General features: G+C 56.9%; 1 long non-coding RNA gene across 3 annotated transcripts; it reads right to left on the bottom strand.

Annotated features, from left to right (window-relative positions):
• Positions 1-830: 830 nt before the first annotated feature.
• Positions 831-20,844, bottom strand: LOC123832058. Of its 3 annotated transcripts, XR_006787994.1 has the most exons (5): positions 17,973-18,102; positions 15,668-15,776; positions 2,567-2,648; positions 2,159-2,343; positions 831-1,035 (listed from the first exon to the last, which is right to left on the bottom strand). It is a non-coding gene; the product is annotated as an uncharacterized LOC123832058 (long non-coding RNA). The 3 variants fall into 3 exon arrangements; XR_006787996.1 differs by lacking the exons at positions 15,668-15,776; positions 17,973-18,102 and adding an exon at positions 20,694-20,844; XR_006787995.1 differs by lacking the exon at positions 15,668-15,776.
• Between the last annotated feature and the right edge of the window lie 40,104 nt (positions 20,845-60,948).

The raw sequence follows: 60,948 nt of genomic DNA, 5'->3' as shown, positions 1-60,948 counted from the left end.
GCAGGTGCAGAATATGCTCCACTGGCCATGCGCATTGAGGTGAAAGGAGGGCTCCTACTGGGAGGTGGCAGACTGGAGACAGGGGAGGGGCAGGGAGGGCAGAAGAGAGGAGCAAGCCCATGCCCCCTCAGGGCCAGGCGTCTGAGGCCCCCTCCCAACGACGCTGATGCAGCATGGTAGGCTTGATACCTGGCTAATATGAGACAGTGTGTGAGCACATGCACATGAGGTACACCTATGCATAAAACCTGTTCCGTGTTTGTGCCTTGTGTGATGGGTTTTCATGCATAATCCATGCATGTGCGCAGTCCTGCGCATGTTCACATGCACCAGCATATGTGACTGTGAGAGCCCCTGAGTGTGGAAGTCTTTGCCTAGTTGTGGTTACATAGAGGTGTGTGCATAGATGTGCCTACATGTGTGTGCATGTGTGAGGATTCATGTGTGCCTGCAGGATGTACATACGAGTCCATGATTGGGGTGCTCGGGTGCACAAGTGACATGAGCATACACACAGAGCTGTGTGTTTGTGTCTGAGTATGTGCAAGAACATGTGCATGATGTTTATAGACATGTAGATTGAGTGTGTACCTGGTGTGCACACACAGATGTGGGCCCAGAGGCACTTCAGTGTGTGGGGGCAGAGCTGTGTATGGAAACATCGTCCTGTGACCCTGCAGATGTGAACACACACAAGTGTGCCCTTGCACCCCGATGGGCCACCTCGAGGTCTGCGAACACTGACATTCCCTCCGGGGCCCATCCCCATGTCGCCTGGACCTCTGTCCCCTCCTCACCCTGAGGAACAAAGAGAGGGACATTGTCACTGTATAACCTCTGAATGTCTTGCTTTATTTACAGGCAGAACAGCCACTTCGTAATTAATAAGTCATTACAAACCGTACCGATCTGAAGAACAAACACATCACAGATGCAGTACTCACATGGACCTTGAACGAAACACCCGGAAGTGGCGAATTTCCCAGCCCCGGCCAGCAGGGCGCTGTCCAGGGTCAGGGAGGGCAGTGCGGGCTCCTGTATTCAGGGGTCAGAAAGGGAAGGTGCGGGAGGAGCCAGGGCAGAGAACCCTTGCCTCAGTTTCCAGGGCTGCCCACCCCTAAGCTCCATCCCCACCCCACATCCAGGGAGATTATTGTCCTTCTCCCAGGGACCCCCAAATCTGGCTCTAGTGGGACTGGGGTTGTGGGAGTATCAGACAGAGCTCTGGCCAGCCCCTGCTGGACAGCGACCAGACAGGCCACGCTCCCACTCAGCCTCCACTTCCTCATCCGTAACCTGGAGGTCATCACACTGACCTAGAAGCTGAAAATACAAGCTCGGACATCTGTCCCCCTCTCTCTGCTCACCTACCTCCTGTGCCCAGAACACCAGGCTGAGGGAGGAGCCAGCCCACTCCACAGTGATCCTCTGGCTCCTCCCTCAGCCTGCCCTGCCTCCTGGCCCCAGGCCTGACCCACAAACTTCTACACACCCGTCAGAGTGCGTGCCTGTGTCACCGCCCGGCCGCACATTCGTCTGTCTCCCTGAGCAGACTGTGAACTCTCGGGGTAAGGACATTCCTGGGTCCCCAGAGCCTACCCTGACCTGGTGTGGCTCAGCTATCACTCACTGTTAGATTTAAAAAATTTCAGATAAAGAGGGAAGGAGCGGGAAGGGCTCTGGGAGCACCAATGCTTGGTACGCACAGCAGATAGCTGGGTGAGTCAGCCGCCCCTTGCCCTGGAAAGGGGAAACCGCCATTTGTTGATCTGCACCGATACCCGCACCACCGCCCCGCATTTACAAGTCTTATTGTCCTTGACCTTCACCACACGCCTTGGAGGTGAACAATATTTTTATTCTCATTTTGTTGATGCAGAAACTGACCCTCAGAGAAAGTGAGTCAGCCCCAGAGCTGGGACTCTGGAGCCTGCTCCAGGTTCCTTTCCTCTTTTACGAGCCCCACCCACAGCCCCAGGCACGAGCAGGTGTTTGTGACTCTGCCCGCAGGAACAGCCCTCGATCTCGAAGAGCGGGTTGGTGGTGGGGCACCTCTCAGGCTGGCTATGCCGCATCTCCTGGAGCCCCCGTTGCCCACCTGTTGCTCATTAACTTGCCTACCTCACCTCCCACATCCTTTATGGTTTCCTGGAATTACCTTGCAAATAAACTCCATGCCCTCAAATCCTGGTTCAAGTCTGTTGCCGAGAGCCCAATCCACAAACAGGGGCAGCTGCAGTGCGGTTGTGAGTCCTGGGCAGCCCAGAGAGCCTTGTTCCAAAGGGGCCTCTACCTCAGGGGCCATGAGACCCCTGCAGGGTCAGAAGCAGCTCAGGCTGTTTACTGGAGGGAGAAAGGGCGTGGGTGTGAGTGCAATAGTGCTTATCTCTGGGCTTGACTGCGCCCACACCTCCTCCCTTCTGCAGAAGTATACCTCAGACAACTCCCCTGCAGGCGCCCGGGCAGACCGCTGGCCCTCTGAAAAAGTCCAAGGCTCCCCACCGGCCCTCTCCCACTCAACCCCTCTGGCCTGGGCCCGTCCATCCAGGCAGTGCAGGGAGCTTACCTGAGGTAAGGTCCGGGAGGAGAGTCTGAGCAACTCATGTCCTTCTCTGGGCCTCAGTTTCCCCTTCATCAAGGTACAGGGCCTGGGTGGGGCAGAGGGAGGGCATGAGTCGACCTTAGCATCCCTTTGAGGGCTCGCGTTCTCCAGTTCTGGCAGGAAGTCCTCTGCACATGAAACACTGGGTGTGGCACTATCTTGCCTCTCATCTCTACACACTTTCAAAAGAGGGCATTACCAACCAGGGGAATAAAGTTCTGATGATGGAAACCCAAGCTTTGGAAGAGAGATAGCTTGGCTTTGGGGGCTGGCCTTTCTTACATCCCTCTAATGATGCCATGTCTACCCCGAGGTGGGCAGATTCACAAAGCAGAAAAAGCACAGGCTTCAGAACCAGACAGATGTGGGCTCACATCCTCAAAGAAGCCTCTTAACCTCTCTGAGCCTCAGCTTCCTGGGCTGTGAAATGGGCTGACAAGACCCACTGGCCCTAGAGAAGCATGTTCAGTCTTCTTCAGCCCTCTCTCTGGTGAGGAAACCACTCTGATCCCCAGCTGACAAATGGGAGCCCAGAGAAGACTAGGCAGGTGCGAAGCAGGTCAGCCCCTGCTCAGGTGAGCACGAAGTAGTCCAGGACCTTCCTGCCCCTGCCCCCTGCTGCCCAGGGGACTCTGGGCCTGGGCTGCGCCCTGTCCACACAGCCTTCACCTGCCTGGCCTATTCTTCACCCAAGACACCCATTGACCTATTTCTGTATCTGGCCCAGGGGCAGCTGGGGCTGGACCTATAGTCCGCATTCCCCTAGGATACCTTTGGCCTCAGGAATGTTTGCACCTGGGCCAGGAGGTCAAAGGACCCACAAACAGTTCCTACTCCCTGGTGAAACTCTTAGAGCTTCCTGATGCCTGGGATAGTCAGGCATGCCCCAGCCACAGAGGGAAACCAAGGCTTAGAGTCTTCAACAAGGACAGGAAACCAGTGGCCTCCTTGATTATCCAGAGCGGGGATCAGTACAACATTTCATCTGCTGATGAAATGAAATCAAAATAAGCAATGGGTATATAAGCAATTACTCTCCTAGGTATATATCCCAGAGAAACGCCCAGATACATTTGCCAAAATATGTGTACTAGAATGTTCTCAGCAGCACTATTTAGGGTAGTCCCAGAGCAGAAACTCCCCAAAAGGCCAGCCATGGCAGAGTGAGTAAATAAAGTGAACTACAACTACACAGAGCAATATGGGTGCTCTCACAAACAAAGTGCATAACATGAAAGGGTTCCTGTCATAATAGTTCGTTTCTACGCAGTTTGGATGGTGCTGTAAGTCAGTAAGCTGGTTTCCCTTGGTGGGCAGTGGAAGGGGTCAGGACAAGGCTTCTGGGGTCATGGTCACATTCTGCTTCTTGATCTGGCTGCAGGATATATGAGTGCTCTTCTCCACTTAGGAAATGCATCAAGTTGGACATTCAGGGTTTGTACACTTTTCTGTTTGAATATTGTGCTCTTGAACTTTATCTAGCTGAATCTTACGGTATGTACTCTCTTGGATCTGGCCTCTTTTCTGCAACATTGTGTTCCTGACATTCATCCATGTTGTTACATGTAGCAGAGCTTGTTCTTTTCGTTGCTGTATAGTATCCCACTGCATGAACATACCACAGTTTGTTGGTTGGTTTTATTGTTGATGGAAGTCAGGCTGTTTCCAGTTTGGAAGCTACTAAAAACAGCACTGCTGTGACCATTTTTGCACCTGACCGTTAGTGAGTGCATGTATGTATTTCTGCTGGGTATATACTTAGGGGTGGGATAGCTGGGTCATACACTATATGCATCTTCTGCCTTGTTAGATGCTGACCAGAAGTTTCCAGAAGGGTTTATCATTTCACACTTCTGCCAGCTGTATGACAGCTTCACATCCTCACTAGCACGGGTGCAGTCAAACCTTTTCCCTTTAGCCATTCGGTGGGTACACAATGGTATTACATCATGGTTTTCATTAGCATTTCCCCGGCACCCAGCGAAGGTGATTGCCTGCTTGGATTCCTGAGAAGCAGACCCCTAGATAAGTATTCAAGAGCAAGAAGCTTAGTTGGCAGGTGCATTAGTCAGCTCAGCCTGCCATGATAAAGCTGCTGACTGGGTGGTTGAAACAAACAACAGAGTTCTTTATTTTCTCAGAGTTCTGGAGGCCAGAGACCCAAGACTGAGCTGCCACGAGGGTTTGTTTCTGGCGAGACCTCTCTTCCTGACTCGTGTTGACTGTCTCACCGTGTTCTCACAGGGCCTCCCCTCCGTGCGTGCCGGGGGGAAGCATCTCTGGTCTCTTTCTCCTCCTGTGGACACCAAGTCTGTTATGTTGGAGCCTCATTGAACCTTCATTATCTCCCTGAAGACCTCATCTCTGAGAGCAGTCACACTGGGGGCAGGGCCTCAGCATGCGGATCTGGGGCAACACAACGGAGTCCATAAGAGCAGGTGAGCCAGGAACACTCCTCGTGGAGTGAAGCAAGAGGGAGTGGGGAGGAGGCCCCAGAGTGTGTGTGAACAAGCAGGCTACCGCCTCGGGCACTTGTAGGTTCACCCCCCAGGGAGACTCTGGGAGGCTGCAAACCGTGCCCCACAGAGTGACACCACCCAGGGCAAGACAAAGGAGCTGATGTTTTTATCCACCCGCCCATGTCAGTCATTGGCTGGGAGCTGCTTTGGGGAAGGAGGGTGGGTGTCAGCTCCTTGGCACTTGCGGCAGCGCTGCCTTGCCAGGCCCCCGAGAAACCCGGGGGCTCCGTCCCAGCTGCCAGCGCTGGCCGTGGAGGGAGCACATGCTCCAGCAGGTCTTCACATGCTGGCAACGGCAGGGTTCTCACATTTTCGAAGGGCTTCTCACACACAGCTGGACTGTGAAGGACGGGTGTTGGCTGACCGGCAGGAGAGGGCATTCCAGCGGGCTGACCAGCATGGAGGGACACGAGACAGGTCAGGGCCAGCAGAGACTGCACCACGAGAGGCAGGTGGGACAGTCACCCCTTGGAGGCTCAGGCACCCCATCTCTATGCCTATGTCCTCAGAAACCCAAGCTGGGCTGTGTCCCTCAGGTTATCCCAGAAGGCTGTGTTCCAGCACCAATACCCCCCAAGTTTCCTGACTGCCATCAATCCAGCCCCCAACACAGCAAGCACCCCCAAATCCAAGAATGTCTCTGTAGCCAGAAGACATATATACCACCCCCAGCAGAGAGGCTGCAAGCCAGGCCTGGGCCCTGGCCAGACAGCAAGGACAAAGGGACAGTATTTCCAGGGCAGCAGAGGCCCCGACACTGCATGAGAGTAGGGAGAGTCAAGGGTAGACCCCAGGGCCAGCCCTGAACGAAGGACCTTGAGCTGCGTGCATCCTAAAATGCTGAGTGTTTGACCTCCAGCCGCCTGAGCTCAGACTGTGCTGCTTTCCTAAGGTCCCATCACTGGCAGAACGTCTGTGCCATCTGTGACGCCCACACAAGGGTCAGGGAGAGGCTGGGCCAGGGCTGCGGGCCTCGCGGGGCGACCCCCATGCTGCTTTGGCCTGAGCTGGATGGATGAGTGGGAACCATAGGCAGGTCTGAGCAGGGTCTGACTGCTCTGCACAGCCCTCGGCTTGGAGCACAGCCATACCCAATTCCACATCCAAATAACAAGCATTCTCTCTACAGACAGAGGTGTAACCCTAACGGAGGCCTGTTTGTCAGTTCAGCCTTTCTTTGACAAGCCACATCTGCCCCATTAACCCTGCTCTGTCCATGGGGCTCAGGGGGGCAGCCTCCCCACTGGCCCAGGCGGGAGACTCGCGAACTAGGCCTGGCCAACCAGAGCAGGCCCCGCCCACCCCGGGCACCATGATTGACTCAAGGATAAACACCTGACCCAAGGCAGGCCGACAGCAGTCTTCCCTGAGACTTGCTGGAGCCCCCAGGAAACTCTCTTCTTCAGAGACTGTGAGCGATAAAGATGAAATTGTAGCAGCTGGTGGGCATCTTGCATCACATGGAGAAAAGCTGCCAAGAAAACAAAGCCAAAGACCCTAAGAGAGGGAGAGAGGGGGGCTTAATGGTGTCGATTAAACGCCTGGATGCAGCGTTGCTGAGGTTCTCGGACTTGTCATTTGCAGGAGCCCATGGATTCCTGCTTTGCTTAAGTCTCGTCAGGGTCTCTGTCACCTGCCGTCTAAAGGGTCCTGATTAAAACGCTAGGTGAGAACACAGCCAAGCCCTTTCTGCACCGTCGTGTCCCAGAGCTGCGCAGGTACGCAGGGAGCTTCTCTTCAAAGGGCCGCGCAGCTGCACTGCTGCCACAAGGCGGAGACCCACGCCGGCTGCCCTTCTGTGCGACGTGGGGACTGACTGAGCTGAAGGAGAGTGGACACTTCCCGCAGTCTGTGTTCCAGAGTCCAGAGTGTCCCTCGCACGGGGGTGGCCTGGCCAGCTGCCTCTGCCCGACTTCCCAGAGCGCTCTGGGAGGTGAAAAAGAGGGCGGTGCACTTTTCTGACCAACGCTTCTGGGATCGTTCAATGACTTCTCTGATGGCTGAAGTGTGGGGACCAGAGCCATGCAGAGTCGGGAGAAAGGGAAGAAAACGCTGCATTTTTGCAGCCCCAACACGAATGGGCATTGTTGCCACGCCGCTCGCTCAGCTGATGCACGCTTGTTAATTCAAATGAGATCAATAAACCGCCTGCACGTCCATCAACGGGGGTCTGGTTAAATAAATCACAGCGTGTGGATTTAAAAAGAACTGAAGCAGCTCAAAATATACTGCTATGGGAATGTGCCTGCAATGTATGAAGTGTTAAGTGTAATTTTCACAGTCATACCTCAATAACGGGGTTTTTAAGCAATTTTTAGAATGATATGCATAGTATATGCCCATTAAAAAATAATACCTGGCAGTCCTGTCACTTACAGGAGGCTTATCATTTATACCCTTAGATGTGAAATAGAAGGGAAAAATAAGCTGCAGTGAAAGGTAACTCACGTTCTTTGGGGATTCAGTCGCTGCAAACTTCGGCTCCCTATCAGGGCCTTTCCCCCTCACGGCGTCTCCCTCCCCTGGTGCGGCTAAGAGCTGGGGGCTCGGCTGTCCTCCCGTCATCAGGGAGAGGCCCCTCCCTGACCTCGGGTCACCCTCTCTGAGCGAGTGTCTCACATTGCTGGTTCTGAGCCTCAGTTTCTGCCCCAGCTGCTGCTACCTGTGCAGCCAGTGAGGCCCGAGGGCATTCTGACTTGGGCAAAGACCCCCAGCTCCAGAGTTGCTGGGCTGACCAGGGTCCCTAAGGTTCTGACTGGGACCTGAAGGTGGGGGTGGGGTGGAGGGGGTGGTCCTTGTGCCCCTGTCCAGGGTCCTGACTACAAGAGACCCACCAGAGCTCTTGGTGCCCTGCTGGGTCCTCCCACTGTCGGGTGCTGGGAGATGGGGGTCTCCTTTCCTCATCACACAAGAGACAAACACGACTAGGGGCACTATCCCCTCTTCTCTCGGCCCAAACACCCTGTAGAGGGTCGAATGCTGGCCTCCGAGGAGATAAGTCCGCACCCCAAGCCCCGGCACTTCTGAATGTGATTTGGCAAAAAGGGGCTTTGCAGACATCACTAAGTCAAGGGTCTCAAGACGAGATCATCCTGGATTAGCTGGGTGGGCCTCACATCCAAGGACAAGTGCCTGTGTGAGATAAAGTCGGGGGAGATTTATCTCAGAAGGGAGGTGACTCAGAAACGGCCGAGGAGAGACAGGCCAGATCAGAGCGATGCGGCCACAAGAACGCCGGTGGCCGTCAGGGGCTGAAGAGGCAAAGGACGGACTGCCCCCCCCCCCCGCCCTGGCATCTTCAGAGGAGCGTGGCCCTGCTAATACCACAGTTTCAGACTCTCAGCCTCCAGAACGGTGAACAAATAAATTTCCCTTGTTTTAAACTACCAAAGTGGTGGTCGTTTGTTATGACAGCCCAAGGAATTCACATATACCTCTGTGGCCCTGCCTACTGTACTGTGGGTGTGGACCCAACATCCCTGCAGACAGCATCCTACGGAGTCCAGAGTTCTGGAAGGGAGTGGAAGCCCCAACCCCCTCCCCAGGCCGGGGCTCAGAAAGAAAGGTGGGGGGCACTGGGTCCCCCAGGCAGCCTCTTTGCCTCCTCCTTGCCTCTTCCAGAACTGTCTCTCCAACTCTCCTGCGGCTCATCTGAGAAGTGGAAGCACTGCCCACTCCCCCTCCCCGAGCCTGAGCAGGAGTCTGCCTCACATCGCAGCCCGAGTTAGCCGCGCCCGCTCTGGACATCCACAGGGGAGTTCTGGGGACGGAGGACTTCACCACGTTCTGTGGCAAACGGTGTTGATTCTCTGCCCATCTTCTGTGTCCCTGCTCCTCCTCCTGAAAATGCCCCAGTTTCCATTCTGGAGTTCACTTCGAGACCCTATTTGGGGAGCCAAAAGCTAACCAAGCATTGTCCTCATTCCTCTTCACGCTACCGTGTTAACGACTCAATATCTGCCTCTGGCTGAGTAGGAGGCACATCTCACAGGAAAGTTTGGTAAAAAACACACATTACCACATTTCCAAGAAATTCTCTGCCTTCCACTACCACTCGCACAAAAACCCGGGGAAAGCACTTCCACCCTGTAAACCGCGGCCACCTCTGGGGAAGAGAGTGTTGGGGAAGTAAATAGATCTCTCTTTCCAGGTTGGTATTACTGTAATGCTTGAATGTTTAAAGGAAGTACAAATTACATTTGTAATTTCAAATCCGGAGGATTCCAAGGCGACCCGGGGCATCCGGAGCCCCCACAAGGGCCTGCTGTGGCTCACTGTCAATTACACGGAAGTGTACGCATGGGGTGAAGCAATGGACTAAGAAGGGTAATCATTTCTTTCTAATTTAGATTCAGATTTTCACCAGCTGGCACCAGCCTGACCCCAGCTGAGGGAATGTTTCCTGCCGCAGAAAAACCTCAGCCAAAGCTTTGCCAAATGGTGCTTTGCAAGACTTTGGAATCTCCTGGGAGTCAGGAGAGGGGCTGTGGCTCTGTCGTCCAAGGCCAGGCCGCTCCCTCTGGCCCATCCCTGAGTACCAGGGCAGGAGGGGCCAGCCCCTTTCGGACCCCGGAATGTCCGCCTCACAAGCTCCCAGCCTGGGCCCACACTGCTGCAGGAGGGGTGTCGTGTCCCCCTTGGCCTGCACTGAGCACCCTCAGCATCTCCAGAGGCATCTCCAGGCCGGGGACCAGAGGCCACACCCAGACCCCAGTGCCCCTGCTGTCCCCTGCTCTGCCCCCAGAGTCCCTGTCACCCCTAAAGCCCTGGCTTCAGAATCCCGCTCACAGCTTCACCCTAATGCCACAATCAACCCGGAAGGCCTGGGTGAGAGTGTTTCTCGGACACTCCTCCGGGCTGGTGAAGCCAGGAGCCCCAGGGTGTGCGGAAGAAGCCTCTGCCCTGGCCAGGGGACATCCCAGGCCTGACCCCGGACTCCCCGGGGAGGGCTGAAGAAGCTGGGCTCTGGGCTCAGAGACTGGGGAGGGAGGAAGAAAGATAGAGCTAGAGAAGAGGAAAGTGCCGGGCACATGCTCACCCTGCCTACCCGCCTCTCCTCCCTGGGCCTCCTCCCTGTGCTTGGTCCCCGGATTCTGTGCCTTCCCAAAGCCTCTGGCTCTGGCATCTGGAAAAGCCTCAGTGTGGAGCCTCAGCGGGTACCATGTAGTCCCCACTTCCAGCATCTCAACTCCCAAAAAGGCCAGCATAGAGGACTTGGCCCTCCCTGGCCGCCCCTGTCTGGGATTAAGGTAGACCTGGATTTCTCCCATGCTCATCTCCCCCATGAAGGACTGGGCTTCCACTGGAAGATGCTCTGTCCCCCATGGGTGCCCAGACCCCTCCTGAACCCCTGAACATCTTCATTCACCCCTGACCCTCAGCTGGCTGGATAGCAGCTGCCCTAGAGTTTCCCGGCTCACTCTGACCCCAGTGTGGCTTCCTGGGGATCCCAGGGAAGCCACTCGTGCCAGGCCCTGTGCCGGGCATCTGGTTCAGAGATGAAGGTCCTGTCCCTGCCCATGGCAGCCTGGTCCCTTGGGCAGGTGGACGCGCAGTGGCTGCCACGGGCTGCACAGTCACTCAGCCTGGTGCCCACTGGGCTGTGGCGTTGAATTGAGGCCAGTGTCTGTCCTCGATAAGCAAGTCACGTTCCAGCGGGGTCTGCGTGGACACGCTTACCAGACGCAGCACCGCTCCCACGTGTCGTCCCCTCCGGGATGCCCCCTGTGAGCACGCTATCAAGCCAGCCCCCTGCTCCACAGCTCTGCAAAGCATGATTCACCATCTAGCCCTGCACGTCTGATGTGCCCTTTAGTGGTCTGCCTCCCCACACTGAACGTAAGCTCGCTCTCTGAGGGCAGAGTGTCTGAGTTGCATCCCCAGCCCCCGGGGCACTGTCTGGTGCACCGTGGATGCTGCCTGTATATTTGTGGATTCGGTGTATCTGGATGAAGGATGGGGGTTAAACACAATTCTGGTCCCTTCTACTCCCTCACCGGTTACCTGTCCAAGCAGTCCCTGAGTCCTATAGAGAGTGTTTCTTCCCCTGATCTGCCATCTTTCCTTCTCCCCCTCCCCAGACTCTAAGCCCAGCCTCATCAGCCCTTTCTTAGTATTTCTTAATCTCCAGGGCCCAGGTGGAAATGTCCCGTCCTCTGTGAAGCCGGACCAGATGCCTCTGCGGTTGTGGTCACATTCTGTATCACTTGAGCTTCCCTCCCTCTGTACTGCATTCACTCATTTGCTTATACGTCTGTGTTCCCCCACCCCCACGCTGCCACCGGGCCAGAACAGAAGGTCTTCGGAGCTGGGCTGAGGCCAGTTTCTCTCTGCATGTCCAGGGCTTCGACAGAGTGTCCGACAGGGTATGACACTAGAGCTCAGGAAGTGTTTGCTGGATGAGTAAAGGGGTGCGAGAAGAAATGAATGAGCTCCCCCATCAGTGAATGGGCACGTGAAGGAGCAGGCAAATGCATGAATGAGCCAGAGAAGTCACTGCGTGAATGAGTCAGTGACAGAGGGGAGAAGGATGGGGAGGGAGGGAATGGTGAGCGAGCCCGTGAAGGAGGGACGGCCCAGAGGGTTCCCAGCTTCGCCGGCAGCCCTGGCACCAGTGTGTCCCCGCCACCCCAGGCCTGTGCTCCGTGCCAACCAGACCTTACAATGCCTCCTCCCAGAGCCAGCTCACATCAGTGCTGCTCAGCACACGCTCCCTGATGCTGGCCAGGCCCCACTCTGGGCCATGAATCAGACAGGGCCCTGCCCTGGGGCCACCGAGATCGAGGGCAGACAGACAGCCTCATAAATTCACTTGATGCCATGCTGGCAGATGTGTGTTCTGGCAGAGCAGTGCGCTCCGGCTGGCTCTGCAGCCCAGGGCAGGGCAGAGCCTGGTGAAGGGACCTCGGAGAGCCTGAGAGGAGGCACCAGACTACAGCGCTGAACCTGGAGGGAGGGGGTCGGGAAGGACGGTGCCAGCAAAGGCACAGCAGCTTGGGGATGCAGAGCAGGGGGCAGCATGGTGGGAGATGAGACCACAGTGAAGGCTGGGCCTGGACGGAGGAGTTGGGCTTGGCAGGGCCTGAGACAGGGACCCAGGGAGATGAAGAGCAGGGCTGTGGGCTGGCAGCCTCCTGTTGCAGAAGGAAGATGTGGGAATCTCCAGGAAGACGCTAGAGGGAACATGTACATCCAGGAGTTTCCAGGGTGCTCAGGGCTGGGTCCTGCTACAGCTTTGCATAATTTTGCTTCTGGCTTCTCTCCACGAAGAAGCCGCCATCACCTTCCCAGCCCTAATACCCCCATCAGCAGCCTGAGGCATCTGGGGACTCCAGACAGGGGAGGTTATTTGGGGGGAACAGTTATGCAAGCGTTCGTAAGTCAGGCTGTTTTACGGTGGTTCATGTTGGGGTCAGGGGAATACCCTGGGGTTCCTGAAGCAAATCAGGGATTTCAGAGTTTGCCGAGAAACCTTGAGATCGGGGCTGTGGTGTCAGGGGAACTAGTGAACACACTGTAATGCACAGACAGCCCTCCATGCAGAGAATGATCCAGTCCAATGTCAAAGGGCCGAGGTCATGCAGCCCCACCTCCACAAGTGAGAAGACTGGGAATGCCAGGTCAAAAGGGGGTCCCCAGGAACTATGGCAGCTCCTTCTATGTGCCAGAACCTGTGCTGAGTACCTACCCCTGTCAGCGCACGTAATCTATTCCCAATTTAAGGATGAGAAAACTGAGATTGATTTGTCCTTGCAAAGGTGGGGTTCCACCCCAGGAAGTCTGGCTCCAAAGGCCACACTCTCAGTCTTGCCATTCATGGCCTAGTAGCTGGGGCAGAGCTGGGACTTGAACCCAGGGCCCCACTCTCCATGGCAGATGTTCCTTCCACTCTGCTGTGTGCCCCTGGTCCACACAGAGTCTTGGGCTCCTCCGCTCAGAAGGGGAGCTTGGCAGCCAGGACCTCGGCTTGTCAGGGAGGCACGGGGCAGGCGGGAGGCAGATCCCAGAGACAGAGGGTCTTTGTCTGCCTGCAGATGGGCAGGCAGGCCTGGGCTGTGCGGCCCGGCCCAGGGGCTGATCGGGTGCAAACTCATTAGACAGCTGCTGAGGCTGCCAAGGAGACGGGAACAATTAGAAAGCCCAACTCACGCCAGGAAGTGGAAGCTGCACTGTGAGAGCTGACGAGCTGTTCTGCCCTCCGCCATGGGCCAGCCTCCAGGAGGCCGCTGCGGAGCTTCTCCCCACACGGCAACCGCAGCTCCATCTCACCGATTGAACCTACTGTGTGCTGGTCTGGGCACATTGCATATCTTGTCTCCTTTGGGGAGGGTGGGGTGGAATTATTCACGCTATTGCATTCATTTATTCATCCATCCATTCATTCAACAAATATTTACTGAGTGCCTACTGTCTGCCAGCACTGTAAGTCCTACTACGTGCCAGTGCTGGGTCCTGGAGCTACAGCAGGGAATAAAACAGACAAAAATCCCTGCTCTTGTGGAGCTTACATTCTGAAACAGGGAGCCAGACACCAAAAGAGGAACAGACGAGGTTAATGGCGACTTGTGGCCAGTGCCGTGGGGGAAATGAAGGGCCAGGTGGGAGGCAGGCTGGGCAAGGCCACTTTGCATAAAGTGATGAGGGAAGGCCTCTCTAGGGAGGTGAGGGTTCACATGGGAGGACCTGAGGTTCGGAGAGGAGAGGCGATTTGTCCAAGGCCATGCAGCTGGTCAGTGGAGAAGCAGGGACCTGGCCCAGGTGCACCTGATTCCAGATCGAAGCCGGCCACCTGTCCCCTGGAAGCCCCCCTCCCTGCTCATGGCCACCATTACACTCGTGGGTAACATGGACATATGTCTCCCATCCTTCCTCACACCAACCTCAAGAACTAGTAGGCCATAACAAGCCCCAGTCCCAGCAAAGGAGTAAACCTGCATCTCAGGGTTCCTCCAGCCACACCTCTCCCCTTCCCAGCCAGGCACTTAGCCGGCACTGAGCACTCAGTAGGCCTGTAAGAAATGGATTAACAAACAGACCATGTGGCTGTGGACAGAGTTCATCACCTTTGGGGCTTCTAGTTCTCCATTAGGAAACACGAAATCGGCCCAGCCCATCTCTGAAATGCCCAAGTTCATCTTATTCTGGCAACATGCCTTGAGGAGTGCTGAGCCCAGGACACTGGGATGAAGGAGATGCTGCCCCTCACAGTCCAGCAGGACAGGCCATGCGACTCAAGGCACCCTGGCCGGGAGAGCATGCTGGGTGGGGCCATGTGCGGAGCAAAGGCCCAGAGTGGGCAAAGGAATAACAAGGGATCGGTAGGAACTTCCCCCCAAACCGGCCTGGCCCCGTGTTCCCAACCCCTGGTACCTGCAGAGGGCCTCAGGCCACCACAGTCTCCGTCCTCCCTAGCTCCAGCCCTGGCCTGGGTCCAGGAGCGTGTCCCGGAGGAGGGACTGGAACAGGTCCCAGAGAGGTCAGGGCCACCGGCTGAGTACAGACTGTGTGACCCCAGTCAGGCAGCCATCTCCCTGGCCCCGCTTTGGGTTTCGGTAGGTGCACAGAGGGAGGTCGGAGTGGGTCGGCAGCATAGTGAAGGGAGGGTTTGTGAGCGTTTTCTTCACGCGAGGCAGCGATCCCTTGACACGGGTGACATTATGGTCCCCCACTTACAGACTGGAGATCTAAGGCTGAGGGGAGGGCAGTCACTTGCCCAGGGCCGCATACCAAGAAACAGCCTGGTAGAGACTCACACACACGCAGCCCTGCACTCCCGAGCTGTGCGCGTAAGAAAAAGCTGCTAATTTGCATGTGTGTGCGTGCCCTTCCACCCAGACGAGTCAGCCGGTCCCAGGACTTGACCTCTAGGAAATAATCCAAGAGAACCAAGAAGATGTGCCTGGCCACTGTGTGTATAATACGGAGGATGACAACCTGCCCGACAACTGGGCCCTGCTCACTTGAGAAATCAGGCAGCTTCAGGAAAACCACAGCTAACAGAGTACCAAGGGCAACATCTTCTCTGCCAGCACACTCTCCTGTAATCCCCCTCCAACTCTGTACTGTGGGTCTAGCTCTCCCCGTTCCTAGACATGGCCCCAAAGTTCAGAGAGGGCGGAGGGTTTGCTGAGGGCCTACAGCTAGTGACAGGCAGGCACGGGCGCCCCTGGTGCAGCCGGGCAGCTCACAGACGATCGCACTGGAGGAGTGGGCCGCTCTGATCTACGAGGGAAGAGGCTGAAACTCAGAGAGGGCAAGTGACCTCCCAAGACCACACAGCTGAGGAGCAGAGAACAGGGGTTTGACCCAGGCACTGGAGTCCCCACACTGCCCCCTGCTGACTGGGAAGCAGCAGGTGGATCATTTAACCTCTAAGCCCCCTGGGCTCCTCACCTGTAGCATGGGGATAACAATGTCTGTCACACGCAAAGGCGTCAGGGGGAATTCAGTGAGGGTCTGGCCAAAAGTTGAATCACCATTAAGCAGTGATAACAATCATAACAGCGACAATACTACTACTAATAGTAATAATAATAATAGTTGTTACCAATGAGATGGCATTTGCTGCAGGAAGAAGGCATGCCTGAGAGTCAGGAGTTCTGGTTTCAAATCAGCTCAGACCCACCAGTCTCCTCTCTGGGCCTCAGTTTCCTCGCCTGTAAAATGGGGGGAAGATAGAATTGGAGCCGCTTCCTGCTCTGATGTCTGCAAGGCAAGGAACCTTGCTGTCTCAGGTTTTCCCATGTAGAATGCCACCCCGGGCTCTGCCTCTGCTCCCTCGTCACTGGCTGTCCTGAGGGGAGCGGGGAGAGGGCGGGGTTGGGCCTGAAGACAGAGACTAGCACTGAAGCAAGGACGAGAAGCCCTTGGGCGAGGGGAGCGGGTGAGAGCAGGAGGCCCCTGCAGGGTGCCCCAGGCACACAGCCCACGGCACTCTCACCGCGCAGCCACCCCAGACAGGGTCCCGTCGTGGGCCCCTCTGCCCCGCAGCAGATGGGGCATCTCTCTGCCCCTCGGCCTGCTGAGTTGACCCTGATCCTTGGTGATGAGGAAGCAGAGCAAAGCAGTGAAAGGAAGGTTGGGAGGGTAAGGGTTGTGTCACTGAGCAGTTAGCGGAGCAAGAGCTGGAAGGGTCAGGAGCTGGAGAGGAAAACACCCAGGCTGGGGTGCTGGTGGGGGTGGGGGAAGAGACCTGGGACGGGAGAGAATTTCGGAGGAAAGAAAAGAGGCCCAACAGGCGCCTGGAGGTCTGTGACAGCTTTGGAGGCCCAGGATGGAGGTATGACCCCCTTTACTAACCCTGGCCACCAGAGGCCGCCGCCTCATTGTGCCCAGGCCTTTCACACTGGTCGTACCAGCCCTGAGGGCAGGCCTGCACAGTGGGCCCAGCCCCCCGCACAGGATGGCCACACAGAAGGACTGTCTTCCAAAGCCTCTCAGAGCTGTAAAGAATGCAAAGGTCATCTACCCCACAACCCCCGCCCAGAGGGGAGGATGGACTTGCTCAGGTGACACGGTGAATGACTGGAGCCGAGGCGGGCCTTTTCCCAGCTCGGCATCTAAGGGTCCCTCAGCCCTGAGCAGCAAAAGGAGGAGCCCCGCCTCTGCCTCTGGCTCTGCCACCAGTTAAGGGACCTGGGTCAGGGCCTGTGGCTCAGCGGCTGATCCCTCAGGGTTGGAAGAGCATTACACAGGCTGGTAGATGTGAAAGTGCTTGCAAAGAAAGTCCGGGTCCTTGTGGGCTGAGGGTGGGGCCTCCTTGGTGACACACGGCTTTGACTCCTGAGAAGCTGAGGGCGCTGGCCCAGGACAAGCCTTCAGGGGTCTGAGTGGTCCCAGGCCCCGGAGGGCGGGTGGCAGGCAGGCAGGCAGGGTCCTTGGAATGGAGGCCCTGCGACAGAGGCTGGGGGCCCACCGAGGCACCTCAGGGGAAGTGAGACCAACAGATGGAGCGGATCAAGCCAGCGGCAGCCGAGGGCTCTCGCAAGCTTCCCGCTGCAGCCAAAGGCAGGAGATCGGTTTGCAAACAGACAACAAAATCCCTCAGACACGTCCCAACCCATCTCCGCATGGGCTCAGAGCCGGGGCTGCCTGCTCAAGTAGGTGGGCAGCTGGCCTTAGGCCTGGAGAGGCCAGGGCCTCCCTCGGGCAGGCCAGCCCTGTCCTTCCCCATCTAACTCGCCAGCAAATGCCCTCCGGGTTCACTGTCTGCCCTCTTCCTCGCTGGACTCCAGTATCATCCCTGCCTGTCTGACGCGGATCCTGTCGTCAGTCCTGCTGAGCCTTCCTCCCAGACCTTCCACGGCTCTCCATGCCTGCAGGGTCTAGTTCAGGCCTTGACTTGGCATTCAGCATCTCCGTGACCTGGTCTCTAACCTTGATCCCCACGGCTCCCCCTCTGCCCCAGCACTGACTCCGAGTCCTGGGGTGCTCTCCCCATGCAGCCTGCTCTTCCAGTCCAGATTTAGCCTGCCAGGCTGTGTGTCCCTTGCGCATTCACAGCCTGTGGTCAGAGGAGGGGTCCTAGCGAGTGGACATACCCTCCTCCATCAGGGGAGCCATGGCAGAGAGGAACCCCAACCCTGCCGCTTCCCGGCAGCATGAACCCAGGGAAGTGAGGTTTGGTTTTCTCTTCTGTGAAATGGGAATGATGATGCCTCTGCCAGGTTCAAAGTTCTCAGCATAGTGCAGCCCACTGAGACGGCGCTCAATACACATCAGCTACTCTCATCACGACCCTGCCACTGTCCCTTCGTGCAGTCCCATGCAGCAAATACACCAAGCACCAAGCCACCAGCAGGCAGCAAAGCTGTCAAACCAGAACTTCACGTGAAAATATTAGAAACACTCACCTCCATCCCAACCTAAATATGGGAGACTGAGGCCCAAGGCCCCAAAGCTGTTAATGGCAGAGCTGAAGCAGAAGCTGGCTCTCCTGTTTTACGAGCTAGAACTCTTCCCGACAAGCTGCCATTGCGAGGAGTCAAGTTCAAACGCCGAACTTTAAATGAGACAGTCTCCAAGGACGACAGAGAGAAAACCTTAGCTACACGGAAGTATCTTTATTGTTTATTCTCACTGTAATTCCCCCCTTTAACACACCTATGCCCCATTAGAAGCATCTCTCCCCACCTTCCAGGCAAAGCTGACTTTCCGGCCCCGCCTCCTGCCCCACCAGCCCTCAGGAGGCTTTTCTCTGACTGGCCCTGGTCAAACCAAAGGGCAGTTGCCATCTTGCCTTCTTGCTCCCTCGCTAAAAAGCCAAATTCCTTTTCTCCCAGGGTCCTTCTGGATTTTGTTCTTGTTCTCAGCCTCCAGGGTCTGCTCTGTTCAGGGAAACCAGAACCTCCCTCTCCCCTGCCTGCAAACAACCCCAGTTCCTCCCACCCCATGAACCACCACCAAGCAGACAAAGCAAACCTTCCTCGTGCTGCCCCTTCGGGCCAGCCCCATGCTTTCTCTTTCCGCCCCATTTCTTGGCGGTGACCTGTTATTTCCAGGTCCCACCTCCTCAGTGTCACCCCCACAGTCCAACCCACTGGGCAGTGTCTGCTCCCTCTCCACCATCCCCCCAAACTGCTCCTGCTCCAGTCACCAGCTCCCTAAACCCAAAGGGCCCTGTGTAGTCTTCAACCTGCCTGGCCCTTCTGAGTCAGTTCCCCTGCTGACTTCTCCCCTCTTTCTCACCCCCAAACCCCGCCAGTCACCAAGTCCCTTAAGCCCACCTTCCAGATGCATGTGCAATCCGCCCAGCCCTCTGGTTCCCCTACCAGGACCAAAATCTCCCCTAGTGGGGAGCCCTAGCAGGTCTCTCAAAGCCATCCTTACCCCTCATTCCATTCTCCTTACAGCAGCCAGAGGGATCTTTCTAAAACACGAATCTCTTTATGCCATTTCCCTACTTAAAACTCACCACTGTCTTCTGGTTGCCCTCCAGTAACCCCCCAAAATATTTGGCGCCTTATTGCACCCTCCCTCCAGCTCTCTGAGCACCAGCCACTCTGGCCTTTTAGCTTTTCTTTCAATTCACCCTCTGGGTTCCCGTCTCCGAGGCTTTGCTCCTGCTTTTTTTTCCACCTGGACTGCTTTCTCTGCTCCCCCACCCCCAACCCACCCCCAGGAGATCAGGCCAAGGGCTTCTCCCCACATTTCCCACCAGCCCGCATTCCTGCCCCTCTGCCCCCGCCAGGGCCCTTGGGTTTTTGTGAGCGGCCAGGCTGTTTGTGCTCACCCATGGGTGCCTGTGGGCACTAAATTCATGTCTGTCTTGGCCCCTGGACTGCCAATGTCATGAAGCCAGGGGCCACGTGTCTTCCTGCACCCACACTGCACTGGGCACTCGGCCTCTCGGAGCCCCACTTGCCTGAGCCATCGCCCTGTCCAGACAGCCGGTGCTGAGTGCCCCGGGGACAAACGCCAGTCTGGGTTTCAGGGACCCGCCCCTCCAGGGCTCCTGGTCTTCATCCTCCACACGTCCCCTCTTCGGTCCCCATGGCAGAGCCCCGCCCCCTTGGCTCCCACCCTTTCTCCCACCACTCTTTTTCTCTAACGCTGTTCACGCAACAGTAGCCAGCGCGAGCCCCTCATCCTCAAGGAGGCTTCTGGTCCCGGACCACATGGCCCATCTTCCTCTGGATCGGCAGGCCTGCCTCACTGCTTCAGGGTGAAATCACGGGGCACTGGGGCGCTTCGCTATCCAACCCCAGCCTCCACTCCCAGCTCCCCGCCACCCACACCCCAGCACCCCGGAGGCCGGCCAAATGGGACTAGACATGTAAGGCCACATTTCCTGAAAAGAAACTTAATAATAATAATAACAACAATAATAAAAATAAATGTTTACAGCCGTATTTTCTGCATTCACATACTTCCTTCACCTCTTCCAAGCTTCAGGACCTTGGGCCTCTGTACCCTCATGAAATACGAACAGTAATAGTCCCCACCTCGTGGGATTTTGTAGGGATTAAATAAGGAGAGCCACGGGAGGATTTAGCCGAGTCCTTGGCACCTCTCCCGTGCTGACATGAGGCCTCCGAGGTTCTTTCCTCCATGGTGGCCCTGGCTGGCTAACGAGCCTGCCCTTTCCACTGGCCGCGGGCTAAGAGGGTGGGCGGGGTCCCTCTGGTCTCTGTATCTCCCCAGCCTAGCCCAGTGCCTGGTCCCAAGAGCACTCAGTAAGTGCTTATTAATGAGTAGACAGACCACACACTTGGCAGAAATCATCTTATTGTTCCTTCACTTTCGCATGTGTAAATCTTCTCTCTCCTAACAGGATTTGAGCTCCAGGGTATGGGGGAGGTGGAGCAGCGGGAAAGAGAGCTGGGGCGTCTTCTTCGTCTTTGTGTCAGAGCATTCAGACCTGGGAGGGATCTCTGAGCTCCCAACATCCTCCTGCCCCCCACCGTGCCCGGCCGGGAGAAGGGAGTAGAGGGGGCCTTGCTGACAGGCGGGCCCGCCATCTGCCCCCAAGAAGCAGGCGTGTTTCTCCCCATGAGATATTGCCCCGCTTATTCCCTGGTCCCTCCCCTCCACATACACATCTGCTTCCTTAGGCAAGAGCCTGCTTCACTTACTCACACAGAGTCCTTTCAGCTGGCTGTTGTGAGCCAGCCTGGTCAGTTTCTTCAGAAACCACAGCAGAAAGAGAGGAAATGTTTTCCTGAGGACACCCCACGCACAAAACCGGAGCAGGGGACAGATCACTTCTCATCCTCCAAAGACCAGCAGTGGACCAGCACCGGCTAGATCATCTCCACACCCTCCCGAGGCGGAAGGGTCACCTGTGTTGGACTTTGCACTCAGAGAGTCTCTGGTTTGAATCCAGACTTTGCTCCTAACCCACTGGGTAACCTTAGGCAATTTACTCATTGTTTTCTAAGCTCAGTTTCCTTGACTATAAAACAGGGCTAATAATAGCACAAGTTCGGGAGAACTTAATTAGGGGAGTGCCCAAAAGGTTAGCTGTTGTTGTTATTGTTGTTATCATATACTGAATGTCAGATCCAGAAAGAAACCTGGGAGTCGTTTGGGAGACCACGCGCTCAGTGCGGCCTGCAGCGGTGGCCGGGCCTGGCTGAGCCACACAGCAGACTTGTGCTTTTCTCTCCACCCCTCCTCACGGCATCTTTCAGAGAACCAGGAGGAGTTTGCTCACTTACCCCTGGACTCAAAGAAGGTCACCCACCTTGATTTGAAGAGCTCAGATTTGGGGATCTGGGTGGGGGAAGTGCAGGGGTGTCCACGCTGATGTTAGACTTCTCATCAGGGGGCCATTTCTCCATGAGCTGGCCCCTGACAGTTGGGGGTGGCACTACCCACAGATGCCGCCATAGCTGCAGGGCAGACTGTAGCTCTGTTGGCTGTCGCTCAGGACGCAAGGTTGTGGCTCACTTCGCTGTGGACATGGCCTGGACCCTACAGACATGAGGACCCTGAGGCCAGGTAGGCAAGACACAGCCTGGGCCCCCTGGCCTCAGCAATCTGGCCTCTCCTTAGCCTGGCCCAGGGGCTCTGCCTGCCCACCTGCCTGCCAGATGGGATGCCCGCTGCTACCCACCCTGCTGCCCTTCCCTCTCCCTGCTGCTGGGGAAGACCCACCTGGTCCATCTGGAGGGATCCAGGGGAGCCCTGGGCATGAGGCAGGGCATGGGTCTCTGAACCACAGCTTGGAGAGGCATCAAAAGCTGCTCTTTCCTCCCACTGGGGAAGGGGCCAACGCCGAGCCAAAAAGGTGGGTTCTGAGCGATCTTTAAGTGAGGGGCCTAGGGGGTGTCTTCACAGAAGGAGAACCCGAAATTCCCTCAGAGAACGCTGACAATAGTAGCACCTGGTGTTCATTAAGCAGCCACTCAGCCACATCATCCATCATTCCAGGCAGTGCTTGCAGCAGCCGCCCCTCCACTGAGGGGTTGTGAGTCTGAACGGGAAGGTGCCTCTGCCCCAGAGAACCCAGAAAGGGGGGACGGGGTGCAAGTGAGGGCTGGGGCTGAGAGAAGCTGCCCGCTAGCTCTCTGTCAAAGCACAAGTGGAGGCGTCCCTTGGAAAAGACCTTCCTCATTCGGGTGTCACCTGGCCAGGGTGGAAGAAGCATGTCCCTCTCAGTTCTCCAGCCACAGAGCCAGGAGGCCCCTGGGGTCCTGGGGAAGGGGGAGCGGACTTGCTGGGCCTGACGACGGCTCCTCCCTCCTCCCTTGGCTCGCAGAGCTGGTCGCTGAGGCCTTGGTGGGCGGATCTGCGTAAGGACAAGAATCCTCCATGTCCAGTACTGTGTCTAAAAGGCCAGGCTAACCCATCATCCAGAAAAGACACCAGGTGCCTGCCACACCACCCAGGAGTGAAACGATGAGCTGACTAAACACAGGGTCTGGAATATTGGTAGAAGGCTGGTTCTGGCTTCCCATGAGGCCCAGACTAGAAGCCCTGCTTGGTCTGACGGGGCAGGTTTGCTCTGCGGCCAATGGCCAAGCATGTGAATGTGAGTCTAAGAAAGCGATAACCGTGGAGCCCACGAGTGGAAAGCACTGTGACACCAGTTCTGCCACAAAGGAGGAATGTTCACCAGGCTAGGCAGACCACGTCTTCAACAGCGCCCCCGTGTGGTAGCAGCAGAGGCAGTAACAATGGCCTGACGAGAACTAGTTTCTCTCTTCCCAGCATTGAGAGCAGGATTCTCCCCATTGGACAGAGAAACCTGGGCTCATTTGCACAAGGGCAGGCAATGGCTTCGATCAGGAAATATTGGACTCGCATAAAGTTGTGCAAGCAGTGCTTGAGCAATCAAATGGAAAATTAAGAGACTTGTGACCAATACTCTGAAACTAGTGAGGTGAGTGATTCTGGTTATAGCATCGAACTTGACTATCTCGTTGGTTCCTTCTAATAGCTAAGTAGGCGTAATTATGCACATTAAATATATGAGGAAATTGAGGCTCTAATAATCGCTTTCAGTGTTCCATGAGATAAGAATAGTAACCTGAGGCCACACAGGGCCTGCTGTCCTCCCAGTGGCTCTCTCTCATCCTTCAGATGACAGCTTAATGCCCTCTTCAGAGAGGCCTGTGAGCCACGGGACCCAGAGTGGGTTTCGCCCTACGCTTTTCAATACATGAGAACAATATCCTTCCTTTCTTGGAGTATCGTTGTAATGATCATGACATCATTTTCATTCATGTTTTTAAAATTCCCTTTGGTCTGTCTCTTACCAGAGAACATATGCCCCATGAGGCCATTATGCTTGCCGTTGAGGCCCAAGGCTCAGCACCGTACTGAGCACATAGTAGGACCTCAAAATGAACACTGGTTGAATAAGCAATCAAGTAACTAAGTAATGAGAACTTGAAGCCATGTCCCCTTGGATAAAGTAAAAGTCTGGAGATATTGCAAGAAAGAGAAGATTCAGGGAAGATGTGGGCCCTGTCTCCAATTCTAAAGGGCTTTCCTGGAGCAACAGGAGCAGCTGGGGTGGGAGGCACTATAGCAGAGTCACAAGTAGGACGGTCCATGGGTAGGGGGACTGGGCCCCTCGGGTATGAGCTCCCTGCCCTTGTATGTGCAAGCAGGCCCTTACCCCCGCTTTCTGCCCCCACCTGGGCAGGTCCAGAGAGAACCCCAGCCATGGGTGGAGGAGGCTGATCAGGAACTCAAAGCAAAACAGGTGAGGGGGGTCCGAGGAGAGGTGAGGCTATAGGTTCCCCGGGGGATTATCAGGAGTGGGAATCTTTAGGCAGAGGCATGGGCCTGTCTGCTGAAACTTGCTCGTTGCAGCTTCTGGGCTTTCTTGCCAGATAATTGCAAACAAAATAGACTGGGGCCTGGGCAGCAGCTTCAACCCCTTTCTACAGAGAAGGGCCCAAGAGGAGGCACGCAGGAGCAGGTACAGGCCCTGAGTCATAGAGGAACCGGTCACATCAGAATGCCTAAGACTCTAGTCTCGGCACCTTTCCGCGTGGTGGTGGGCAAGGCCTGCCTCTGTCTGGTGCAGGCTGCTCATCCGAGGATGGAGAGCCCACTGGGCATCCACACTGTGCTTGGCCAGAGCTGGGACCTGGGAGCCAGCAGCGCTGCCCTTCGGCAGCCAAGGGGAAGGGTGTGCTCTGCCTCCCATGACCCTCAGTGACACTCGCTGGCTTGGACTCCAGGGCTGGGGGTCAGAGCAGATCAGGCGGCAGGGCCCCACCCTGAGCTCTTTCTCTGTGTTCGCTGGGGAAACTCCAACCACCTAGAGGGGCTTGGAAGGCAGCCAAGAAGGGCCTAACCTGAAGGGCTACAAGACTGGCCAGGGACACCTGGGACTCTGAAAGCTGGATTTTCCAGAGGAAGTGTGCATTCACATTACGCTCTGGTATATCTGCATGTAAATATAAATGTGAATCACATATTTTCCTGTGTGTGCATGTGAATCTCCATACTTGAGTGTGTGTTTCTACCAATTACATCTTGTGCATGCCTGTGCATGTGTGCACCCTTGCATGTGTTTGCAGGTATACATAGAGGTACACATGATCATGTGAGTTATACATTTATTGATTGGTTGACATGCATGTATTTATTCCACAAATAATTATTAAGTGCCTAGCGAGTCCCACGTGTGGTCCTAGAGGCTGGGAGTGCAGAGGCGAGTACAAAACCCAAGGTCTCTTTCTTTATGCAGTTTACATGTGGTGTATGATACAAGCACTATATTAACAATCAGTCCCAGACAGTGATCGCCACCATGAAGGAAAAAAGCAGGGTAATGAGAGAGCGACTTGGGAAGGATTATTTTATATGAAGAGGTTAGAAAGGTTGCATAGAAATGCAGAATCTCAGGTCTCCACCCAGGTCTCCTAATTCAGAATCCGCGTTTAACAACATCTCCAAGTGATCTGTATGCACACTAGGGATTCAGAAGCACTAGGCTAAAATATATTACCATAAACATGACAGGGAGGGAAACAAGGAAATGCAGGGGTGGGCAAAAGTAGGTTTACAGTTGTGAGCATGCAAAACAGAGTTTATTCTTGTATGATTAAATATTCCATTGTTTATTTGTATTACCACTGTAAACCTACTTTTGCCCACCTGTGGACATAGGCACTTGCTGCAGATCTCCTTCTGCTACTCGACCTGAGCCACTAGTTGGTCATTATCAGTTTTCTCCTTTCCTTGGCACGATTCTTTACCCAGTGAGGTCTCCCAGTCATTCCTATGGATCTGAGTGAGACCTTGGAGGCCCTTCCCATGTGAGGCCACGGTGGTCTTCTGGTAACTTTTAGCCTAAGACGGTTGCCATTCCTATTACTCCTTGCTCCCTCTGAGTGTCAGAAAGCCGACTTCCTCGTGACAGTCAGAATCAATAACCTCAGTCAAACTGTTACCCCTCTTCTGCTCGTTGGCCCGGTGATCAAAGGAGCTGCCAATGGCCAGCTGACATTCTCTACTTCCACTTGAATGCAAATATCCTTACATCCTCTGGTGGAAGCTCTCCTTCCTGGGTTATGGACACTACTCAATCCCAAGCTTGGGAAGAAGGTCGGTAGGTGGCATTGTGAGCGGTGCCTCCCCTGCCTTTGCTCCTCCGTCCCACAGCCATGCATGCTCACTCCAGGAGAAACGCACCACGTACAAGCAGCTGGTTAAGAGTGCGTACGGCATCCTCCAGAATAGCCCCTTGACATCGTAGTAGTTTTTAATCACATTTGACTCAGGAACTAAGTCCTTCAGTGGGTCATAATTCTACAGGCCCACCTGCCTCTGGGCACTGGCGTACCTGGTACGACCGATGATCCATTTAGCTCTAGTCTGTTGGCTGGCTCCTCTCTCTGTGAAATGAACTCCTTGGTCCACAGCAGTGCATGGGATGCCATGACAATGCGGCACTCAGTGAGTCTGCAGATGGTGCTGCTGGCAGAATTCTAGCAGGTGGGGAAAGCACATCCAAACCCAGAATGAGTGGCTATTCCCATGAGGAAAAATTGCTATTCCCTTCCATGAAGGAAAAAATCCAGTGTCATCTGTCTACCACAAGCTGACACCCATGGCTGCTCTGTCAGCCCATTGAGCAAGCACTGGGGTGTCCAGGGAAAGAGGACAACTGGCATCCACAAGGAGGTCCTCCTGTGGATGGCTTATCATGGTCCTCCCTTCCAGGGTCTTTGGGAACTTTCGGTGAGCGCTCTCATAGGACATAGTTATGCTTATGGCGCTGGGTCCATTCTGAGAGTCCAAGCACATGCCTTTGCCCCGAGTCCCCCTTTCAGCAGTCCATCGATCTAGTCTCTTCCAAGTCCCTATCTGGCCAAATCATTAGCCACTTGTCATGAATCATTGTAGAACTTAGGCCTGTTCTTCCAGACCCAGACAATGGGGTAGACCAAGGTGCTGCTCCCTGGGAGAGCTTCCCTGCTCTGTCCTTCAGAGACACTCCTAACAGGGCCGGCACAGCACAGCGTCCCACGTCCAGCTGGGGCCAGCCTACCACGCAGAGCCGTTTGCCCACCAGGCACAGAAGGGCTTCTCCCAATAAGTTGGCGATGGGCCATTTCTGTGTGATCACAAGTGTGGGCTGAGACTGGTACAGCATCAGCAAGCATGTGCCCCCTGCTTATGCAACATGCTCGTGCTTTCAGAATGTGCTTGGGTCCAGACCCCGGTCTACCGTGTTCCCTTGATGAAGGGGTATTATTGGGCATGCTCAATTTCACGGCTAGATGGGCCCGATAACACGGTGGGTGTTTGGGACTAAACAATTACTTCATAGTCTATGGTCAGGTGTTTGGCCCCTGCCAGTGCCAAGGGGCAAGCCAAGAACTGCTTCCCAAAAGGTGTAGAGTTATTTGCCAGAAAAAGGATGGCCTTGCTCCAAAAATGAAGGGTCTCCTACTGTGATTCTCCCATTCGGTCTTGCCAGAGACTCCACACAGCATCGCAATCTGCCACAGACACTTCAGGCCCCACTGGATCGAGTGCATCACAAGAACTTGGCACAAAGTCTTCGCCAGCTCCGATCTCATTCACAGCCAGCAGCTTTCTCGATCACTCAGGAAATGGCTTGAAGTAGTAAATGGCTTGAGTGTGGGATAGGTTGCCTCTGAAGTCCAAACCAGCCCACCGAATGGTGCTCCCCTTTCCTAGCGATCGGGCCTACAAAGTTTAACAACCTGCTCATCGTTCTGAAGGGGAGGGTCGGAATTTCCCAGGCTCCTATTTGCCCAGAAGCTCAACTGGGTTCTCTGTCTTTTCTCAGGTTATTCCCTCCCCCACCACCCCACTCCCTCAAACACAACTGTATTCCAAGATACGTGCCGTTTTATGATTCCTAGGCCCAGTTAGCATGGTGTTGCCAGTGCACTAGACCAGTGTGATGTCCTGTGGAACAGTGAAATGACCGAGGACCCTGTGAACTAACTTGTTAGAAAGTGAGGGAGTTCGAGGGCTGCCCTAGCCCTGAGGCGCGGTGGAAGGTGCACCGCCGTCCCTGCGGTGAGGGGTCTGCGGTCCTTCCGATGTCCTCTCAGTATCAGGATAGAGGAGGAAAAATGTCTTCTGGGTGTCAGATGCTCATTAATTTGTTCCAGTTAGGAGGCCACCTTTGGAACACTGGGGAACTGTAATTGGAATTACCATCTGATTAGTTACAATAATTTGTTTTCCATTTTTAAAACTCAACCAGCTTACACACTGGCCAAACTAGAAATTCAATGGAATCACCACCCCTGCATCTTTCTTTGACAGTGGTTTCACTTTGTGACTCCACCAAAGAAATGATGTTCTGAATTTCTATTTTTTAAAGAATTTTTAAAAGATTTTATTTTTATTTTTAGAGAGAGAGGAAGGGAGGGAGAAAGAGAGGGAGAGAAACTTCAATTGGTTGCTTCTCTCACACCCCCAACTGGGGACCCAGCCTGCAACCCAGGCATGTGCCCTGACTGGGAATCGAACAGGTGACCTTTCCATGTGCAGGCTGGTGCTCAGCCCACTGAGCTACACCAGCCAGCACAGCCTTTCTATTTTGACGTGGTCTGGGCACCTACGGCAGCTTTCACTTGGCCTGTCCGAGCTCTGTGAGTCACGGAGCCAGTGTAGAAAATCTGAGGATATGTGTTCCAACAATATGCTTAGAACCTGGGTAAGCAGCCACAGACAACACCGCCCTCTGCCACGGAGCAAACTCTGATCAACATCCCGTTTCTCGTCTGATCCCTAGAAGCCCCCACTCTAGTTGGTAAGTCTCAGGGGTAATCTGGGTCTTTAGAAATTAGCATTTGTTCAGGACTGATGTCTAATAATTCTCAGGAGATCTCAGATCTCTGCCAGTACTCTACAACCCTGAAATATGGCCACCAATCCCTTTGGGGAAGTTTTCAATAATTAAATAACTTAATTTATTATTGTTACAGAGCATTTCCTCTAGGGGCCCACCCATTCCTCTTTTATTCAACCAGCTTTGGTCCTACATACTGACTGGGTACAGTCCTGAAAATGTTTATTCTCTACTCACAAGATGCACATCTTCCTTATGATCTGAAATAGACCTTAGTGAGCTCCCCATCTCTCCTGGCCATACACCCATGACTTTTTGGACATTAACCATGTCCAAAAAAAAGAGAAAAAGCCTTTAGTTTGGACCATTCTGATCACCAGGAGACTCTGCTCTTCGATGGTCAGCACACTCACCCTTTCACCCCTGACCTTGAAGTGCCACCACATGACCCCTGTCACACCAGGATCCTTCCATTTCCATCAAAATCAGGGGCCCATTCAACGATGGCAGCTGCTGCCCGCATGCCTAGCCCACAGAGGACAGCCACCGGAGCGGTTTCTCAAAGAGGTGGCATCTCCCTGATCCGTGAATCCCCCCTCCCAAGGTCTTGGTGAAGGGTGTCTCTTCCAGGCTTTCTAAGGGGTCAGAGTTTAGAGGACATGTCTTTCTTTGGGATTTCTTACATCCGGAAATTTCTTTCAGCTCCTCGAAGCAGAGCTCAGACAGGCTCGTCAACATCAGGAAATCCACGCAGATATAAAATGATATCCCTTCTGAGAATTCACCCTCGCACGTACTCCCTAGAATTTTGCCAAGATAAATTAGCAAAGTCTTGTAATTCTGTCAGAGAGTAAACTTTCTCCTCCAAGGTTTGTCTTTATAATTGGTCCCTAGGAACATTCTGGAATCTGACCTAGTCTGAAGCCTGGGGGGACAATGAAGATTGCTGGTTTCCCTTTACAAGACAATACCCTTGGGCAAAGTGGCTCTCTTTAAGGCAGGGCAGCCTCTGCTAACGGGGGAGCAGGGCTGTGTGGCCGACGTGCCGGACTCCACGAGGTTTGGAAGTCTGACTATCTGACGAGTCTGTTCCTCATACACACCCCATGTTGATTCTAATTATCACTCTTTCTCTATTAATTTCCTAAATTGTATGTAACAACCCTGCAAAGATTGAGAATTTGCCTAATATTATACTTCAGCAGCCCAGCACAGCAAACCAGGCAATTTGGAGGTTCCAGCCCCGCCTCGGTGAGAGATGAGATCCTTCCCCCCGTCGGAGAACACTCCCGAGTCTCGGTGCATCGCCTGAGCTAAGACCCCAGGGACTTTGGTTCATTATTTCCATCCTTTAAGCTGTCCAGTGCCATTTGAAACAGACAGCACATCCTGCAGTCCTGGAGTCCCCTGCCCTTTCTTCTGCTCTGTGGTTCGCGCCTCTAACGCCTTGCCTTCAGTAGGCACTTCGTTTTCGATGACCACAAGGGACACTTTAATTGGCCATTTCAGCATGGGTACCAGGAGCTTCTGGGTCCCACCCCTTAACACCGGCTGTCATGTTCCTGCTGTCAGCCCTAACTAGGGCAGCGGCCAATCCCAGGTTGCCGTGATTCCCTCGGCGTCTTGGCCCGCACCCCAATTATGGCACCAATATCTGCCCTAATCAGGGTCCTGGTTCGCAACAGAAACCCTGGTTGACTTGTGCAGAAAATGAATTTATGGAACGGGCATCGGGGAGCTCACGGACTCTGTGCAGAAGCGAGAAGACGGGACAGGAGCCGGGGAGAAACAAGGAGCCCCTGCTGCAGGAAGGGCAGACTCGGGAGCCTCCCCGTTCCCTGAAATAACCCACACGGCCCTACACCTTAGGTCAGTGTGTGTGCACTTGTGTGTGTGTGCGTGGGTAGGTAGGTGAGTTGCTCTGACAGGTTTTGTGGGGAAACAGAACCAGCACTAACACAGAAGTGACCTACCCCAGGCTGGAGTCCCAGCTCGACCAGCTGACTTGACTTAGCTGCACGACCTTGAGCAAATCACTGGCCTTCTCTGGGTGGGTCTCAGTTCCATCATCTGGAAAATGGGGACCACATCCATCCTTCCAGTCCCACTGAGAAGTTGGGTGCCATAGCATCCCTCCTATCACAGATAGGACTCAGCTCAATATGTAACGAGACAGTTATTTGTGAATTATACCACTAATGTCTGTTCCTCCAGGAGACCATCAGTTCTGCAAGGTCAAGGGCGATGTCAACCTGCTCAGGCTGTTTCCTCAGTACCTAGAAAAATGAATAAACATACTATGGGCCCAACAAATGCTTGCTGAGTGAAAGAAAGAATAAGCTAAGGGATCAGGGAGGGCTTTGTAAACTGTCAGAGCCGAGCACATACAAGGTCTGGGGCTTTGGGGCCTGAGAGACCTCCGTTCAATCCCACTGTCTCCATACGCCAGGGTCAGCTGGGTGACCTCGGTATGGCGCAGTCTCTGAATCTGTGAATAGGACGCCTCTGTCTCCTGCAGAGCTGTGGTGAGGCTTTGATGAGGGCGTGTGTGCAGCCTGGCCCGGGCCAGGCAGGGAGCCAGCGCGGGGAGCAGCCAGGAGGCTGGTGTCTGGCCCAGCCCTGCTCTCTCCTTTCCGGGCAGGGAAAGTGTCACCCGTGATCCTGAGGTCCCTCACAGGACAACACCTGGGGTCAGATGCCATCACTGAGTGTCTTATAAAAACGAGGCTCTCGTACACACTCGAGTGTGTACAGTGACGACGACAGTGAAGCCTGGGCTCCCACTCCCAGTCTCACACTCGACGGCCTGGCCCCCGCCGGGGCTGGGAGGTGTGCTTGCCATTCTCTCTCCCCACACCCGTGTGCGTTCCACGTCCCCTAATCCTTCTGGATGCAGCTCAGGGAGAGCCCTCCGTGGCCCCCCGTGGCTCCCCTCTGCCACCTGCACACTGGTCCTAGTGCGGGCCCGCTGCACTGTGACCATCCGGGAGCTATCTGCCCAGCCCCGCCCTCCAAAGGCCAGGGGACTTACCCCAGGGCTGGAGGTGCGCCCTCTTGTCTGTAACCTCGGGACCCAGCCCAGGGCCTAGCACACGGCTTAGGAAATGAATGGATGAATGACTGAATGGATGAATGAACATATTTTTAAAACTATAAAATCGATCTTTGTTGGAGGACAGAGCCTGAAGAACTGAGCTAAACCTGTGGGAAGATGCACTGAAGCTAGACCCAAACAGAGCCCCCCCTCGGCGTTTACTAAACCCCACGGTGGCGGGGGGGGGGACATGGGTGGGAGGGTTGCTTTCCTTCTTCCTGGGGAGAAGCTGGGGGCCAGGTGGTGGAGCTGAGACACTTGACAAAGCATAGCTCCATTGACAGGGAGCTCATTATCTGTTAGGCCAGCCTCCTTGGGTGCCAGCTTCCTGCAGCCACTGGGGGTCCACTCGGCTCCCATGTCTCTGGTCCCTGCCCCTCATCTCTCCCACCTTCGCCTCTCTCAGGGAGCTGTGACTTTGCAGAGTTGGCAGTCAGGAGACAGCGCTCTCTCTCTCTCTCTCTCTCTCTCTCTCTCTCTCTCTCTCTCTCTCTCGGAAGGAAGGGAGAAAGAGGAGAGAAACATCAATTGGTTGGTTGCCTCTGGCACGCCCCAACCAGGAATTTAGCCTGAAACCCAGGCATGTGCCCCAAATAGGAATCAAACCAGTGACCTTTTGGTTCTCAGACTAGAGCTCAATCCACTGAGCCACAACAGCCAGGGCAAGAGCTTTCTAATGGTGGTTGTCTAATAACAGAACAGGCTCATTCAATAGTTAACAAACTCTCTGATGGTGGGAATATGCCCCGAATTGACCAGAGGTTTGTCTTTATTACACAACTGCATTACACGAGAACACCGAGGTGAACCTTCTCCCCTGTCCATTTGATTTGGTTGTTAAAGCTGTTGTCCCAGGTAAAAGCTCAGGGAAGGGCATTCCAGGCAGAAGCAATGGTACATGCAAAGCCATGGATACAGGAAACATCCCACATATTTGAAAAAAGACACATTGTCTTGCCTTGTAGGTCAGAACACGGGACTCTAACGTTATTGAGCACAGACGGGGCCCAGGCAATGGGCTGACACCTGGGGAGACACTGCAAACAAGACACACGCAGCTTCTGCTCTCGTGGAATGTGTGATCCAGGGGGGAGGCAGGTAAGAAACAAAAGAGTGAGGACAACCACTTCAGACGGCTAACGTGCTGTGAAGGGTAAGACCGGGTGGCACCAGGGAAAGTGACTGGGCAGTCCTGGAAAGCTTCTCTGAGGAAACGATGTGTGCGCCGAGGGCTGAAAGAAGCAAAGAGCAGCATGAAGAGAGTTCTGTGCAGAGCGAACAAGTGCAAAGGCCCCGAGGCAGGAATGAACTTGGAATTATAGAAAAACTGAAAGCACAGGGAGGAAAGGGAAGCTGGTTCCACCTGCCGCAGCCTCTCCCCCTCTGCCTGGACGCTGAGTGTTCAGGGTGAGACCCTACTCCCTGCTCCCCAGCCCCCGCTGCTTCAAGGATCCTGGTTCTTCCTGGCAGCAAGTTCCAGCCCATCTCAGCCTGAGTTCTGCAATCTCAGCCTCCTGCACCCAGCACGTGCACCAAGCCTGTTAGCCCCGCCCACCCCCCCCCCCCCCCGCCGCCAAATTCCCAGCACCCACCCCAGCCTCAACCCAGGAGCCAGGGTTCTAGCACTTATCCAAAGAGGCTCCAGGCACCAAGCCCGACAGCCCTTCACACCCAAACCATCTAAGGAACCAGCTCTCGGCGACAGTGTACAGGGCCGGGAGTGGCAGGGGGCGGCACAGGACAGGAGATGGCAGAGCCAGACACGAGATCCCAGACTAGATAGAGCTGTGGGGAGTGGGGAGGGGGCCTGGGCTCAGCGTTCCTGGGTGGTGATGCCATCTTCCAGGCAATGGAGGGCGGCAGGCGGGAGCCTCCGATTCCCCCAGAGGACTCATCCTTGCTGCTATCTGATGAGGGAGCTGTCGGTTACAGGAAGGCAAGACTGTTAACAGGGGAGCAGGAAATTAACCCACCACGCCAGAGGCAGGAGGTGCAGGGCGGGGTGGGTAATTAAGGGGCCCTGCAATTAAGGCTTCTTCAAGTGGGGCCAGTGTTGGGGGGAGACTGCAATCCTACTCTGTTGGGGGCCCCAGATGACTTTGGGAGGAGGAATGATCCCCTGCTCCCCTCTTCCTTCTCTTTTTGCTCCTGTCTCCTCTGGGCCGGGGCCCTGTCCCTGCCCCTGCCCCTGCCCCTGCCCCCGCCCCTGCCCCCCTCCGGCCTCACGTGTGATTCACAGGCCCTGCTCTCTCCCATCTGTGCTCATGCTGCTCTTCCCACCTGGAAGGCCCTTCCCACTTCTTCCCTGCTCTGCTTCACCCCGTCCTGCCCTCGAGTCAGACCCTGCACAGGCCCTGTCTCCTCCAAGATGCTTTCTGGGACCAGCCCTGTGGGGAGGGCCTGCTCTGTCCTCTCATGACACAGCCGCTTCATGTTATGGTGAGAAAACAGACTCAGAGAGGGCAACGATCTGCCCAGGGTCACACAGCAAAACCAGGACCAGAACTTAACACTCCTAAATCTCAAACTAAGTTTCCACCACACCGTGAGCTCATTAACCAATAATCAGTCAGAGCTTCATCCTGTGCAAAACCCAGGACACAGACCGAGAGCCACAAAGGAGTCAAGGACCCCGATCCTATTTACGTAGCATCTACTTCACTCCGGATTCTGTGCTAGGAAGTAGGGGTGCTGCGACAAGGAGACACAGACACGGCCCCGCCCTCAGGGCACTCCTTAGCAATGAGGAGCACTTCGTGGGAACCACCGCCCTTAAGGTTGCCCCTGCAAAGGAGAAAAGGGTGAGGAAGGCAGTCTGGAGGTGAGCAGGGACCCCAACACTCACAGTCAAGGCCGCTGACCTCATCTCATGGCCCTTCATGCAGTGCAGACACAGGGACCAGCGCCACCTTTGTGCTAAGCCCACTGCCGGGCCTTTCACACCCAAGAAGGGGTCCTACTGACCCACTTTACAGCTGAGTAGGAGGAGGCCCAAAGAGAGGAGAGTCACCGGCTGGGTCGGGGGCAGATGCAGAAAGTACCCGGGACGTCTAGCTCCAGCATCCCAGCTCCAAGACCAGGACGAGTTCTGTGAGCAGCTGGTGGAGACAGCCAGGGAGAGGCCCTGGGCGCGGGGAGCACCAGACCCCTCCTTCTTTCCCCCTTCACCCGCTCTGCGGGCCCTGGGCCTCGGGGGTGCAGGCCGGAGGCAAGGAGGTGGGTCAACTCAAAAGCTTCTCAGAGTCTTTGGGGCCACCTGAGTGTCCACACTGGCATCTCTTCACTCTTCCTCCTGCCCCCCTGCCCCCGAGCCCAGGCAGCCCCCTGTGCCCAGGCAGCGGAAGCGGGGAGGCCAACAGAAACCTCCCACCCCCACCAGGCCTGTCTACTCAGTTCTCCTTCTGTCCGCTTTGTTGGTGGCACCCCAGCCGGTGCTGAGCCCCCTGTTCAGAAACGCTGCACGCCCGGCCTGACGTGGAGCAGCGGCAGCCGTGCCAGGTGGGCAGAGAGCAGGAGTTCTGTGGTCCGTGGAAGGTCGGCTGCTGCGCCCGGCCTGGAGAAGCCAAGTGTGGGAGGAGGCCAACCATGACCTGTGAATTCTTGGATTCACAGGGAGATGGTTCGGCCACACCAAAGCAGCTGCCCTGTCCCCCCTGAGTGATGGCAGGGAGGGGGCCGGGTTTGGGACAAAGCAGAAGTAGCCCTGCCCAGCAGAGGGCGCTGGTGCAGCAGAAACCCAGCCAGTAGCAAGTGGGAAGCCTGCCAGTCCTGCATTGGGTCTGGAAGCGACCAAGGCTGGAACCCAATGCCGGAACAGAGAAGTACAGCCACCTGCTCATAAGACCTGACTGTCGAGGCACGACCTGGCACAAGGGACCCCATATGGTGTCATGAATTAGAGCACAGGCTTCAACAGCCACAAGGACAGACTGCAGCTGGAATCCTGATTGTGGCTCTCTGCGTGACCTTGGGCAAGTCATTTCCCCTCTGATCTTCAGATTCCATCTCTAAAAAGTGAAGATGCGGCCCTGGCTGGAGTGGCTCAGTGGACTGAGCACTGGCCTGTGAAGCAAGGGGTCACTGGTTCGATTCCCAGTCAGGGCACATGTCTGGGTTGTGGGCTTAGGTGTGCAGGAGGCAGCCACACATTGGTGTTTCTCTCCCTCTCTTTCGCCTCCCCTCCCTCTCTCTCTAAAAAATAAATAAATAAAATCTAAGAAAAATGATATTCCCCGTGGGGTGGTTGTGAGACATAAACGAGAGAATGCAGGTGAGGCATGGCACCTGGCATGTGGTGAGTGCACGGTAAATGGACAGAGTCCTTTGTGAGGAGCAAGAACATGTTTAGATGTCAGGGCCAGCTTGGTGGATGTCCAGGTCCCCCTGAGCCACTGACTCAGGCTCCTCTACCTGCGCACACTGGTCACAGCAGGTCCCCGGCTAAGAACAGCGCTGAGCCATCGAAGCCGGAAGGGGCTCCCAGCGCAGGAAGAGAGGAGCTGTGGGACCAGAGAGCCAGACAAAGCACCGGGGATGAGGATGCGACCTCAGCTCCTTGCCAGGTTCAAGCTCTGCCCCTCGCCAGGCTGTGCCAGGCACAGAGGTTTCAGGAAAGAAGACACACTTGTCCTGGCCTCCAGTCCCAGGCAGGGATGTCCCCTGCTGGCCACAGCCAGCTAGGGCTGTGTGTCCTGGCTTAACACTGGTTAAGCACTTCCTGGTGCCAGGTCCAGCCTTGACCTCTCGAGGCTGCGTTATCACCCCAGATAAGGTAAACCCAGACCTGGCACGTGAAGGCTCCTGAAGGTTCCTGCTCCGGGAGGGGCCGGTGGCAGAGCTGGGCCAGCTCCCGCTCTCCCGCTCTCTCCCCCGCACAGGCCGCTGCTCTCTGGGACTGGGCGGCGGGCGCTGCTCCATGCCTGGCGGTCTTGGCCGAGTCATTCCAGCCCTCTTAGCCTCAAGTTCCTCACTCGTAAAATGGGCCTCCTGGCACTGGTAGAATATAAGGAACACGTTTAATGATTTATGATATGATTTCCCTTTCCCGTTCATAAGGCAAGCCCTTCTGCTTTGAACTAACCCTATGAGGTTGGTATTGGTACCCAGCTACAGCAAATGAAAAGCTCAGAGAGGTTAAGTGACTTGCCCAATATCACACAATATAAATCAGGTCCATCTGACCCTAAAGCCTGTGCTTTTTCTAGAGCATCTACAACCACAGAGCAGATCGATGGTTCCTTCTGTATAATGGGCCCATCTGGGGTCAAAAGAGTCATTTGGAAAAATAGTTCACAAGGAGCCACCAGTGGTAAGGAGCCCATCTGGGGGTCCTGCTCCCCCACCATCGGAATCCTAATGTCTTAGATGATAATCCTGCAGACGGGATGACCTTGGACAAGTCTCTTATCCCATGCCTCAGTTTCCCCCTCCTTAAAATGGGGGTAAGAGTTACTTAAGCATAGGGTAGGCTCTAGCTCTGTTTGCTCCTTACATCTACCTGCTCCATCTCAGAGGCCCATTCCCAGGCTTTCCTCCCCGGGGACCCCCAGGACTAGCGCCCACAAATGGTGCACGAACAAGTGATGCATGATGCTGCTGTGCGGAAGGAAGTTCCCCTTCTAAGAAGCATGGTCCCCCATCTGGGGCTGGGGCCTCAGGAGCCCTGCTGAGATGCCCTCCTGATGCACCAAGTTCTCCCTGAGGCCTTCCCACCAGCCCTTGGAGCAGACATCCCGGCTGAGGAGGCTCTGCCTCCAGGGACACGAGAAACCCAGGGGCAGGTCTGAGGAGGCAGAAGTCGGGGCTGGGGGCTGCCCTGGCCAGTTCTGCTCTCCTGCCTTGGTCTCTGGCGCTTCTGGGTCACCCTGGCCAAAGGATGTCGGAGGCCCAGCCTGACTTGGAAGGGACCCCCCAGGCCTGGGATGTCCAAATTATAACTAAACTCCCTGGTCAAGCCATCAAATAAATGGCGTCACCTTCACATGAGCATGGATCTCCGGCAGCTAAACGCCACGCCTACGGCCCACCTTCCCCAGCCTGCACCGAACATTCGGCAGGGGGCACAGGCTGCCATTAGAAAGGATTCTGTGCTCTGGAGAGGATGTGTGGAGAAAACTGCCAAGACACCCCACAGCTGAGCCTGAGGTGAGACGGCAGTGCAGGGGAAAGAAGTCCCCGCAGGCCTGGAACCCCGAGTTCCACCAGCACGCCCAGCGCCCCCCAGAGGAGGGCAGCGTTAGGGAGCTGGACGTCTCCGCCCCGCAGGGTCCGGGGGAGGGCGAGCTGCACTCGGCTCCCATCTGCATCTGGAAGCAGTTTTAGTCACCTGAAAAGACGGGGTCTTCTCAATCTCCTTCTCTCTCCCCCTCCCCACTATAAAATCAATATTCATTAAATAAAATTTTTAAATACAACAACAGCACAGAAAAGCAAAGCCACACAGCCCTGTCTCACCACACCCACTTTCAGCATCTGGCGACTTCCTTTTGTCCTCAGCTTCCCCACACTTGAGACACCACCCCCCCCTCCCCCCCGCAGTGGCAGGCGCACACTCAGGGAATGTCGCCCTTCGGCTCTGAGTCCCTTCTCTGCCAGAGCTGCGCCCCAGTGCGCAGTCTGAAGGTGGCTGCCGTTTCCTGCTGTTCTAACCAAACCTGTGATGAACACCTGTGTGCCGGCAGCTTTCCCCAAAGCCTGAACCGTCTCCTTCACACTGATGCACTGAAGCAGGTGGCAGATCAGATACGGAAGCGGAAGCATAGCGAAGGCTCTGCATCCTCAGACACCCTTTAAAGGGCGATTCTTTGTGCCAGGGAGAGCCACAGACTGCGCTTCTCTCCCCCTCCCCCAGACGATACGAGGGCTTCCAGGGGAGACTCTCCCTTCTGCTCAAGGCCTGCAGGATGAGGGGTCACCCAGTGGCCCTGGAGGGAGGACTGGGGCTCCTGAGGACGTTCGTGTTGGCCTCGTCTCTGAAGAAGCAACCGATGGGCTGGAGATGTCTCCCTGGGGCTCACGGTCAGACACGGGGGTGTGGTGCTGCCTGTTGCTGACCCACTGGACGACTGGGGGCCAGCTGCTTGGCCACTCTGAGCCTGTTTCCTCCCCTGGACAATGGTGATGAGAGTGGCACCTATTCCCTCGGGTGGGCGTGGACACTGAGTGAAACGAGGCTCGCGGTGCCCTGAGCCCAGTGCTGGCGGCAGCACTGTAAGCGGCGGACACATCAGACCCAGGGCGAGGCCCTGTCAGCTGGCGGCCCTCCGCAGGCGGAAAGGCTTCCCCTGACTTCTCCACGCCTTCGTTTCTTCAGAGCTGGCGGGGCCAAGGGTGCCGCCAGCCCCCAGAGCTGCCAGGACACAAATGTGCCTATCTAGACGAGAAACACCACCTTGCGAACTGCACACAGTGGGCTTTGTCGTAACTTACTCCCCCTGTTGCTGCAGATCGGGGAACACACTGCCTCGGGATTAGGCCTCAGGGGCGACTCGGGGTGATGCAGCCTCTTCCTCCAGGAAGCCAAAGCCTGCTTCTGGCTCTACAGAACACGCTGGCTCCAACTCCCACAGAGCCCACCCGGCTCCCACCTTCAGGATCCCGGGTTGCACGGCACGAAGGTCCAGTCCAGGATTTACCTCTCCCAGCTGTGTGTCTTTGGACATGGCCTCTCTGAACCTCAGGGTCCTCACTGTACAGCGGGGGATCCCAGGGCTGTGAGCAATGGCAGATGAACTCACCGGGCACATGGTGGGCACTTATTTGGTGTAAATTTCCTTTCCCCCCAGATCCTGAAGGGGCTGTTGGTGGGAGAATAAAAGATTTGAGAGAAAGAGCCTGAACTCTGGGGAAGACCAAGAATGGGCTGGGCTGTGGTAGATGGCCTTCTAGCTGCACACGCTTCTATCTCAGAGGCCCCTGGGAAACCAGTGGTGTCCCAGGGCTGGACCAGAGCCTTCCCACGACCCGACCCGAGACTCGGCACAGAGCTGCAGGGACGGGGACGGGGACACTGTCATTGTGCCCCCGGTGTGCCAGGTGGAGCCTGCAGGGTGAAAAAACAAAGTCGCTGCTCCCACAGGCCCTGCATTCCAGTGGGGGGCGGGCATAAAGGTTACAAGATAACGCATGAGATGAGACGAGGGAGTGCCACGGGAGGGAAACAAGCAGGGGGCTGGACGGAACAGGGAAGGGCGGCTGGCTTCAGCTGAGGAAGATACATTTGTACAGAGATCTGGTCAATAAGGAGCCAGCTGAGGGCTGGGGGCATAGGGAACAGAGCATGCAAAGCTGGAGAGTAGGGAATTGAGGGTGATTTATGTGACGGCAGCAAAGAAGCCAGTGGGCGGGGCTATGGTGGGGGGGGGCGGGGGGCAGGAACCAGCTCGCCGCCCTCAGAGCAGAGCACACAGCAGTGGGGGGGGGGGGGGTTTCAGCCCATGGACACCGTGGGGAACAAGAGCGGGTCTGTTCCATGTGGCTCACGGGGCAGAGACGAGCCCTCGGGAAGCAGCCCCTGAGAGGTGGCTTCCACCTCACCACAGAGCCAGGCTTCTGCACAAATACAGAGTCATCTGAAGATAGAAATGGATTCTTCATAAGGGAGTGAGCTCCCCATAGCTGGAGGCATGCAAGCAGGGGAGAACAGAATGTCTGAAGGAGTATTCTGGGTTGCATTGGACTGTAGGCATTCATTCAGTTAGTCACTCATTGGACAGTGGACAGTCATGGCTGCCTCTGTGACCAGCCCTGGGCTGGGGTGGCTGAAATACATCTGCCACAGGCATGGCTCTCGTGGAGGTGATGTCCCACAGGGAAGGCAAAGTGTCTGAATAGGGTGGAGAGGGCTCTGGGTCACCTAGGGGGACAGAGGAAGTGTGAGGACAGCGCAGGAGGAAGGAGGCGGGGAGCACTGGGGGGAGGGAGGGAATCTCTGGCTAGAAGGGAGGGAAGGCTTCATGGAGGACGTGATGCAGGAGCTGGGCTCAGGAGGGTGGATGTTGACATCAGGACACAGGGAATGGGACGCAGGCAGAAGCAAGGGCGTGAACCAAGGTCCGGAGCAGCACTGCCCAAGGGACCTCTGTGATGATGGACGTTCTGCATTTGCACCATCCCTCACAGCCGCCAGCCCACACCTGCGGTCCTTGAACACTTGAAATGGGGCCAGTGTCAGTGAGAAATGGAATTTTGTGTGTGCATGTGCGTTTCCCTTTAATTCGATTTAAATCACCACACGTGACTAGGGGCTACCACATTGCGCAGCACAGGCCTAGAGGCAGGAGGAGTGTCAGGCTTGGGAGCACAGGAGCAAAGGGTGGGAGGAGTCATGGGCAGCTGGCCCAGGTAACCTTGGACTTGATGCTGAAGACAGTGGGAGTCCCTGAGAAGCTTGCCCGAGTTCAGAGCCCTTCTGAGGCCAGGAAGAGGGGTGCTGAGAGGGACTGAAGCCAGGAGCAGTGAGGGGAGGGGGACCGACTGAGCAGAGTAAGGGCACCTCTGGGCTGGGGAAGAGGCTGCGGGGGGGAGCCGTGCCTGTGTCAGCCCAGCACATGGCCCCAGGCGGGGGCTTTATGCAGTGGCCCCAGTCCTTGGGTGTGCAAGGTCATGGGTGGGGGCGTCCAGGGGAGGGAAGGCATAGGTCTATGTGGATAAACGCCCTTGGGTGAGTCGCTGAACCTGAGTCTCAGTTGTCCTCTCTGTGAAATGGGGCACTGACTTATGGCAGGTGAGAGGCTGTCTCTGAAGGGCTTGGGGGATCGTTTCCTGGGGTGTTGAGGGAGGTATACATGTGTGTGTGTGTGTGTGTGTGTGTGTGTGTGTGTGTGTGTGTACATGTGGGGGTAGAGGACACACAGGGGAGGCTGGGGGGCTAGAGAAGCAAAGGCAGGTGGAGGCTGATACCTGTCTACCCCACCATCGCAGGGGTTGCATCCATGCACAGCAGGAGCTTCCTAAATGCAGCTCAGAGCAGGGCCAGGAGCACTGGGCAGAGGTCAGAAGTTCCGGGTTTGAGTCCCAGCTCTGCTCCTGAGCGAGAGAATGGAAGAGAAAGGATGTGTGCTGTGCACCTGCTATGCGCCTAAGGTACCTTGTCCCGTGGGCACGCAGGGTGCCCTCGCCTCTCTGGGCGTGAGCTTCCTCGCCGTGGGGGGAGGCAGAGGTGCACCCATGCCCGGTGAGCTCCTGGGTGTGCTTTACCTGTAGCACCCTCCTGTGTTTTCCTGGGGTGCGGTGCAATTACCACTCACGGTTGACAAAGAAGAAACGCTCAGGGAGGCGGTCACTTGCCTAAGGCCACACAGCTGATACGTTCGCTGGCTCCAGAGGCCACAGGGCCCCTCCCCCAAGCCTTCCCCCGTGTGTCTGGATCCGAGGGGCACATTTCTGGTGCTGTGCCCTCACTGCCTGGTGGGACCAGGGTGAGGGCTGGTCTGGTCTGTGAGGGTCAGGAGCACAAGCCATGGGTGCCTAGGGGTCTAGGAGGAGGGGGGACCCTGGCTGTCTGCCAGTGCCTGCCCGGTGAAGGCACTGCCTAGGGTGAGAGAGCTTCACTGAGCAGCAGGACACCTCCTCGCCCAACAGCCCCTCCCAGCTCCCTGCTGCCCAGGAACGGGCAGGCTCAGGGTCATGGGTGTTTCTGAGCATGCGCATGTGCTCTGCTGGGGAAAGGGTGTGTGTACACAGAGCAGGCACCCGTGTGGTTGTGTGGGTGGCTGTGGGCATGTGTGAGTGTGAGTGTGAATGTGAGTGGTGTGTGTGCACAATTGTAAAGCCACACGCACTTGGAACTGTTCAGGGGTGTTGGGGGCTGTGATAGCCATGAACAGTGGCCTCCAGGGGCCAGGCGGTGAAGGTCGGGGTGGAGGAGGGCACTGCCAGAGGACCCTGTGCAGACCTGAGTGGTGCCTGTGCATGCGAGTGGAGACCTGTCTTCCTGGAGCCCTGATGAGACCCCCCCCTCCGAACTCCCCCCCCCACCATCATGCTTGGGCAGCCCCTGCCCGAAGCTAGAGACTGGGCTCTAGGAGCTCTGCCGTCAGAGCCCCCCACCCCCTCCTTCTCCGCAGCCTCCCGCACACAAGGAGCCAGACTTGCTGAGAGCACCGGCCTTGGCAGGGCCCCTCCCCCGCCATCTCACCAGGGTCCGCGAGCTCCCCCACCCCAGGAAAGATCCAAGCAGGCAGGTGAGCCAGAAGGTGGGGAAACACCAGGAATCAGTCTGCTAGGCTATTCATAGGCACCTCCTCCTGGCCTGGCAGCTACTGTATTTGATGAAAGAAGCCAGTCAGAAAGACAAGCCCCATATGATTGCATTTGTATGTGGAACCTAATGAGGAAAATAAACTAACAAACAAAGCCGAAACAGACGAATAGAAACAGAGAACAGACTGACAGCTGTCAGAGGGGAAGGGGTGGGAGGCTGGGTGGAAAAAGGTGAAGGGATTAAGCAAAGAAAAAAGCCCTCATAGACACAGACAACAGTGTGGTGACCACCAGAGGAAGGGGGTGGGGAAGTGGAAGGGGGTGCGGGTGGGAGAACGGTGACGGACGGAGACCTGCCTGGGGGCGGTGCACACACAGTACCGTGTGCAGACGGTGTGCCGTAGAAATGTGCACCTGAAACCCGCATAGTTTTATTAACCGATGTCACCCCAACAAATTCAAAAGACATTTTTAATAAAAGTAAAATAAAATGTATCTGGGGATTTGGGAAATTCCAAATGGTAACGTTCTGCGATCTAAAATACCTGGAGAAATGTATATAGATACGTGTCAGCGTGTCACACCAAGAATATTTCTGGACTCGCTGATAAAGATGCATTATTACACACACATGCAAAAGAAAGAAAAGAAACCCCACAACGACCTCCCGAAGTGAGTGTCGTCATCACTCCCATTTTACAGAAGAGGACCCTGAGGTCCAGAGAAGTGACACAAGCCGTTCTTCCAAGCAGGGGCCGGCCCTCGATCCCCATCTGCAAAGCCGTGTGGAGCACACAGGGGCCCCAACCAAGACGTCTGCCAGGGACCAGGTTGTGGGGGCTGCGTGCCCCCTCCCCCCTCACCATGTGAGTCTGACAATCGGCCAGGCTCCTTGTTAACGGGACCAAGACTCCTGGGCACACGGCCCTCTCGAAGGGGAGCTGGCTGTGGCAGGCAAGGGCTCAGCACCTTTATTGCTGCTCTAGACTCCCAGGAATGTTGGAAAACCAACCCAGCCATCCCCCAGAGCAGACAGCTGCGGTGACTTAGAGGGGCCTGGGGTCCCTGCTGTGAAGTCTCAGCTTCGACCCCATGTGTAGGGTCACCCTTCTCCCCTTCCTGCCCAGGGGAGCTGTGGTGTGGGCTCTAGGACCTGAGACAGGAGGGAAGGCCTCGCAAGGCAAAACAGGTGCCCCGTCCAGTGTCCAGCACGGCCCCTGCCTGGTACTTGCAGCTGAGCCCTGCAAGGGAGGCCTGGGCTCACTGGCGTTTCCAGAGCTGCTGGCTTCCAGGGAGGGGGCTGTGGGCGGGCACTGATCATAGCCCTCAGCAGTGCTTGTTAATCCACCATCCATGGCTGCGCCAAAGTAATTTACTGGCCCAGAAGAGCTGCTGGCAGCCAGCCAGGGTGGGCCTCGAAGGAGGGGTCCCCATATTGCAGGGAGGGAGCCTGATAAGAGGACAAGAACTCCCACCCCCAGGAATGCACCTCTTCCTGGTCATAGGGGGCCTGCCTGCCATGGGTCTGCCAGGTCAAGGCTATCAAACCCACTGAGCAGATGAGCAAAGTGAGGCTCAGAGTGGGCAGGATGGTCCAGCAACTCAGATGGGGCCGCTCTGCAGTGCCGAGAGTGGGGCACTCAGAAAGCGGGCTGTGGCCTGCAGGAGACGGAGAGAGCTCAGCCCTCTGAAAAACTGACAGGGGTCTCCCAGGGAGAGAAACTGAGGTGCCAGCAACTTACTGCGCAGCCAGAGGGACCCCAGGTTGATGTCAGGAGGAACTTTAGGGCGCAGAAGTGGAGAGCAGGTGGCACACGGTCTAGAAGAAGCATCTACCCACTCCAGGAGGCTCAGCCCTCTGTGCCCATGGCTGGGTGCCCTTGCCCCTCAGGAGCTTGGCCAGAGCCAAGTCTCTGAAACAATGGTGTCCAAGACCCCCATCTCCCCACGGCCCCCAAGGACACTGGAGACACAGGCCTGGAGGCGCTCAGGGGCTGCGGTGACCAGGGTGGGGTTCAGGCTGAGGCAGGGTGCAGCCACCGCCCTCCAGGTCCCTCCTGACTTTTCTCCCTCAGTCCAGGCATGCGGGGGGAGGAGTGGGGTGTGCGTGAACCAGCTCAGAGGGACATGAGACACCCACTGAGCAGGAGCTCTGCCCCACATGCCGGATCCAAGGCTGAGCTCATTGCCTCCCCATCTGCTTTTTCTCCCACCTCAGAGAATGGCCCTGTCAACCACCCAGGGTCCCAAGCCAGACATTTGCTGCCTCCCTCCTGCTCAACCCCCACATCCAGCCTACCACCCAGGCCTGCCCGAGCCTCCTCCCAAACTCTCTCAACTCGCCCAACCCTCCTGAATCCAGGCCACCATCATCGCCCCGCTGGATGGCTGCCAGTTCCCTGGCTCCACACACCACTCCTACCAACACACACACACACACACATACACACCATCAGCTGTCAAGGGGGTCTTTCCAGAACTCGAATATGGCCGTAACCTGGCCTTCGAGGCCACTGGGACTTGCCTGCTCATCTCCCTGAGACCCAAGGAGCAGGGCAGTTTAAAACACTGGCTTTGAGTCAGCCAGATCGGGGTCTGGAACCTGGGTGGGCCATTTGGTGACTGTGTGATCCTGGGTGAGTCGTGCTGTCTCTCTGAGCTCTTTCCTCACCTGGGAAACGAGGTTGCTAAGGGCCTCCACCATGAAGGACTAATGAGGTACAGGGGTGAGGCTCTCGCAAGGGGCCAGACTCCAAGTGTCCAGACCATGTGGCACTGGCTAACCCCCCCACTCTCCCACCTCTCAGTGTGGGAGATGCCCCAAGCCCCAGGCCCGCCTGACCCTGCAACTGTCCTTCCTCCAACAACCCCCCTAGCGCCCTGTCCACAGCTGTCTGTCCTCTGGCCGGTCTCTACCTGTGAGCCCGGGACACATGAGAATTACGTTGGAGGGAGGGAGAGAGGGAGGAAGGATTCTTGTACATGGACACAGTCACATGGAAAAGCACAAACACAAACTCATGCATGCACACACATGTGTATACATGCACACATGTGGTCACTCTTTGCCACCCGTGGCCCAGAAGGGCTAAGAGTCAGAAAGGAGCCCCGAGGCTGGTCTATCTTCCCTCAGGAGCTCCTTCTGAGTCCTGTCGGCACGGTCCAGCTCAGCCCAGACCACAGAGACAGGTCAGGACCCGCCTTCTGAGGCTCCAGCGTGGCATGCATCCTCCACCATCACAGAGCGCCCGAGCCAAAGACCCCAAGGCACTCCAGCCTGCAGGGGGAAGCCTGGGGGGCCGTGGACGCCCACTGGCAGGGTGGCCTACAGTGGGGGGTGCAGGCTACCAGCTGGCAAGTGCCCGGGCCTGGCAGTGCCACCAAACACCCACTTACGCCAGCCGTTAGTTTCTAGGGCCTGCCCATGAGCAAGCAGGCACGCTGGGCCCAGCTGCCCTGGGGCACCCTGCCAGGAAGAGGCAGCTTCTGGGAGGGTGGCCTGGGAGGGCAGGGCCCATCCTCCACCTCCCATCGCCCTGCTCACCAAAGTGAGGACACCAGGCTGGAGGCCAGGGCCACCCTCAACTCAAAGTGTGGCCTGAAGCAAGTTGCAGTGCCTTCAGGGCCTGGGGTGTCTATTCTGCATAATCCAGGCTGACCACCCAAATTTGAGATTCTGGTTCCCTCAAGGGGGGTATGTGGAGGGATGTGGCCACAAGAGGGAGCCAGAGCTTCACCCTGCAGGGCGCCAAGGCAATGAGGCCTCCAGGTGAGGTGCTGGCCTCTGGTTCCGAGAGTGGGCTGCTCAGCTGGAACTGGAGCTGGAGCTGAATCTGGCTCAAGCTCTTTTCACCTGATGGCAACACCACCTAACCTGCATAAACACATGGATAAATTAATTGAATGAGATAGTAGTAGATGTTTTGCAGATGAGGAGAGTAGCTCAGAGCGATTCGGTGATTTGCCTGGGTCCCGCAGCAGCAGGCACAGAGTGGGGTATCCGCCGGTTCTGGCAGCTGGCAGAACTTCAGAGAAAGAGCTGGACCCACTCTGTGGGGGTTGCCAGCACTGAGGCCCTCAGAGCAGGGACCTGACCCCTCCAGGACCCTGCTGGCCCAGAGACCAGAACCTTCTCTGGGCAGCACCGGTTAGTAATAATAGTAAGACAAAGGCCCTGTTGTGAGCACATCACACCTGTGAGGTACCCGCATCCTCTGACTCACAGGTGAAGGAGACAGGCACAAGAGAGGTGAGGAACTTGCCGGAGCTCACCTCGCAGTTCCAGTACTTCGGCCCCGGAAGCCACCTTCCCCTCACTGAGCCATGTGCCTGGGGAGCGTCTGGCCACCTCCTTCCCACGCGCACCCAGCAGCGTTTCGCGCCTGTGCAGTTGGGGCAGAGCTGCCCTGGCGGCTCTCTCGCTGGGGGGACAGAAAAGGTGCGTGGGAGTCGCTCAGAGCAGGGGTGGCTGTGCTCAGGAGGGTTCCTCCAACCAGTCGGGGCTCGGGGTGTTCTGAGGGGCCGTAACTCCTGGGCTGAGTCTTCAAGGAAAAGGCAGAGGAGAAGGAAGGAGGGGTTGGCCTCCCAAGCAGGGGAGCCCGAGTAGCAAAGGCTCCAGGAGCCACGCCTGGGGGCAGGGCCTCATCCTGGGCAGGAGGACACTCACGTGGAGGACAGGGTCAGAAGGATCCGGGATGGGTGCGACAAGGGCCCGCCTGGGCTACTCTCCCCACCCCACTCTCCTCCCCGGGGGGAGCTCCTGAGTTGGAAGAGACTGGCCCTGTGTGGACGGGGGTGGGCACCTAGCGGGGCCACGTCCAGGATGGTTCCCCCAACAGCTGCCGGCACCCAGCCATCATGAGTCCTGGTGGGGTCATGAAGGGCTCACCATGGGATCCTGATGAGGTCACGGTGGCCACGGAGCCAGGCTCTCCCCCAGCTCTCTAGCCCCTGTTCTCCGGATGGGGCCCTGGCTGCCTCCAAAGGGCAGGGGCGCAGTGAGAACTGGACATCGCTGCGGTGCCCCACTCCTAGCACGTGAGGCTCAGAGACATAGGCTGCTGACCGTCTCTGGAGCCCAGAACCCTGAGCCTGAGCAGAGCCCGAAGCTGGAGGGGGCAAGGTCACCAGCAGGGGCCAGGCCTGCTACCCTCCGAGTTACCAGCCTGGGTCCCAGCCCCATGCCTGCACCCACACCTCAGGGCACCTTGGGGACCTGACTGTCACCCCATGAGAGCCTCTGTTTCTACGGGGGCAGTGAGAAGCCAGCCCAGGTGCTCCCCAACGATTTCAGCCTCCTCGGGGCAACTCGTGGGGCTCTAGGGGCAGAACTCGGGCCAAGCAGCCACCTCTCTCCACCTGCAGCTCCGAGAGTGGGGTGTGGGGTTTGGGGGGCTGGAAGCTGGGCAGGAAGCTCCCCCAGCACCTGTGCCAGCAGGGCAGGAGTGTACCTGCAGGTTCGCTCGTACGTGGTCTTAAGACCTTTAGGTCTGCATTCTCCTCTGCTGAGGCTCACTCACTGCACCATCAGCTGTCTCCCCCTGACAAAACTCAGACCCCCCTGCCCCCCACTGCAGTCCTGTCTTCACCCTAGGCCTTCCCAACACCCCTGACGGCCCAGCCCAGACAACCCCGGCCCCTCGGTTCTGGGGTCTCTCGTTACCAACAGTCCTCTCCTCCTCTGCACTCTCCCAGCCACCCCCACACTGGGCCTTGTCCTCGCCCCTCTGTTTCCACCCCCCCCCACAGCTGGCCTCTCTGCCCACCCCCCTGCCTCCGGCTGGCTTCACTTTCCTGAGCCCATCTCTGACCTCTTCTCACCCACTTTTTCCCTCCTGGGTTCCCTCCCCAGCCAGCCTGGACCCCAGTGGGCCTTTTTGCACCCACAGTCTTGGGCACCCACCCTGGCCCTCAAAAGTCTCCCACCCCGTTCTCCAAGGGCCCAGCTCGGGACAGACCAGCGGCCTCCTCTGAGCAGCCCATGTCCCTGAGCACCTGCTCACCCTCCCCCACTTCCTTTCTCCACTCTCTGCTTCTCCTCCATCAGCAAACACCCACCTCTTGTTGAAGACTTTTTTTTAAAATATGGGCTTCCTTTTTTAAAATATTTATTTTTTAGAGAGGGAAGGGAGGGAGAAAGAGAGAGAGAGAGAAACATCAACGTGCGGTTGCTGGGAGCTGTGGCCTGCAACCCGGTTATGTGCCCTGACTGGAAACGGAACCTGCGACACTTGTTGAAGACTTTTAAATCCTTTCCTTCAGCCCCACACATGACTCCAACAGGGCCCCATCTTTCTTCTCCCCTTCCTGGTGGCATTTTTTCAAGCCTCACCTGCATGCCCAGTCTCTGCCTCTGTGTCCCACTGGGGTCCACCCCATGTCCACCCAAACTCTTCTCTCGGGATCACTCATGACATCACTGCTACATCCACTCACTGAGCATGCTCCGGTTCTTGCCCCAACCTCGCAGCGGGCATCCCTCTTCCCTGCACCCTTCTCAGCTCTGCGACCCCACACACCACCGTCCACTTTTGCAAAAGACGGGTCCTCTCTTAGCCCTGCTTGTCAGGACCGCACTTCCTTCCAACTGCCGCCCCCAAACTCACTGTCACCAGGCTCAGGTGTCCCCACACTTCCTGAGTGTCGGTCGACACCCCACATGTAATCGTTTAACCCCGGCACAGCCACCTGTGCAGGTGGGTACGAGTGCTGTCCCCACTTTTCACGTGGGGCACCGAGGCAGAGGTTAACTGAGTTGCTCGGGGTGGAATGGCAGAGAAGCCTCTGAGCCCAATGCTCCCCACGGGTGTCCCACAAGGACCTCACACTCGCCACAATGGAACAAGCACGTCGGCCCTGCCCTGAGCTGCTCGTCCCTGGCCGGGCTGGCCTTGGGATCAGACAGTAGTGGCCAGACCTTGTGCAACTTCACTCATTGTCTGCAAAGCGCTCCGCACAGCGCTGGGCACACAGCGAGCGAGCGCCGAAGGCTTGCTGCTGCTGCCGCGGGGGCCTCTGGGCAGCTGGGCCGCCGAGTCTCTGAGGCGGGTGGTTGGGGAGCATGCAGGTCGGCTGCCCGGCCACCCGCGGGGTGCTGCAGCCCTGCCGCTCACTCAGCACGCTGGCTTTCCTGCACTTACTCAATCAGAACAGCATCGATTTCTAGCCTGGTGTGTTTGGCATAAATGCACTATTTTTCAAAAGCCAAAATAAAATTCCAAGAAGCTGTAAAAACCCAGGAGTTTGGAAGATTCCCTGCAGGGCCAATTAGGGTGAATTAGGACCTACAAATGTGAATCTTCCCGAGCACCTCATGGCAACTTGGGTGGGTGCGCCTCGGAATGCTAATGAAGGTGCCTGCTGACGGGGAGAGCAGGTCTGCCCCGAGGGTGCGGGGAGAGGAGGGACAGGACCTCGGCCACCCTGGGCTGTATGATGTGGGCCAAGCCCGGGCCCCACTCTGAGCTGCGGCGGCCTCACCGGTGGAAGGGTGAGTCCACATCACTAAGGAGAGGAAGTGCAGGGCAGAGGCGTAAAATGATGTGTGCAGCCCGTTTCATCCTTGCGCATGGATCTTGGGGGTTGCAATAGTGGTACAGGAACAACTCACCAATTTGGGGGTGCATGCAAGATTTGCTGTGCGTGTCTCCAGAGGGCAGAGTCATTCTCCACCTTCACTGAAGCAAGCCAAGAGTTTCTCTGGCTTTAGGCAGCAGAGCCAGGCGCTGGGAGGCTGGATGCAGGCCCAGGCTCTGTCGCTTTTACTAATCACCCCCACCCTAGGGATGGCGAGCACTTCCCCGCTCGGCAGAGGAGGAGCCTGAGGCCTGACTCCCAGCCCAGGAACTTAACTTCTGTCTGTGCACAGGACCCAGGCCCCAGCCTCAGCTAGCTCCTTGCTGGGTGAGGGCACAACCCTGCCCCGTGCCCCCGATGCCCTACTGCCTGGCAAAGAACCCAGATGTTGGAGCCCTAAAGCCCAGGTCCGACCTACAGCTGAGCAGCGAGAAACAAGCCGGTACCTTGTCTCTCAGCCCCCGTTTCCTTATCTATTAAACAGGGATGGTGGTGGTAGCTGCCTCTGGCAGTTAAGTAAGAAAACCTGTGTAAAACGCAGGCACAGTGCCTGGCACAGAGTAAACAGTTTAAAGGTCCTCACATCTATTCATGAGCTAGAATCTATTACCCAGTTTTGCAGATTAGTAAACTGAGACTCAGAGAGGTTTGGCAACTTGTCCAAGGTCACAGAGCTCAGGAGCGATGGGGCAGCGGGGAGGTGTGAGGGGAATAGGAGAGCTGGGGTTCAAATCAGATCTGCTTGCCTTCCAAGGGGCCGGGATGGAAGGGGGTCCGCCAGGGCAGAGCCCCCAGGGCAGGGGGAGGAATCCGGAGGGTTGGAGAATGAAAGGCCGGAGAGGAGAGGGAAGAGAGGGCACCAGAGGGCACAGAGGTGAGGCCAGGCGTGGCAACTGCCTTCAGCAGAGGGCCAGGGCCAGCAGGGGTCAGTGGGGAGGTGCCTGGGCTGTCAGCAAGTGCTCACACCCTCTCTCTCTCTGTTCTCCAATTACCGGTGACCTTGACTGCTCAGGCTGCACCACTTGCATCCTAATGAGGCCCTGTGGGCAGGGGTGACAGCACAGCCTCCCACCACCAGGGCCAGAGCCAGGGTTCTGCCCCCGCCCCTGGTGGCTGGAAAGTGCTTCCCAGGGGCTCCATTCTGGCTTGGCCTGGGGTGGCAGGAGGTGCGCACGAGCCCTAGCAGGCAGTAGTCCCACGTGACCTCCTACCTTGCGCCTCCCCACCCCCCAGACCTGGGGCACCTGCACAGTGGGTGGGGCCCACCCACTGCCACCCGACCCCACCAAGTCCTCACTGAGGCCCTGACAGCTGGCAATTCCTACGGCGTGACCCAGTGAGCCTCTCGGGGCTGGGAACCCGGCCCAGCAGCCCAGATGTTCCGGCTACAGCTCTAGCCGTGAGCAGGCTGAGGCCAGGGCGAGTGACTGCCCTCTCTGGGACTCGGCCTCTCCAGGCCCAGGAGGGTTTAGCCACAGTTGAAAAGACTTCCAGCCCAGAGAATCGCAGATTCTGGAATCACGGAAACCAAGGTTGGAGAGAACCTCTGACTCCGATTTCCCACTGGTCTGAGGCCCAGCAAAGTCAGGGGCCCCTGGGAAACCTGGGAAACAGAGTGTGGAGGCTCCCTTCCACCCCAGGAGGTCAGGAGATGGGGAACCTGGGCATCGGTACATCTAACAGGAGTCCTAGATCCAGGCCCCCAGGGGGCCCCTGTGGCCTCTGATTTCTGGGTGGGTAGGTCTGCAGAGACAGGCTGCCCAGGGGTGCCCAGGTCTCCCCAGACCCCCCACCCAGAGCTGGTTCCAGCAGCCGCTCCCCAGCTCCTCTCCATCCAGGAGAGGCCGCAGCCCCCAGCCCTTCTGACCTTCCCACCCACACAGGTGAGGGGCTGCCTTTGTGTTTCCTTCTCCTCCCAAAATCGGCAGAAAGTGCCCTGATTTTAAGTGAGCAGCTCGACACACTTCTCCCTGTGGGTGCTCCCAGTAACTGCCACCCTGTGAAGCCCCATCTAGAACACTTCTCACATCCCGGAGAACGCCAGGCAAAACCCCCAACCCCTGTGCCCACCCTCAATCAGCACAGATGAGCGTGAGAGGCCTCTTTCTAAGTAATCTTGTGTGACCCTCCCTGAGGGTGGCGGCTGGGCTGTCCTGTTTCTTGGTGGTTCCTGGCACAGCAGGTGCTCGGGAAGTTGTGGGAGGTAACAAGGTGGCTGGAGGTTGTACCCCTGACTCCAGGAGCTGCCATAACGAAGCCCAGGTTCCTTGGCTCGGCATCCGGGGCTTCCTCCAAATGTCAGCACCCTCCCCTCCACCACCACCCCACCCCCGCCTCCGTCAGGCCTGCAGCACACCCTGACATGGGCCTCTGCCCACACTCAGACGGCCTCTTTCCTGACAGTTCCCGCTTCCCAGTGTTTTCGCTCTAGCTGTTGCCTCCTGGAATTCCAGAATTGCAAATGCACAGGATACCAGGACCTGCCACTTGCTCTGCAGTGGCGCTTGCCCCTATCCACGGTGGCCTCACTCATCGGGAAGGCTGCACTGTCCCCTCCCCCTGTCCCAGCAATGCCTTAGCCAGTAAGGACACCTAGAGATGCCACTCTGGGCTGAGCACGAAAGCTCAGCTTTCCAACACACCCACATACTCACGCGTGTGACTTTGGGACTGTCACTCTCCCTCTCTGGGACTCAGTTTTACCATCTGTAAAATGGCACCGTCAGGCTGGGTGGATTCTATGGGCTCCTTAGGTTCTGATGTTTCCGGTGGGGCAGCGCCCACAGCAGGTGTAAATCAGCATTTGTTAGGCAGACAGACTCAAAGAGTGAGTCACCACTGCTGGTGGCTTTGTAGGCATCTGCTGCAGGTGATTTAGAGGCAGAACCCCCAGTGTGGTGGTCAAGTCACACTGCCTGGGTTTGAAGCCTGGATCTGAACTTTCTCATCTGCAAGGTGGAGGTAATGGTAGCGCAGGGTGAGAATAAAATGAGATGGTGCATAGAAGCAGCTGGAAGAATGCCTGGCACATACCAAGGGCTCAGTAGAGCTCAGCGAGGCCCTGAAGTCCAAGCCAATGACGCTTGGAGGGAGCGAAGTATGGGAGCAGTGACCACATCCTGCCACCAGAGGGCGCTGCGACACAGTCAAAGCCGGCCAGGTGTGCCCACACCATCCCGACTCATCCTGCAAGGCAAGACCCCTCCTGAGAGGAGGATGTGCCAGCCAGAGGCCTGCCAGCTGGAAGGGCGAGGGCTGAGGGCCGAACACCTGTGCAGTTTCTCCTCCGGAAGATGCCCCACACCACCCTGGCTTGACATTCTGTTCTTTTCCATCACAGTCTGTGACCAGTCACAGTCTGGAGGGCACCTAGACCTTCCCCTCGGGGCCATTAGACTCATCAAGCGGGGCGCCAGAGAGCGAGAGGCCAGCTCCAGGTCGTGAGCCGAATTCCAGCTTCCCTGCTCAGACTGACCTCCCTGCACATCTCACTAAACATTCAGGGTGTGATCTCCCAACCAAGGCTGTGAGGCAGCGTTCATGCCCACCCCCACACTCCTTCCTGGGGGTGGGGGTGGGGGGGGACAGTGGAAGAAGCACATCTGATGTTGGGGAGACCTCCAAGATGGGGGGCTGGGGAAGGTCAGTGCTGAGAGGACAAGGAGAGAGACAGATATGAGGGAAACTGTGGGTGAGGAGCATGAGGAGAGAGAAATGCAGGAGGGACATTTGAAAGAGACATAGGAGAAAGTGTATGGAATAAAAAGTGAGAGACAGAAACATGGAAAGGAGAGAGACAGAGACAGAGAAATGAGGCAGAATTGAGGGTGGAGAAGGTAAGGAAAGAGGGAGGAAGGGAGGAGAGAGAGGGAGGGAGGGAGAGGCAGAGAGACATATGGAGTGAGAGAGAGAAGAAAGCTCCCAAAGGCAGAAAGAATGATGCAGGAAAAGAGATGGAGGTTGGGAGGGAGACAGAAAGTGGTAGGAGACAGACCCAGTGAGAGAGAACTGGGGGACAGGAAAGCAGAGAGCCCATCCTCTCCCCCAGGACACCCGAGCAGCCTCACCCTGGGCTGGAGCAAGGGGAGCCCCCCATTCCCCCTGCTGGGTGCTCAGCTAGAACTTTTGTCCTTGACCCTCTGTCTCACTCCCTCCCCAGCAGGGCTCAAGAGCCAGACACGCCCTCTTGGGGTTAGTGGTTGAGCCAGGCTCCCTGGGGCACCTTGGGCAGACAGACAGTCAGGGTCCCTGGGACCATGTTGCTAGGAGATGAGGCCCAGGGCCCCAGCTGTCTCCTGAGCCTCTCCTAGGGCAGGTCTTAGCACTTACCTTGGGTCTCACCCACGGGGTCCTATCAGTTCCCACCCCACCCAGCCCTGCAGGCCTCTGCCCAACTTCCTATGGGCCCCTGTGCAGGGAGCAGGCGGTTAAGGCAGAGTGAGCTCCCACTGCTCACCAGGCGGCACCAGCTCCTGTCCCAGGCCTTGGGCCTGGGTACTCAGGAGGAACACTGAACTCCCGGGCTTGGATTCAGGTTGCAGAGAAACACGTTCAAATTTCAGCCTGCCTTTTACATGCTCTGTGCACTTGGGCGAGTCACTGTCCTTTCTGAGTCTCAGTGCCTCAGTCCTTAAACAGGATAACAATAGTGTCCACTTCATAAGTGCAGCCAGAGGAAGAAGAGCCATGATGGGGGCACAGAGCAGGGGGTGGGAGGCTGGCTTCAAGCTCTGCCCTGTGCCTCCCCAGTGGCCCCTGTCCACCCCCAGCAGGCCCAAGTCTGACTCATAGCACCCTCTGAGGAAGAGGCTGCCCTGACCCCTCCTCCACAAATTCAGACCCAAACCCAGCACACTGGCAAAGCCACGCCCACGTCCCTGAGTGCTGCTTTGGGGCCTCAGGTAAGGGCAACTCGCCTCCCAAGCCCTGTTCTAAGCACCTCAGCAAACCTGCTGAACCCTAACAAGGACCCATGTGCAGGTCCCACCATCATCCCATTTACAGATGAAGAGATGGAGGCACAGAGATGTGCCTTTGCCCGGGATCCCACAGCCAGGTGTGTGGGAGCTAGCACTTGGACCTGGGCCAGCAGCCTTCAGCACCCCAGTGGTACGTAAAACCAGAGACTCTCCACAGGGATGGAGAGGGAAGGCGGAGGGCCAGGGCTCCATCGGAGGTGTGGGCAGGGCAGCTGAGGAAGCCTTGAAGGCAGCATGGGAGGGCCAGCCTGAGTCCAGGCTCAGCTTGGGCCTCCCAGCTTTGATTTATCTGCCCGGCCTTCAGGCTGGATGCTCACCTCAGCCATAAATCTCTGACTGCAGCACTGGCCAGGCCCGTGGCAGGCTGCAGGGCACATCTCAGGGAGCTTCAAACATGCCACCCAGAGGCGACCCTTCCCCAGCCTGCCCCCATCTGCCTCCTGGGGAAGAGATCTAAAATCTACATGCACACAGGACACAGAGTGACCGCTGAGGCCTGGCATCGCCGGGATACTGTGGGGCTCGAGGACCTGTGGCCATACACCCAGTGCCCAGCCCGGAGCCCCTTGCCCCGGCCTGCTCCCTGCTGTGTAAGCTCTCATTGCCCCTGGCCTCGCAGGGTCAGCCCGAGGCTGTGTGAGCTAAGGGGCTATGGTGGCAGCTGTGCCAGGGCCACTCCAGCCTCTGTGCCTTTCAGGCCAGGCCATGGCTTTGTGGAGACAAACACCCGACTGAGATCAAGGCCAGTTATCTCCCATGCTGGCCCCATGATGGACCTTTCACTTAAACATGCAATGAGATGAAAGAGGCCGGCACCGCACTGGCACCTGGCAACAGCCCCTCCACAGACGCCAGCTCCCTGCACGCCCTCAGTCCAGCCATGGGCACTTGGCACTGAGTCAGCCTGGTCAGGGGCCTCCTGGGCTCTTTCCTGGGGCAGCAGGCCCTCAGCCACAAGCACCCTGCCAAGGCCTCAGGAGATGGGTCCAGGAAGCTGAAAGGAGAGAGGACCAGAGGGAACATCCAGTGGGTTGGGGTCAGGGGTGTCCGTATGCATGTGTGAGCATGTGTGCCCACATGGTGTCTCTGTGTGCACGCCTGTGCTGTGAGCATTGCTCGTGGGTATATGTGTACCTGCTTGTGTGCACACATGTACTTGTGTGTGACGTGCATGTCATTGTGCTTTGTGTGCATGAATGCACGTGTGAACAATCGTGCGTGCCCTGTACATTGCCTGTGTGCACGCACGTGTGCATGTGTATGCACAAAAGTGTGAGGGGTGCCGCATAGGTGGGTCTGCTGGGTTCCTCTGAACCCCTCTGCCCTCTGATTCCTTGCCTCCTTCTCTTTCCATCCCTCTTCCTCAGCCTCCACCACTCTCTGCCTCTCTCCTCCCCTGAGACCTGTGGCCTGAACTGGCGGCCGGTAGGAGGCAGCAGTGAGTTAGATCTGATCACACTTGACTGCTCAAGAGGGCGCTCTACTCCTCGTGGCTCCCGCTGAACCCCACAGCCCCCCATGGCAGCACCCGGAACACGCTCAGCTGCTCGGGGGACACATGGCAGAGGGCAACGGGCCCCTGAGCCAGGCCTCACCAGGTTCAGTATCACAGTGAACCCCGAATCCCCACTGGGGGTCGAGAGGGACACTTCTCACTCAGTAAGGCCCTTTCCTCTCCATGACCCCTTTCGATCCCCAGTCTCCCTTGAGGTGGGAATTCTGGCTGCGCAGTGGATGGTGAAGGGCCCTGAGAGGGAGCGGGCTTTCTTGAGGTCACGCAGGAGGTCACCCGCAGAACCTGCTTAGCTCAGGCCAGGCCCACACCTGAGGCCACGGGAACATGCCCTGGGGTGCTCCCAGGGGAGACAGGCAGCTGGGGGGTCCCCTCCCTACCAGAGCCCTGCTCACCTCCAGAGGCCCGAACCCCGGAGGGCAATCTTCCCTCCTGGCCTCTGCCCACCCGCTGGAGCCTCCTGGCAGGCGGTCCTGGCTTCTGTCCCTCACAGCCCTGCCTCTCTGAGCCTCAGCTTCCTCTCTGTAAATTGGGGGTGACAAGAGGGCCTTCCTCCCAGGGTCACTGTGATGAGAAAGTGCTTAGCACAGGGCCCAGCCTTCGCCTTCTGTAAGCACTGGGGAGCGCTGGCTAACACTGCTGGGGAACACCTCCCCTCCTCCCCTCCCTGTCTCCTGCTCTGCTGTGACCTTATCTCCCCTCTCCTGAGTTCCAGAGCCCCAGAGACCTGAGCCGCTCCCCACCTCTTGGTCCTCAGGAGCCTCTCTGAGTCTCAGCTGCCACGTCTGCTGAATGGTCCGTCCACGCTCCTCTCCACCTGTCTGGGCTGTGGGGCACCTGAACTCACAGGTGAGCACAGCCTCTCCCAGGGCCTGCCCTCGACACGTGGGTGCTCCCACAGGGTTGCTCTGCTTCCCACAGGATGGAGGCGGGGAGGGGGGCTGGGGAGACTCCTGGCCCCTCCCCTGCAGTCACCCCCACCCCTGCTCTGGCAGCCAAGCTCTCTGCTGGCGCTGGCGCTGGCGGCATGGAGCTGGCACCTCACCCAGGAGGGGAGAGCAGCTGCAGCGATGGTGGGAGAATTCCTCCCGCTGCTGGATTTGTAAAACAATTGATTAAAGACAATGCAATTAATTATTCCTTGATGAAATAGTGGAAATTACCCAAGAAAATGAAGATTTCAGCAGCAGAACGTTAAATCCCTCTAATTATGTCATTTCTGAAAGTGGGGGAGGGGGGTTAAAAAGGATAGACATGGTGGGACCGAGGGAGGAAAAGGCGTGTAAAAATAGATGAGGTGACCCTGGGGCCCACGGAGGGCGAGCAGGGGGAGAGCGAGTGGAACCACCGCCCTGGGCCTTGATCATGCTGCTCAAAAGGAAAATCTGAGGTAACGGAGCTCTCTGCGGGGGACAGGAAGCAGCCCGGCAGGCCAGACACCGGGATACGTGCCTTGGGTGCATTAGCTCATTGTCCTCACACTGAATGCCGCTGCCTTCTTCTCTCTTTACAAATGAGAGGACCAGGCTTGGAGAGGTCACGTGACTTGTCCAAGGCTGCACAACGACTGATGAACAGAGACAGGATTTGAACTCAGGTCTGACACTAGGCCTGTACTTTACAACCCCCACTGCTGACTCTGCAGATGCCCTTGGCAAAAGCTGCTCTGACCGTCCACTCCCCGAGGGTCTCAGTGGTCCACTGAGTCTCAGGGCCGGTCCACTTCACCAATCTGAATTGGGTCTGAGGTCCTCTGAGAAGGGATCATTCTAAACCCTCCATCCCCTCTGTCCCCCTGGATATGCTTTTGCAGGCCAGGCAGGGGGAGCGTGTGGACCTGCCACGGGAGCCCCAGGTGCTCAGCTGGACCCGGGGTTAGGGAGCCAATGGCTTTGCTGGGGCTCGCTGTTTGGCCTCGGGCAAGTTCCCTTGCTGTCTCCAGCTCCAACGTCCGGGTCTGTAGCAGGGGATACAGAACAGTGGTCCCATTGGTCCATTTGAGAATGCTGGACTCAGCCCTGCCCCAGCTCCAGTGATGAACTCGGTTCCAAGAAGCTAAAATTGGCTCTAGATTGAGCAAGGGGAGGAGAGCGAGGAAAGTCCCAGAGCCAGCAGAGCAGGGAGTCTCCCGCCAGGAGGGAGCAGGGAGCCCTGCAGGGGCAGCGGCAGTGACTGGGAAGGACAGCCACCCCGGGGTCCCTCCCAGTGTGGGCTGAGTGCAGGGGTGGAATGGAGGGTGGGATGGGGGAAGGGAAGCAGACAGGCCTGGAACCGAGTTAGAGCACCCCCCCCACCCCCACCTTGGGGCACTAATCAAAGGGGACCAGTTCACTGGAATGGCTGGTGTGTGGGGCCTGAAGCAGACAATGCTTGATTCTTAGCTCTGCTGAGATCCTTTTCAGAGCTCGGCCTGTGTTTCCCTGCTCTGGGGCCACATGTGGGGCATGTCCCCAAACTTTTCTGGACACACTCACATGCTAGCAGTCTCATTTTTATGACTTAAAATTTCCAATATAATCTAGCATTGAACTGCAATTTCTCATTTGAGCTAAAGATGCATCCTTTCCCTCCCTCGCTCAGAGGCACCAGGCTAAGAAACCTGTGACGGAGACAGGAGGCCTGGCCCTCCGGGGAGGTCGGAGCCCCCAGGTCTGCTGTGCAGAGGATTTCTTGTGCGTCTGTGGAGGCTCCCTCCCCAGGGCCCCGCCCCAGGGCTTCCCTGACATGGGCAATGATGTCTGCAGCCAGCATCGCGTGAATGTCCCACTCGGAGTCCAAGAGGTCACCTCACCCTGGAAAGCGACCCTCTGTGCAGTGAGCCTCGCCGCGGGGCCTCTGACCCTCAGAGGAACCTGGACTGGCCAGACTCTCCCCCACACACAGACAGTTCTGAGGTGCCAACTCCTTCTAGAGCCTTTTCAAGCCCTGGTCAGACCTTGGCTATGGTGCTTACCCAGATTCTAGGGGACACATGTCTGCTTTTCCAGAGATTTCTCCTGAAGCACCACCCCCTCACCCAGTTAAGGTGGGAGTAGGAGCACACCCTGCCCCTCCAGAGGAATCTTCACTGCCCACGCCCACCCCACTCTCCTCACTCTCCTCTCCCTTTACGAAGCTGGAAGTGGGTACCCAGGGTCACAGCAACAGCTGGGGGTCACCGCCCTTGCAAGGCCTGAGGAGATCTACATCTGGATTTAGAACGGGGGGCCTCTCGGCACCAAGTACTCTCGGAGCATTCCAGGGGAGCTGTGTCCCGCTGGGGCATCCTGTGGTGGGGAAAGGCCCCACCCACTCTTCCTGCCGGCACTGACTCTTTTGGCCGTGGCCCCATCCCTGTCTCTGTCCCAGCTCCAGCCTCATTTCTCTCCCCGTGGCAGGACACAGTAGTGGCACCTGTGATTCGGCCATCCTGCAATGCTGGGACAAAGGGACAGTGCCCTGAGCAGGCTGGCTACAGGGCCAGACCCCAGACCCAGAGGCTGACTCACAGGCCGGTGCTCCTCCCACCAGCTCAGCCCCTGCCCATCCCCCCTCTGGCAAGACCAGGAGGGGATGCCCTTCCCTCTGCAGCAAGGGTTTCCACAAGAGCAAGGCTGGGAACCAAATGTCCCTGGACTTGAATCTGGGTGCTCCCACTTTCCAGGTGGCTGATTTAAGCACGTTGCCTCACATTTCTGAACCTCAGTCTCCCCTCTGTAAAATGGGTATGCTAATGCTGAACTCACAGAGAAGCTGGGAAGGGTGATTGAGATGGGGTCTTAGCCAGGTAAGCAAGTACCTGCAAAGCAGGTTAGTTCTCTCCAGACCCCTCCCTTGATATCAAGACACCAGGGTCCTGCTCCTACTCCCGGGACGAATTTTCTGGCTGAGCTGGGTCTTGAGACTCTCATTTTTCAATGAGGAATAGGCTACAGTGTGGTGAGGCTGGCAGCAATGGCCTGAGGGGCTTAGGAGAGGTTCCTGGAAGAGAGTCTTTAGAACCTGGGTGGGGGACATAGCCCAGATGGGAAGGGCTGTTCCTCCCACCCATCTGCTCCTGGACCCCTCCCACCAGGGATGGCACTCTAGCCCCTCCCCCAGCTCCCAGCACAGATGGCAGGAAGGAAATGCCAAAGCACAGAGGCAAGGAGGGGCTGCCCAGCCCCCGGAGGCTCCAGCCCTTGCCAAGCTTCCCACAGGAGGAAGAAACAAGCCCCCTCCCTGCCCATGGCACTGCCCCTACAAG

The sequence above is a fragment of the Phyllostomus hastatus genome, unplaced genomic scaffold, assembly GCF_019186645.2.
Source record: "Phyllostomus hastatus isolate PE091 unplaced genomic scaffold, TTU_PhHast_1.1 phas_scaffold_182, whole genome shotgun sequence".
Taxonomy (NCBI): Eukaryota; Metazoa; Chordata; class Mammalia; order Chiroptera; family Phyllostomidae; genus Phyllostomus; species Phyllostomus hastatus.
The sequence above is the reverse complement of the archived record's forward strand: the minus strand, read 5'-3'. Positions and strand labels throughout refer to the sequence as shown.